The sequence below is a fragment of the Chanodichthys erythropterus genome, chromosome 13, assembly GCF_024489055.1.
Source record: "Chanodichthys erythropterus isolate Z2021 chromosome 13, ASM2448905v1, whole genome shotgun sequence".
NCBI classification, from domain to species: Eukaryota; Metazoa; Chordata; class Actinopteri; order Cypriniformes; family Xenocyprididae; genus Chanodichthys; species Chanodichthys erythropterus.
The window spans coordinates 49,667,406-49,739,494 of record NC_090233.1 but is presented as its reverse complement, the minus strand read 5'-3'; the positions used below and the strand labels follow the sequence as shown (position 1 = coordinate 49,739,494).

At 36.6% G+C, this 72,089-nt stretch overlaps 2 protein-coding genes across 4 annotated transcripts; both read left to right on the top strand.

Annotated features, from left to right (window-relative positions):
• The first annotated feature begins 12,879 nt into the window (after positions 1-12,879).
• LOC137034083 (RNA-binding protein Musashi homolog 1) lies at positions 12,880-54,289 on the top strand. Of its 3 annotated transcripts, none has more exons than XM_067406688.1 (14): positions 12,880-13,011; positions 13,546-13,586; positions 14,203-14,284; positions 14,383-14,467; positions 29,249-29,290; positions 30,487-30,579; positions 41,208-41,256; positions 43,897-43,979; positions 44,288-44,405; positions 45,512-45,592; positions 49,633-49,689; positions 50,539-50,598; positions 50,708-50,862; positions 51,956-54,289. In XM_067406688.1, the coding sequence occupies exons 1-14, from the start codon at positions 12,947-12,949 to the stop codon at positions 51,995-51,997; spliced, it is 1,053 nt and encodes a 350-aa protein (XP_067262789.1). In that variant the 5' UTR covers positions 12,880-12,946; the 3' UTR covers positions 51,998-54,289. The 3 variants fall into 3 exon arrangements, with proteins under 3 accessions (XP_067262789.1, XP_067262788.1, XP_067262790.1); XM_067406687.1 differs by having other exon boundaries at positions 50,515-50,598; XM_067406689.1 differs by lacking the exons at positions 12,880-13,011; positions 13,546-13,586; positions 14,203-14,284; positions 14,383-14,467 and adding an exon at positions 27,760-27,866 and having other exon boundaries at positions 50,515-50,598.
• Positions 54,290-55,825: 1,536 nt separating this feature from the next.
• LOC137034889 (transmembrane protein 233) lies at positions 55,826-66,364 on the top strand. Its single transcript, XM_067408122.1, has 3 exons — positions 55,826-56,334; positions 62,980-63,114; positions 63,593-66,364. The coding sequence occupies exons 1-3, from the start codon at positions 56,149-56,151 to the stop codon at positions 63,602-63,604; spliced, it is 333 nt and encodes a 110-aa protein (XP_067264223.1). The 5' UTR covers positions 55,826-56,148; the 3' UTR covers positions 63,605-66,364.
• Positions 66,365-72,089: the final 5,725 nt, after the last annotated feature.

Below are 72,089 nucleotides of genomic sequence, written 5' to 3'. Positions count from 1 at the left end.
CTTGTTTCCACCAAAATTACCTGGAACAATTTGTCCCAAGAACTTTTTTACCCTGGACCTTTTGCTGTCTGCATTTCCATCATGGTCTAAAGTACCGTGAAGATGACAGGACTGCATGTGACTTTCCAGTTCCCACTGGATTTCATCCTCTGCATATAAGCTTAATAAAGCCTAAATCTCATCATCTGTCCATCTGTTGTATTTTATAAACTCCATTGTTAGCCCTGATTCCAATGCAGGAACTTTCCTCAGGCACTAGAGACTTTGGGGTTATTCTCAATGTGTTTCGACTGCAAGTACAAGGGTCTAAAGTCTAAAGTTCTGGTAAAAAATGTCCCTCCCAGAAAGTCCCTGCTCACGAGGTAGTACTTTTTCAAATTTCTGGGATAAATTGTTCTGGGTAAATTTGGTGGAAGCGAGGCTGTTGATTCGAATAACAAACAACTTACCACACGCACTGCAACAGACTTTTAAAAATGGTGGTTGAACTAAAATGCTGCGTGGAGTCAACCAAACAGTGTGTTCAGCGGTCAAGTCCCATCCCTGAAATTTCCTAAACTTTGAAAAAGTACTACGTCATGAGCAGGGACTTTTTGAGGGGGTAATTTTTACCTGGAACTTTATTTAGACCCTGGTTTCTGCGGTCAAATCACACCGAGTACCACCCCAAAGTCCCTAGTTCCTGGGGTGGAAATGTGGCTAAAGATGTATCATTCGCTGCCTTTGATATCCTACAATCCTATGCATTCCATTTGGTGACAGTTGAGCTAGAAAAAGAAAGATGCCGTCTGAAAGTTGGGGTTTATGGTCAGTTTTTGTGTAATTTTTGACCAACGTTTTCCACTTTTGATGTAATTTCTAGCGAGAAATTACTACTGTAGCAATGAATTATTTGTTTAGGTATCACCAAAGCTTGCACTATTTTGCTGTAGATCATTAAACTGTTATGCTGCCTCAGAAGTTTTGTGAGTTAAATCAGCATATTAGAATGATTTCTGAAGGATCATGTGACACTGAAGACTGGAGTAATGATGTTGAAAATTCAATTTTGAAGTGAATTGAATAACATGGATTATCTCTTCATCACAGCACATCACAGGGATATATTACATTTTGTCCTCAAAGTTGATGTGTTAGAAGCAGGATAAATGGGCAAGCTTAAGGATCTGAGCAAGTTTGACAAGGGTCAAATTGTACTGGCTAGAGGAGCATCTCCAAAACGGCAGCTCTTTTGGGGTGTTCCCAGTTTGCTGTGGTCAGCATCTATCAAAATACCACCAAAAGCTCTAACAGTGGACACGTGAGCATCAGAACTGGACCACGGAGCAATGGAAGAAGGTGGCCTGGTCTGATGAATCACGTTTTCTTTAACATCACGTGGATGGCCGGGTGCGTGTGCGTTGCTTACCTGGGGAACACATGGCACCAGGATGCACTTTGGGAAGAAGGCAAGCCAGCGGAGGCAGTGTGATGCTTTGGGCAATGTTCTGTTGGGAAACCTTGGGTCCTGCCATCCATTTGGATGTTACTTTGACACGTACCACCTACCTAAGTATTGTTGCAGACCATGTACAGCCTTTCATGGAAATGGTTCAGGAATGGTTTGAGGAGCACAACAACAAGTTTGAGGTGTTGACTTGGCTTCCAAATTCCCCAGATCTTAATCCAGTCGAGCATCTGTGGGATGTGCTGAACAAACAAGTCCGATCCATGGAGGCTCCACCTCACAACTTACAGGACTTAAAGGATCTGCTGCTAACATCTTGGTGCAGATACAACAGCACACCTTCAGGGGTCTAGAGGAGTCCATGCCTCGACGGATCAGGGCTGTTTTGGCAGCAAAAGGGGGACCAACACAATATAAGTAAGGTGGCCATAAATGTTATACCTGATCGGTGTATATTCACATAAAAAACAGCTATTTTACATTGTAATAATAATATAATAATATTTCTTTCAGAAACCCCAAACTTTTGAATGGTATTTTTTTTTCTTTTTAAGATGTTACTTCTTTGAAGTGTTTTTGCCGCTCAACAGCCCCTCATCATTCTATGATTTCACTGTATGGAGAAAAAAAAACCCAGACATTCTGCCTGTGTCCTTTTGTGTTCCATGGAAGAAAGAACATGAAGGTGAGTAATTGATGAAAGAATACTAAACAATCTATTTAGAGTTTGAGTTGTGGTTGATGTAAAAGTGTATTGAGAGTCTGTGTTGCAGTGGTGGTTTTTCAGAAATAAAAAGGGGAAAAATTTTGCAGTGCGTTTAGTTTTGGCTGACAAAAGACAAGTCTGTTAAAACTCTAGATGAAGGGCACAAATGCTTTGGGCAGGTTTAGAACAACTTGACGAAACTGGTAAAGTATGCATATTCAAGTTTTCTGAAGGGTAGATATGGATAGATGAATGGTGCATCCCAATGCAAAACTCACTACCACAGTATGGTGAACGGTTGCCAAGGCATTACTTCATGGTTAGTAGGATGTTATTTTGATATGATATTTTGGTGTAGATATGAGTCAGGTCCCTCCTTCACGGTAAGCCTGTAGTATTTTTTGTGTATTTAGAAGCATTTGTGTTTACATATTTACATAGATATATTTTGGGCCTTGGAATGAGCAATAGTGATTTTCAAACATTAGCTGAGAAAGGCTAAAACAGGAAAAATCTCAATAGTTTTTGTTGTACTAAAGATGGAAGAAAGTGGTCGTATTATAACCTTTCCGCATCAATCATTTCTTAAAATTATGGAAGATATCTTTTTAGTATTATTGAAAATTGTTGTGTGATATATTTTGTATGATCCCCCCCCCCCCCAAGTCTTCTTAAGTCATGTAAGGAAGTATATTTGTTATTCATCCGAATGTGTCTGTGAAGTTTGAGCTCAAAATCCCCCACAGATCATTTATTATAGCTTGTCAAATTTGCCCCATTTGGGTGTGAGCAAAAACACATTTTTGTGTGTGTCCCTTTAAATGCAAATGAGTTGCTGCTCCCGGCCCACTTTCCTGAAGAGGGCGGAGCTTTAACAGCTCAACAACAACAAAGCTGGAGAATCTCACGCAGCCAAAATGAGGATTGTCAGTAACGGTGTTCAGCCTTACATTGTTCAAACCGGAGTCGACACTGATGGAGAGACTCAGGAAGAAGTTACAACTTTTAGAATGAAACTGGACGTTTCTGAATGGTTAGTGGATAAATTTATGTAGTTTCTGTGGAGTTGATTCAACTCATCCACTAGCATGTGCCGTCATGTTAATCTTTTGTGCAAATCCAGTGTTGAATTGATCCTCGTTTGTGAAGCAGTCCGGTGTAAAATGACGGCATGTTAACAACACTCTACTACAACAACTCTTCCTCTTCTCTAAAGCAGCCCAACATGACCTTTGTTGTGTGTTCTCGGGGCGGGGTTTATGTACAGTTTAGTGACGTCACTAACCCAGGAAGAAGCTCGTTGTAGTCCCTACCAGTCATTTGTTGTAGTCCTTAAACAGAGAATTCTTTAAAAGAAAATATCTCTCTTTGCATTGAACTTTGAGCGTTGTAACTTTGCAGATGTTGTTTATGCTCAAACAGCAACATTACACACTAAACTAAAGTTAAAAAATAGAAATCATAATCAGCCACCCCTTTAAGCTTTCATTATATGGAAAAGAGCTGCTTGTACATTCTGCCTAACATCTGTCTTTATGTTCCACAGATGAAAGAAAGTAATCTGGGTTTGCAACAAGTAAGTAAGCAAGCAATGCCAGAATGTTCATTTCTGGGTGAACTATCCCTTTAAGAGCACACCAAACCGATCCACCTGATCGGACGGATGTTAAACAAATAAAAAAGTAAAAATAAATGTGCCCTGGTCAGTAGGGGGTTCCCATGTCCTCCGTCTTGACCCCGCCAAAGCCTTTAACTAACCCATTCACTGACCAGGCAGGGTGACGCTCCAAACGAAACCCCCCTTCATCCCACAGAGAGAGGGAACGCTATGACCCTATAAATAGAGAAGAGGAATGGTGGTGATATGTTGAAGGAAGGAGGGGGGCATGGAAAAAGGATTAAGAGAGACATTCGGCTTGTGGTTGGGCTGTTCCCGCAGTCCTCGGATCTTTGACTCAGGTAATCCGGATAGGAGAGATATCACATCTCCCATGTGCGATCTTGATGATGGAAATATTGGCGCTGATGCGCTTGTTCTCTCTTTCTGTTTACCTCTTGACAGCAGTGCTGCGCCTTCCCCTGAGGATGGGAAGTGTTTTCATTCCTGGAGGTGAAGGTGTGATGACAGAAGAGAAGACTGTGCATCGTGTTCAGGTGGTTATGTCCTGATTGGAAGTAGCCTTACTTCCTGATTGCCTCATTGGATGCTTTTATCCAATCAGAATTTGTTCAAGTTCAACCCTTGGCAACTTAATTTATTTTGACATGAAATTTACAGGTAGCATAGATTTAAACTGAATCTTTTGTGCTGTAACTATCACTACTGCAATCACTCATACAAACAGACACGATCAACTGTCTGAGGCAGCGAAGGTTTACTGGCATGAATGTAAACATTTATTTATAAAGCATTTACACTCTGAAAAATGCTGGGTTATTTTATTTCCCAAATGCAGAGTTCAGCCAGTAGGGTAATTTTATTGGGTTATTTTTTAATATTTTTACCCAGGTTCTGGGTAGTTTTTCTGTAACTCAGGTTGCTGGATCATTTTTACTGTCAAATCAAATGATGAACCCCCTCACATACCTACCCAATGCTGGGTAAATGAAACCCAATGTTGTGTAGTCTGTGCCGAGTCGGTGTTTTACCCAGTGCTGGGTTTCCAAATAACCCAAATCGGGTTGTTTTTAACCCAGCATTTTTAGAGTACAGATTTCTTGAGCAGCAAATCAGCATATTAGAATGATTTCTGAAGGATCATGTGACACTGAAGACTGGAGTAATGATGCTGAAAATTCAGCTTTGATCACAGAAATAAACTACATTTTAAAATAAATTAAGAATAGAAAACAGTTATATTAAGATCTAATAATATTTCACAATATTACCGTTTTTTTCTGTAATTTGGTGAGCATAAGATACTTCTTTCAAAAATATTGAAAAATCTTTCAGATTGCAAACTTCTGAACAGTAGCATATATTTCTATAGCCAGAGTAATGACTTCTCTCTCTTTCGTTTTTTGCACTTTGTCAAAGTTGACAATGGAGGAAAAGACAAAGAGGCCAAAAGTCAGGCCTCCTTATACTTCACAGAATGAGAGAGCAGATCTCAGGCTTGACCGAGGTTAGAGAGCAACAATAGCATGCGAGACCCTCAGTTAAAAGAGCCACAGGAGTGATGAATGACCAAGAAAATCACACTAGTTTTGTGTCTCTTCAAGTTTAGGGAAAGAAAAAGTGGGGAGAAATAGAGCATTTCGTGATCATGTTTCAAAGGACTATTTTATGATATATTAAACTTTTATAATGCAATGCTAAATCAATCAACATAAATTTGAGGAAAAAGGCTTGTGGCACTCCAATAAATATTTCTCAGGGTTATTTTATTTCTGAAAGTTTCTTTTCATTTAACACACATCACATGTTTGTCAGACTATATGGGGTACGTTGTCACATTGGGTTGGCATTATGATATAGCTAATAATATAAAAGGTAAAATGTATAGTGTTTTAGCCAAGAGAAGTTATAATTAATCAATTATATAAAATTACAACATTTGCAAAACACATTTCAGCCTTCATTATACACTAAAAAAGGCTGGGTTAAAAACAACCCAAGTTAGGTTAAATATGGACAAACCCAGTGGTTGAGTTAAATGTTTGCCCAACCTGCTGGCCAGTTTCATTTAACTCAACTATTGTTTAAAAATGACTATATGGCTGGCTTAAAATGAACGCAAAATGGGTTGGAAATTAAAAATCAGACACATAATTACTAGAGACAACAATAATAATCAAAAGTTGAACATTTATTAAGCAATTTAATAAATGTTTATTGTTTAATTATTATTCAAGAAACTTATTGATAAATGTTCATTTATTAAACATATTAATAAATGTTCATTTCCATCATACTTTGGGTTCATTTTAAGCAAGCAATACAGTCATTTTTAAACAAAAGTTGAGTTAAATAAAACTACCCAGCAGGTTTGGCAAACATTTAACCCAACCGCTGGGTTTTTCCATTTTCAACCCAACTTGGATTGTTTTTAACCCAGTATTATACTTTACTCAGCTCTGAATGTCAGTGTGTCTTTTTAATGTTTACTTGTTAAAAGTGCCCTAGAAATTTTTTTTAAAAGATGTAATATAAGTCTAAGGTGTCCCCTGAATGTGTCTGTGAAGTTTCAGCTCAAAATACCCCATAGATTTTTTTTAATTAATTTTTTATACTGCCTATTTTGGGGCATAATTATAAATGAGCCGATTCAGGGTGTGTGGCCCTTTAAATCTGGTGCTCCACGCAAGTGTTTAATAATGAAGATAGCGACGGCTCTCTTGACTCAGTGAATACAGTAATAAACAATGGTAACTTTAACCACATTTAACAGTACATTAGCAACATGCTAACGAAACATTTAGAAAGACAATTTACAAATATCACTAAAAATATCATGATATCATGGATCATGTCAGTTATTATTGCTCCATCTGCCATTTTTCGCTGTTGTTCTTGCTTGCTTACCTAGTCTGATGATTCAGCTGTGCACAGATCCACACTTGTCTAATGCCTTTCATAATGTTGGGAACATGGGCTGGCATATGCAAATATTGGGGGCGTACATATTAATGATCTCGACTGTTACGTAACAGTCAGTGTTATGTTGAGATTCGCCTGTTCTTCTGAGGTCTTTTAAACAAATGAGATTTACATAAGAAGGAGGAAACAATGGAGTTTGAGACTCACTGTATGTCATTTCCATGTACTGAACTCTTGTTATTTAACTATGCCGAGGTAAATTCAATTTTTGAATCTAGGGCAACTTTAAACAAAAGCTACAGCAAAAATTTGACATACAAAAGCACTGATGGATAAAACAAACATACGTGTAATTGAACTTGTAGTCATTTCTGTCCCTGTGACAACTAGCCCCATTCCCCCTAAAATGGCTGTTTATCAATGGCTCTGTTCCAGTACCTGCTTCATTAACCAACTTCAGTGTTTGAGACGCCAAAAGAATAAAAGTTGCACATAAAAACAAATAAATGCCACTGTTCTGCCATTCAGCTACTTTTCCTGCGCACTTCTCATAATGAGGCTCCCTAGTCCTGATTCGTCATAAATGCATCTTGTCTCATCTTTTCTCTCATTCTGTTTTCAACCTCTTCTTAACCCCCCTTTCAAACTAATTCCTTCCCCTCCCCCTCTCTCTCTTTCTCTTTATTCAAAGCCATTGATCATGCATGCAGAAATTTAGCACGCCCATAGCTCCAGTCGGGAGCGCTGGGGCGCTGTCCTACATACTGCTTCTCCACACACACACATACTCATCCTGAGACCACAATCAAATACACACACGTGATATATAAGCACGCAAATTTTTTACAAATTGTGGCATGTGTTCCTATACCAGTTCGGCCTATGAACTGATCTCAAAACTTTTGGTGCAGAAGTTTTATTTTAGATCTGATATTTCAAATTTTTGCTTCAACTTGCATCATTTTATTTTTTTTCTACTAAAATGTCACTCTTCGTATATCTGTGTTGTAGTAGTTTCCTTTAGCAGGTGCACCTCTGCTCTAGTTTTTTTTTCCCCTTCATAATAATTGCTTCCTTCCCCCCAAGTTTCTTTGGATAAAAGTGTTTGCTGTGTTATATAATTCAATATAAATCTAGTACAGATGCATGTTTTTTTTTTTTTTTTTTTCATACAGTTGTCTAAATGCTTTTTAACACAAAAAATTGTGATCATCTTTTAAATTCTATTTCAAGGCCAGAATAATATGCTGATTTTTATCTTTTGAAACAGCCTTTAATATCCCAAATTATTAGACTATTTTTCAAGCCTGGCCACTAAATGTCAGTATTTACTCTCATGCATCTTTTTAACAAATCACTACATAACAAAACATAAAAATGACAACAATACCACGTGAGATGCTGTTGTTTACGAGGAACAATGCACACCTCCCTGAGGACTGTGATTGTTGTGGTCAGTCTGTCAGCCCCACCCACACATGCAAACCACCAATCACCTGGTCTTGACATCGTGCCAGTTCAGACCAACTGGAATCCAGACTACCAATCACTGCTGTACGATTCTGACTGCTGCTTCACTATAGACACAACTGATGATACAAACAATACACCAAGTGCTATCTATCTATCTATCTATCTATCTATCTATCTATCTATCTATCTATCTATCTATCTATCTATCTATCTATCTATCTATCTATCTATCTATCTATCTATCTATCTATCTATCTATCTATCTATCTATCTATCAATTTGTTTGGTTTGTTCGTTCAATCGTTCTATCTATCTATCTATCTATCTATCTATCTATACCTATCTATCTATCTATCTATCTATCTATATATATTGTTCTGTCTATCCGTCTATCTATCCATCCATCCATCATTATATCTATCCATCTATAGTTTATCTATTGTTCTATCATTCCATCTATTGTTCTATCTATATATTGTTCTATCGTTCGTTCATCTATCTATCTATATCTATTTTTTTATCTATCTATCTCGTTCATTCTATCTATTCTATCTATCGTTTGTTCATTTGTTCTATCTATCTATCTATCTATATATATATATATATATATATATATATATATATATATATATATATATATATATATCCATCATCCATCATCGTTCTATCAATCCATCTATTCTATCTATATATTGTTCTTTCGTTCATTCATTAGTTCTATCTATCTATCTATCTATTGTTTTATCTATCGTTCTATCTACCATCTATCGTTCTATCTATTGTTCTATCGTTTGTTCTATCCATATATATATATTGTTTTATCATTCGTTTATTAGTTCTATCTATCTATCTATCTATCTATCTATCTATCTATCTATCTATCTATCTATCTATCTATCTATCTATCATCTATCTATCTATCTATCTATCTATCTATCTATCTATCTATCGTTTGTTCGTTCTATCTATCTATCCGTCGTTCTATCATTTGTTCATTCGTTCTATCTATATATATTGTTCTGTATCTATTGTTCTATTGTTCGTTCATTAGTTCTATCTATCTATCTATCTATCTATTGTTTTATCTATCGTTCTATCTACCATCTATCGTTCTATCTATTGTTCTATCGTTTGTTCTATCCATATATATTGTTTTATCATTCGTTTATTAGTTCTATCTATCTATCTATCGTTTGTTCGTTCTATCTATCTATCCATCGTTCTATCATTTGTTCATTCGTTCTATCTATATATATTGTTCTGTATCTATTGTTCTATTGTTCGTTCATTAGTTCTATCTATCTATCTATCTATTGATTGTTCATTCGTTCTATATATATATATATATATATATATTGTTCTATCTATCTATCTATCTATCTATCATTCTATCTATATATTGTTCTAACTATATATTGTTCTATCGTTCGTTCATCTACAAACCCGATTCCAAAAAAGTTGGGACACAAATTGTGAATAAAAACAGAATGCAATGATGTGGAAGTTTCATAATTCAATATTTTATTCCGAAAACAAAAAAGAGGACATATCAAATATTTAAACTGAGAAAATGTATCATTTTAAGGCAAATATGATGTTGATTTTAAATTTCAGGGAATCTACACATCTCAAAAAAGTTGGGACAAGGCCATGTTTACCACTGTGTGGCATCCCCTCTTCTTTTTATAACAGTCTGCAAACGTCTGGAGACTGAGGAGACAAGTTGCTCAAGTTTAGGAATAGGAATGTTGTCCCATTCTTGTCTAATACAGGCTTCTAGTTGCTCAACTGTCTTAGGTCTTCTTTGTCGCATCTTCCTCTTTATGATGCGCCAAATGTTTTCTATGGCTGAAAGATCTGGACTGCAGGCTGGCCATTTCAGTACCCGGATCCTTCTTCTACGCAGCCATGATGTTGTAATTGATGCAGTATGTGGTCTGGCATTGTCATGTTGGAAAATGCAAGGTATTCCCTGAAAGAGACAACGTCTGGATGGGAGCATATGTTGTTTTAGAACTTGGATATACCTTTCAGCATTGATGGTGCCTTTCCAGATGTGTAAGCTGCCCATGCCACACACACTCATGCAACCCCATACCATCAGAGATGCAGGCTTCTGAACTGAGCGCTGATAACAACTTGGGTTGTCCTTGTCCTCTTTAGTCCGGATGACATGGTGTCCCAGTTTTCCAAAAAGAACTTCAAATTTTGATTCGTCTGACCACAGAACAGTTTTCCACTTTGCCACAGTCCATTTTAACTGAGCCTTGGCCCAGAGAAAACGCCTGCGCTTCTGGATCATGTTTAGATATGGCTTCTTTTTTGACCTATAGAGTTTTAGCCGGCAACGGTGAATGGCACGGTGGATTGTGTTCACCGACAATGTTTTCTGGAAGTATTCCTGAGCCCATGTTGTGATTTCCATTACAGTAGCATTCCTGTATGTGATGCAGTGCCGTCTAAGTGCCCGAAGATCACGGGCATCCGGTATGGTTTTCCGGCCTTGATCCTTACGCACAGAGATTGTTCCAGATTCTCTGAATCTTTGGATGATATTATGCACTGTAGATGATGATAACTTCAAACTCTTTGCAGTTTTTCTCTGAGAAACTCCTTTCTGATATTGCTCCACTATTTTTCGCCACAGCATTGGGAGAATTGGTGATCCTCTGCCCATCTTGACTTCTGAGAGACACTGCCACTCTGAGAGGCTCTTTTTATACTCAATACTCAATGTTGCCAATTGACCTAATAAGTTGCAAATTGGTCCTCCAGCTGTTCCTTATATGTACATTTAACTTTTCCGGCCTCTTATTGCTACCTGTACAAACTTTTTTGAAATGTGTAGCTCTCATGAAATCCAAAATGAGCCAATATTTGGCATGACATTTCAAAATGTCTCACTTTCCACATTTGATATGTTATCTATATTCTATTGTGAGTAAAATATAAGTTTATGAGATTTGTAAATTATTGCATTTCTTTTTTATTCACAATTTGTACAGAGTCCCAACTTTTTGGGAATCGGGTTTGTATCTATCTATCTATCTATCTATCTATCTATCTATCTATCTATCTATCTATCTATCTATCTATCTATCTATCTATCTATCTATCTATCTATCTAGTGTTTTATCTGTCGTTCTATCTATTGTTCTATAAATTGTTCTATTCTTTTGTTCTATCCATATATATATTGTTCTGTCTATCCATCCATCCATCCATCCATTGTTCTATCTATCTATCTATCTATCTATCTATCTATCTATCTATCTATCTATCTATCTATCTATCTATCTATCTATCTATCTATCTATCTATCTATCTATCTATCTATCTATCTATCTATCGTTCTATCGTTCTATCGTTCTATCTATATATTGTTCTATCATTCGTTCATCTATCTATCTATCTATCTATCTATCTATCTATCTATCTATCTATCTATCTATCTATCTATCTATCTATCTATCTATCTATCTATCTATCTATCTATCTATCTATCTATCTATCTATCTATCTATCTATCTATCTATCTATCTATCGTTCTATCGTTCTATCGTTCTATCTATATATTGTTCTATCATTCATTCATTAGTTCTATATCTATCATCTATCTATCTATTGTTTTATCTATCGTTCTATCTAGATATTGTTCTATCGTTTGTTGATCTATCTATCTATCTATCTATCTATCTATCTATCTATCTATCTATCTATCTATCTATCTATCTATCTATCTATCTATCTATCCATCTATTGTTCTATCTATATATTGTTCTATCATTCATTCATTAGTTCTATATCTATCATCTATCTATCTATTGTTTTATCTATCGTTCTATCTAGATATTGTTCTATCGTTTGTTCATCTATCTATCTATCTATCTATCTATCTATCTATCTATCTATCTATCTATCTATCTATCTATCTATCTATCTATCTATCAATTTGTTTGGTTTGTTCGTTCAATCGTTCTATCTATCTATCTATCTATCTATCTATCTATCTATCTATCTATCTATCTATCTATCTATCTATCTATCTATCATCTATCTATCTATCCATCTATTGTTCTATCTATATATTGTTCTATCATTCATTCATTAGTTCTATATCTATCATCTATCTATCTATTGTTTTATCTATCGTTCTATCTAGATATTGTTCTATCGTTTGTTCATCTATCTATCTATCTATCTATCTATCTATCTATCTATCTATCCATCTATTGTTCTATCTATATATTGTTCTATCATTCATTCATTAGTTCTATATCTATCATCTATCTATCTATTGTTTTATCTATCGTTCTATCTAGATATTGTTCTATCGTTTGTTCATCTATCTATCTATCTATCTATCTATCTATCTATCTATCTATCTATCTATCTATCTATCTATCTATCTATCTATCTATCTATCTATCTATCTATCTATCTATCTATCTATCTATCTATCTATCTATCTATCTATCTATCTATCGTCTGTCTGTTTTTCTCTTTCTTCAGACTGACCACGTTTCGACTCTGCTACTGTACAGCTGCTGATGAAAGCGGGCGGGGGCGGGGTCAGGGAGAGAGAGAGGGCGGAGCAGACGACGAGAGTCCGGGAAAAGTCAAACGGGAGGCGGTGCCTCCGTGTGTGCGCAAACTACGCTTGGCCCGTCCTCCTCCAGACGGGTCCCTCCCACCCCCCCCCCCGCGGGCCACCCGCTCTTGAGTTGGAGACTCCTGGCTCCCGTTCGGCTCACAGTCCGGGCAACAGAGGGACACGGGAATGGACACAGAAGGGAGTCAGAGCAGCCTGTCGTCCTCCACGCAGGACTCCCCGCACGACCCCTGGTAAAGCCTCCTTTCTGCGCGCTCCGTTTGACTTTTCCTTGCGAACGGGGGAGATCTGTAGAAATAAACCTGAGAGTTTCGGGACCAGGAGAGAAGAGACCACCGGAGACAAAAGACAGAAGCGCGGGTCTCTTTACGAAAGAGCGAAAATGGAAACAATGTAACAGCCAGGAGCTTCAGTGTTACATTGTTTCCATGTTCCCTCTGTCCAGGACGCGCGCGGTTACATTGTTTCCATCTGTTACATTTGGAAGTGTTACATTGTTTCCAGCACGTTATATTTTTTACATTCCATTTCGCCCTTTCAAAAGGGGATGATCGAACTTGTTACTTTTTAGAGGAGATGAAATCATTAATTCTGCGATTCATTGGAAATAACGGCACCCATCCATCCATCATGGCCGAATTTCACTTTTCCACTTGATTTATTGTTATTTTGGCGGGTTGATTGCTGTATTTACACGTGCATCAGTAATCAATAGCGTTTCAGAAGACTTTCAGATGTCTGATCTGGCTCTCTTTTTCACCTTTCAGCAAAATGTTCATCGGCGGGCTGAGCTGGCAGACGACACAAGGTGAGACACGCGTGATCCTCTGTCCTGCGTGCTACTTCCACAAAAACTCCCGTGCACGGGTTGCTCTGAGCATATAGGAGCATGTTTTCTTTCTATATGTTTGTTTGGCTAGAGACAGAAAGCAAATAGTTCACGCTCCGTGAAATCAAAGCGTGCATTAAACGCACGAGCCGTAACGTGCTGCACAGAGGAAGATTTATAGATCAATTCTTGACATGTTTAGTGATAAAACTTCTCTGGAAATACTTCCTCGAAAGCTACAGACGAGCTATAGGGTCTGATGAGCTCGTGGTGATTTGAGGTGAACGCAAGGGCGCTAGCGAGGAAGAGCACTGATGTGGCTGAATAAATGCAACATGCAGAGTGGAAAATCTCTACACTGTGTATGTCTGCCTTGTTATTCAAATAGCCAGCTTAACTTAGAACATTATAATAAGAATGCTTAGCAGAGCTTTCTAATGAGCACTATTGTCGAGATGCAAAGTGCTCACAGATGGGCAGTCTGACAACGCTGAACTAGTAGCAGCACATCTTTTTGTTTAAGCTACATCAAAACATGATTTGTGTCACTAAACTGGTGTTATCGAGTAAATGCATTGTGTTTTTCTTTCTCCAGAGGGACTGAAGGAATACTTTTGTAAATTCGGCGAGGTGAAGGAGTGTATGGTGATGCGGGATCCGGTTACGAAGCGGTCGAGGTGAGGGGGAGGCGCGCGCACATCCACTGCTGACTTGTTTGTGTGTTTGTAACTTAATTCTTATGCGTAATGTGTGTGCATGCGCTGCTTTTGCGCAGGGGGTTTGGATTTGTCACCTATGTAGACCAGACCGGAGTGGATAAAGTTTTGGCCCAAAACAGACACGAGTTGGATTCAAAAACAGTGAGTTTATCATTTTTATTATGCTGTATAGCAGTTCATTTAATATAAATGCTCACACATTGCATGCTTTTTTTTCTTCTAAAATGGTCCAGAATTCTGCAGTGTGGCCTAGTATGTTCTGTGAGGGTCAGGGTTTCATCCCACCTGCGTCAGTTACTGGCTTTTGAAGCAGTTCGCCTCATATTCTTTAGTTTATTCCCTTGCAAGACTTAAGCACTTCAATGGGATGAATGCTTGGCGGTGGTTTTCGTTTCCTAAGATCATTTTAACTCCACATGCACGAGGCGCGAGGTCCGTTCCAGCAGGTCTGTCTGGCGCAGAGCGCGCCACATGAAAGCGTTCTTTCTCGCTTTTCATCGTCATGGCAACCAGGGGAGCGAAACGGGGCAGAATCAAACTTTTCTAAATCTTCTAGGATTCGATCAACATTCCAAAAGTGTTGTGCAGACACATAAATCCTCGAGAGTTTAGTTTTGTTATTACTAAACGTATTATAGAACTTTACCATGCTAAGATTGTATTATCTGAAGTACCATTTCACTATTATGGTATCTTTCAAAATAGCAAAGTATTATTATCATTAAACCACTGCCACAGAATCAGAATCTTTTTTATCCGTCTGTACTTGTGATGTATAATTCACTGTAGTCACATTTCATGCTGTTCGTAAGTGTATTTTTCTTTTATTTATACACTAAAGAGATTAAGATAGCCACAATGTAGAACATTTGTGAATTTAATTTGCATCAGTATCACATAATTTACATCACTGTGCCAAAATTGTTCAAAAATGTTATTAAAAATGATTTGATCAGTAAGTCAAGACAACTTATATTTTCGCATTACTTTAACTTGCAAAAGCAATTTAATTTTTTTTGTAAGTTATATGAGATCCAGCCTGATTTTTCAAAAGTCAGTTTAATTTAAGTTTGAAATGACTTGTACAGCTAATTTGATAATACTTAAAAACTGAACTTAAGTTTTTAAGTTGAAATGGGTTGAAATATATTAAATGAACTTGATAGGTCGAACAATATGCAATAAACAATGCATAAACCTCAGCAGAAGTGATTTACCAGCCAAACACATTGCTAAAAGTTACATATTAGCATTAATAGCCATATTACCTATTGACAGGCAAAATAATTGTGAAGTTTGATTGGACAAACAGCCTTTGACATCAAATGTAGAGATTTTCCTTATCCATTTTAACAGTTTAGCTTGTAAATTTTGCTATTATGTTGACTATGCATGTTTGCATTTTATTATATTTGTTTATTGTTTTATCCCTGATGTCTGTGACCCGATCAGAACAGATGTGTACCTCATTTTTGTGATGCAACCAGTTGAGATACTTGACTACACTGGTAATGGCATGGTATATGGCATTCTTTGAAGGTTGTCAATATATATATATATATATATATATATATATATATATATATATATATATATATATATATATATATATATATATATTAAAATGCTATACACTCTTAAAAAATAAGTGTTCTAAACAGGGGTGTTTTCACAGTGCAGAACCATTTTTGGTTCCCCAAAGAACCTTTTAAAAGAGCCATTTTTTTTCTTAGAGTGAAGAACATTTTAATAACCCAAAGAAACTTTGTCCACTATAAAGAACCTTTTGTGGAATGCAAAGGTTCTTTATGGAACCATCAATCAATGCCAATAAAGAACCTTTACTTTAGTGATGAGTGTAGTGATGGTTTTAAATGACATGGAAATGTCCTATAATACTATGAAACCAAATACATTTTGAATTCGCTCCAGCACTTTTTGTCCACTTTTGACCACATTGCACAGAGTATCGTGCTAGCCAGTAGCTCTATTTGAATAAGCACCCAGGTTGTGTTTGAATATGTGAGTCCTGGGACGTCATTGATGGTCTTTGTCAGAACTGTGTGGGTGTGTCAGCAGACAAAACCAGCCAAAGCTTTACCATAGAGAAGGCACAGACAGACCACTTACAAGGTGTGTGTGTAAATGGGCTTGTGTTTGTTTGTTGTCAAATGTGGGCTGTGTTGTGGCCTGTTCCTAGTCTTTTCTCATTAAAGAATGAGGCTAGCTGAATCATGTTTAGACGCATTTATTTGCAGCCAGAGTATTTACAACTATTAATGGTGACTCTGCGCAGAGAGACTCAGCCTGGCAACGCTCCAGTCTCTTGGGTTTGGTCGCCATGTGGGACTATCATCACCATAACAACTTTGTTGGTTATATCCGAGAGTGTCACACACTTAACCACAGCCATTAACAACCGTGACCCTGTATAAAAGCCCTGATATACTCACAGCAAAGTTATTTTCATTCCTTGCTTAAGGGGTAAAAAGAAGTTTGAAATACTGGCGTTTAACGAATATGTAAATATGTGCTGTGCTCTTTCCTGTCAATACCAAAATAAACACACCACTAAAATGACAGCAGTTAAACAGCATGTGATCATAGAGATGAGGATGTTTGCTCCAGCTCTGAGATTCAGCACTCAAATCAAATCACGTCACGTTTATATACATAGCACTTTATACAGTAGGTTGCTTTTAAAGCAAAGCAGCTTTACAGTATTAAACATGAAAAAGTGCCACTTTCAGTTGGAAATACAACTTCACTGTCCACTATAAATTAGAGATGCACCGATATATCGGCAAATAATCGGTATCGGCCGATAAAAGCAAATTTTCACACGATTGGCTATCGGCTGATAATTTGAAAACGGGGGCCAATAGTCAGGTCCGATATATCCTGTCAATCAACAGAGGGCAGGAAAATGCACTAAATTAGTGCTTTGCTTAAAGAAAATGCTAAGAAACCAGTTTGATTTTCAATATTAATAGTAATTATATGAATTAATAGCAGTCAGAAAGTTAAGAAATATTAATCTAATCTTCAGAATTTAGTTATTGTGTGTTAATATTAATTTGAGGAATGTGTTTGTTTATAACTGATACCAGTTACTCTGAAACAAGTTGATGAAATGGAGAGAATAAAGTATTTATTTGCATTTCTTTCAAAATATAATAACTAAAAATATAATGATTAATTATAATGAAATTATTATTCATTTAAAAGAAGGTATAAAAGGCAGAAGAAAAGTACACTCTGAATAATCGGTGGAGAAATGTAGTATCGGTGCATCTCTACTATAAAGCAGCTCTCCTGTGTTCGTGTTTGATTTCACGTCTGACCTCGACGGACCGAACTGAAGAAATGAACTGATTTCCACAGCAAAGAAGGTGGAGCCTCAGAGCCACACCTACTTATTACATAATCAATTAGCTTGAAGTATATCTGGGCCTTAAAGGGGTAGTTCACCCAAAATGAAAATTTTGTCAGTTTCTCACCCTCAAGTTGTTACAAACCTGTATGAGTTTCTTTATGCTGCTGAACACAAAAGATATTTTGAAGAATTTTGGCAACTAAAGTAATCAGTTGTTGATTCCCATTGACTGAAAAAAAATAAAACAAATTTACAATGGAAGTCTATGGGGACCAGAAACTGTTTGTTTACCAACATTCTTCAAAATATCTTCTTTTGTGTTCAGCAGAAGAAAGACATATGTACAGGCTTAGAACAACTTGAGGGTGAGTAAAGGATGAAAGAATTTTAATTTTTTGGGGTGAACTATCCCTTTAAGAGATGCACTTAATGGTGTAATGTATATTAATCTCTTTCTGTTCTGTTTTGAAAAGATGGATGGCATCATAGTTGCATCATATCGAGCAATTATATGTTGTGAAGTCTGAAATATATATTTTTTGCTTTAATTCAGTAAGGAATAAGGGCAGATTGACACATAATGCTCAAGAGCAATGTTCTCTGGAATATAATACTCTGTGGCTACTTAAAGTCGACCTGAAGAGATGTTTTTTTCAGAAAGTGATGTACTGACCAGTGAAACAGAATATTCAGTGGGAGAAAATATAGGCCAGGACTTATCCTTTGATAGAACTTACAACTAGGAAAAAATTGTCTAAAAGAGTGATTCATTTTTATGAATACATTGTTTTTTTTCCTGTGGTATAACATTAATGTTAATCACATATCATTTATCTTCTGAGCAGTTGTTCATATGTTAGGCAACAACTAGAGGACATTTGTTTGCAAACTTAAACTACTGTTCAGAAGTTTGGGGTCAGTGAGACTTTTTAAAAAAATAAATTATTGCTTTTTTCAGTAAGGATGCATTCACTTGATCGAAAATGTCATTTATAATATTACAAATGATTTCTATTTCAAATAAATGGTGTTCTTTTGAACATCCAAGAATCCTGAAAAAAAAAATGCTATCACGGTTTTCACAAAAATATGAAGCGGCACAACTGTTTTCAACATTGATAATAATATGAAATGAGCAGCAAATCAGCATATTAAAATGATTTCTGAAGGATCATGTGACACTGAAGACTGGAGTAATGATGCTGAAAATTCAGCTTTGATCACAGGAATAAATTAGATTTAAAAAAGCAGTTATTTTAAATTGTAATAATATTTCACATGCTTTTACTGTATTTGTGATCAAATAAATGCAGCCTTGGTGATGAGCATAAGAGACTTCTTCTAAAAAACATTTCAAACCGAGCCGACCTTTTGAACGTCAGGACATAAAAACACTGTGATTCTTATAGCTGTGATCATGTAAATCTCCATTACAGGTATGGCCTAGTAAGTGGAGCTTGATTTCTGTGTGCTGTGATGCAAAGGCTAACCAGTGAGGTAATTGTGTATTGACGGTTTGAATGACCCTTTCGCATGGTATTTGAGCCTGTGTTGTGGTAATGTTTTGGTGGGGTCGCTGGGGGGGGGGTGCTGTGGGTTATTAGGTCACTCCAGTGGGGTCGAAAGGCTGTGTGGGGAGGGATCCACAATAACAGGAAGCAATTTTGATAGATAAGACTATTGTGAAAACAGCTCCTCGTCCACTTTCAGCTGCGTTTCGAGATTCCAGAGGAACTGCAGAAGAATCGGCAGCAGTCTGTAACACAGATGGCAGTATGTGCTGTTTTTATTTGATATTTGATGTGGTGCTTGTGTAGAGAACTGTAAAGTTTTGCATGTAACAGTAAAGCGTTTCCATGCCGTCCTTCCTTATTTAACATTTTTCATCTTTCTCTCGAGTGTTTTCCTGTTTCTTGCTTTTGCCATCCATGCAAGGAAATGAAAAGAAGATATTGTGAGTGACGCAGAGAGTCTGTGTTGAAAACAGAAAGAATGTGCCATGCTGAGAGTGTTTTTTCATGCTTTCGGCCCTCAGAAGAAAGAATGAAAGAGGATAGGTTGGTAGAGGGGTGTCTGAGTTCTGGAAACGAGAGGTCATATGGTCAAATCTCATAAAAAAAGGCTAAATTAAAACAGACATGACAGAATGTGAATTTCAACCGAGTTAAGCAACAACGACCATGTGAAAAATATGTGGGAGTTTTATTTTTGTGTGTTTGTGTAAACCTTTTTTTGGACATCAATGTTGCACATTGTCTTGAAATGTGTAATATTGATTTTTAACTTTATATTTTAAAATGCTTGCCTGTCCAAAACTTGATGCTATATGATATATGGTTGGCTAAGGCATTCTACAGTTCCAAATGATACACTTATACACTATGTACTTAAGCTCTATGTCTAGTGTATGAATTTAATAAGGTTATTTTGTCATTCAGAATTAGAGTCTGATAGCTTCCCGCTACGTAATTAAAGCTGCGACAGTCGAGTGCATGAAGTGTTCAACATTCCACATTTTTTCCGGTTAATTAAGTGCATCATCTGGGTATTTAAAGTACCTCTAGTGAAAAATAAATATACCAAAATGTATTTGAAATACATTTATTTTGTGCCAAGTATACTACAAATACATTTATGTGCTAAATAAAAATACCCTGCACTTGTACTTTTGGTATACTAAACTGCTATACTTAAAGTCTGCTGAATTGAAACAACTAATTTTGTACTTTAATTGTGTGGAAGTAGAGCTGTGGTCCAACTAAACAGTATATCTGATTGTGTTAAAGTGTAACCATTGCAAGTATACTTCAGGTAATATCGTGCATTTAAAGACTGTTTATATACAAAGATCATACAATCCTTATTAATAGTGATATTAAAATATATTTTAGGTACAATATTAAGAAAAGTGCATTGTGCAATAAAGAAATACTCCAAATAAAGTTTAAATTATAATTTTATACAAGTAAGTCTTAAGTGATATGTCAATAAATATATCAATGGATTTGAAGTATACTTAATATGAAATGCATTTTAAATAGATTTTGGTATAGATTTTTTTTTTTTTTTTACTAGGGTAGTTGTTAGCTGGTTGCTTAGCAGCCCAAGCCAAAAGATTCCACTCTTTCTGTGATATTCTGGCTTCTTGGATATTGCCAGAGTTCCTCCTTCAGTGTAAGTGTGGATTTTAGTCACCTGTTTTACATTTCTCAACAGTCTGCACAATTTGATGCATCATTCATGTCTGTAGCACAAATGGTGTAGAATGAGTTACACAGCTAATTTTAATATTTAGTGTTTGGGGTTTGTTCAAATCAGGACCATAACATGGAGGGGGACAAGTTCCCCTCAATAATTGGAAATGTCCAAATTGTCCCCCTCAATATTTAATATTTCTTAGTGCTGCTCTTCATTACGCACTGGTCTGTTTGTTAGGATGACAGACAGTTTAAAAAGTAAAATCTTTATGCTGGTCTGCCTCAGCGGTCTAACAGCGTTCATCAATGTCAAACTGATGTCCAATCAGATCAAAGAAGGCGGCACTTACTATTCACGGAAGACGAGTGTGAATTCCGACGCGACTCTTTTAGTTTTTACAGTGAAAGCAAAAAACAACAAAAATAACGACTTTATTCAACAATTTCTTCTCTTCTCTGATGTAGTGCAGCACTTTCAGATTCTACATCAGAACGCCGGCTCAGTATCGGCCGACGCTGATCACATAAGCAGCACGATGTATGCATGTGCTGCTGACACAGGAGCCGGCAAATAATGAGCCTGTGTTCTGTGTGTAGCAAAAGATTATATATATATATTGTATGTTCAGATATTCATACAACTAAATATTCTAGTTTTGTGAAATTGATGGAAAATGCTGGTGCTGGCTAGAAACAGTTAAAAATGCTGCTTAATAAACATCCTGTTTTGCAATAAACACATAGGAAATTTGTCTGTTCATTCATTCCTGAAATTGCTTTTTCAAGTTTATTGCACATTCAGCTCAGATATGCTTGTTTAGCCATGTACTACAAGCAGTATTGATAATTCAGTGATCAAATCTTCTAGACTCAGTGGCTTTTTGTGGAAATGAACTGCTATTTTTTCTAGTAATAGACACAAAAATGAAAGCATAGTAAAAAAATGTGTGCCTCTTTATAGCTTGTGGCTTGATGTGTTTATATATTTACCTCTGAGCTTATCGTGCAATGATGAAGACTGTTTTTCTGGAATTTCAGCTTTGGAGAAATGTTTAAGTTCGCAATTCAAGACTAGGGACATTCCTGTGTAGTGTATTGTGCAGAACTGGTACAAGGACACTTGAAATGATTTGGATGAGAGTCCCGTTGGAGGCCTTGAGTGCGTCATTGACGTGTAAGAGTGTGTATGGCGGCTTAGCGGTAGATTCTGGAGATTAGCTCTCAAATGCTAAAGGCATGAGGAGGTTCGGGCCGCGGGACAGAAGCAGAGAGAGAGAGAGAGAGAATTCCCTGTCCGTAATTAGTATGGATCGCCAAAGCAACTAATCGGATTGAGGGAAACAAACTGGATTGCATTTCCGAGGTGGATTCATGGCTGAAGCCAAAGCCTCTCCTGAGATTTTGCATGGTGTCAGCACACACACACTCTCACCTCTGTTCCATCTTGGTCACGGTGTGGGGTTGTTGAGCCTCATTAACGAGCATCGTTAGCTAATTGCTTTGCCATTGTTCACTCATGCACAGTGACCTTGATGGCCCAGTCCCATATACAGCAGCAGTTCTCCTCCACCAGCAGATATTCAAACACCTTAATGCAGTCTGTATATTAATGATGCACTGATATAGAAATATTGGCCTATTTATGTAAGCTTTGTATATTTTGGTTTACAGGATTAGTTCACTTTCAAATAAAATTTTCCTGATAATTTACTCACACGTACGTCATCCAAGATGTTCATGTCTTTCTTTATTCTTCCCAAAAGAAATTAAGGTTTTTGATGGAAAAAATGAAAATGGCGCTGCGTTCGTTCCTCAAGTAGAATAGGGAAGGTGTAGGACTTACAGCTTTTTGAAGAATACGAAAGTCAAGGCTAGGTGATCACTTGTTTATATAAAGCATATACATTTCAATACATTTCAACAGATCGTTTCTCTAGATAAGACTCTTATTCCTCGTCTGGGATTGTTTACAGCCCTTTGAAGCTGCACCGAAACTGTAATTTTGAAATTCAGCCGTTTGGAGGCCATTGAAGTCTATTATAAGGAGAATAATCCTGGAATGTTTTCATCAAAAACCTTCATTTCTTTTCGACTGAAGAAAGAAAGACATGGACATCTTGGATGACATGGGGGTGTGTCAATTATCAGGAAAATTTTATTTTAAAGTGAACTAATCCTTTAAATATGTGCCTGCTTGAGCATGAGGGATCCATCCATCCTTTACGTAATCATATATAATAATATTATTATAATATAAATATGTAGCATCCCTATATGGTATACACTCTTTGCAGAAAAGGTTCAGTTCAGTGAGGTTCAATATGCTGGGTTAAAAATAACCCAAGCTGGGTTTAAAATGGACAAACCCATTGATTGGGTTGTTTTAACATAGTGTTTGGGTTAAATGTTTACCCAATCTGGGCAGTTTTATTTAACTCGACTATTGTTTAAAAATTACTGTATTGCTTGCTAAAAATGAACCCAAAGTATGTTGGAAATTAACATTTATTAATAGGTTTCATGAATAATAATTAAACAATAAACATTTATTAAATTGTTTATTAATAAATGTTCATGTTTTGATTATTATTGTTGCCTCTAGTAATTATGTGTCTGATTTTTTAATTTTGGGTTCATTTTAAGCCAGCCATATAGTCATTTTTAAACAACAGTTGGGTTAAATAAAACTACCCAGCATGTTGGGAAAACATTTAACCCAACCGCTGTGTTTATCTATATTTACCCCAACTTATTTTTTTTTTTTAACTCAGCAGAGTGTACAAATATAAAGAACTAAAGAATGCCAAAAATATTCCAAATAAGGAGAAATGTCTTAAATGATTGCATAATACTTTCATGTTTAATGTGTTATTTCATTTTTCCCCCACTGATAAAGTATGTTTACAAGCCATTTCATTCATAAAATTTTATGAAAATTAAAAATGAATGAAAGCAAAATTAATTAAAACTAAATCCATAAAATGATCCCATACTGAGAACATCTGAAAGGTTCAATATATATATGAAGCACCTGATGGAACCCTTTGAGGTTCTATATAGAACCTTTTCCTTTAAGACTGTAATATTACAATTCTGACAGTTTCCCTTGTAATTATTTTTTTATTGTGCTTATGATATCTTAAGTCCAATTAAGGGTTTAGCAAAGTAACAGCACACCTTGAGAAATCATTAATGTCTATAGCACAAATTTAGTACTTGTTAGAGGTTTGTTCAAATCACTAATACTAACACTAACTCTACGAGTGATAATAGTGATGGTAACTTTGCATGGAAGAACTTTAAAGAGTGAATATAAGCTCTTGTGTGTGTGTGTGAAATGAGGTAGAAGCTGATAAAAGAGTGAACAGGAAGTATACTTGTGTAGTTTGGTTTGATTTGTTGATTATTGTGTGGAGTGAAAGGCGAGCTGTGTGTGTGTGTGTGTGTGTGTGTGTGTGCGCTCATGGGGGGGGGTGGACCTCTCTCCGTCCCATCTGTTTGGGGTTCATCTTTGTCCTTATAATTAATGAAAGCAGAGGGGGCTTCATGACACACACACACACACACACTCACACATGTATGTGCACACACACACACACAAACACACACACACACACAATCAGCACCCTGAGCTTTTCACTAGCAGGTTTTGTTTTAGCTGAATTGCTCCCTCTCTTTCTTCCTTCTCTTTTGTTGTTTTCATTCACTTTTTTTTTTGTTTTTGCTGTTTCGTGCTGATTAATTTGCCCTCACCCCCTTCCTGCCTCTCTCTCTCTATCTGTTTTCTCCGTATCTCCTCCCTCTCAGCTCCGAGCTGAGATTGGATGGTGGGATAGGCTTTGCCTGCCCTCAGGCCTGAAAAGAGGATTGTTTGGAAACAGATCTGTTCCAGTAACCTGTAAAAGGAGTAGCCTTCATCAACACACACACACTCTTGTGTTTCTATCAGTTTGTTCTTTCTGTCTGATAGCAAAAACTGTCATTTCTGACCTCATTTTGGATTCTGTAAAGCTTTGGTAATCCACGGATGTTACGATGTGTTTGAAGGAAACAGAATGATAGCTAGAATCGCAAGGTCAGATATTTTTAAAGACAGAACTATACGATTTATAGTACATTTTTACAAACCCCTAACCCTACACTCTTAAAAATAAAGGTTCTTTATTGGCATTTATGGTTCCATGGAACCTTTCCATTGCACTAAAGATTCTTTATACTGGAAAAAGTTTACTAAGAAAAAACCAAATAGTGGTTCTTTGGGGAACCAAAAATGGTTCTTCTATGGCATTGCTGTGAATACACCCTTCTGGAAACTTTATTTTTAAGAGTGTAAACTTTTTCACCATTATGATTGACTCCTCAAATCATACTGCTTGTGCTATTGAAATGACTGACATTGCACTGGTATTTCCACCTGGTATTAAGATGCGGTTTGGTCGATCGGATCACAAGTGGATGATGCTAAATACAGGTGTAAACAGGGTTTAAAATATTTTGACCACTTTTGACCACTTCCAGAGGTAGTCAAAAACACTGTTTTCTTAGTGTAGATGCTCATGTGGTCGAATGCATTCAAACAGCCTCAAAAGACCTTCTACTCTCCGCCTAGTGACCTAATGCGTAATCATTATGGGAAGCGCGTTAGCCGGGATTTAAACTTTGTTGGCTGGAGACCCAAGTTTGGTTTGAAGAGGACAAACATACCAAGCACAATGTTCTCTCACCAATCCTGATTTCTAACAACCACTCACAGCATTTGGCTAGTCTTGCGGCTGTCAGAGCAGAAACGAAAGCTGCTGCTCTCATGTTTTTCTGTCATCTACGGTCGCGTTCACATGTAAATTACATGAGCTTATTTCATCCATTATATCGAAAGATATGAAAAAGCCCAGACATTTACCCACCCATAGACACTTCCCTCGAAGAAATCAGGACAGAAGTTGAAAGTGGACAAAAGAGGTGGATTAAAACACCAGGTGTAACTGGGAATGTGTCTCCTTTGTCTACTTTTGAGCCGATCGACCAAAATGAATCTTAATACCAGATGGAAACAGTATGTATCATAGGGGATATTCCCAGGGGCAAATGTCACTTTTGTTTTCTTCAGTAAATGTTAAAATCTAGTTGTTTAGTACTATCAAACGTGATTGTAAAGACATTTATAATGTTGCAAAAGACTGAACAGTAGTGTACATTAAACATAACTATGAGAAACTAAATGACTAGTGCACTGTAAAAAATTATTGTCATGATTTATCACATATTTTTTCTTTTGTCAAATCAACTTCAATAATTAATGTGGTTCAGATAACAGAATATTTTGAGTTTCTATTGATTAAACCAATCGCCTTCATTGTATTAACTCAAATTTTTAATTTCAATTAACTCAATTTTTTTAAGTTAAACCAACAGTGTTGTTTTGCACATGAAAAATCAGTCCTCTAGATAATCAATGCTTTACAGAATCCTGTGAAATGAGGTTAAAATGATACTGCTCTACGAGTGGCGTTTTCATTTGGTTAAACTGATTCACACTCATATATCTGACGTGACTTAACATTATGTTTTTGTCTGTTTGGTATTTCTCGTGCACAGGTTGGGACGAGGTTTGGGATCAGAAGGTGACTATGAGTGTAGTCTAGAGATTCTGAGCTGAAATCATAGTACTAAAACTGTAGACACTGGCCAGACCAACATCCTAGAGTCTTGCTGGACCGCACTAATAGAACGCTACTGTATGCTACACGTATGTGAATCTAGTTGGTGTAGAAGGTCATTTAGATCAAAGGCAGTGCATAACAGCATGGCATGGGGTGGCTAGAGATGGTTTCTAGAATTAGGATGGAGATCGTCTTGTCTAGTGGGGTTAGTGGTGCTCATGGGAATCAAATTTATGATGCTGATTTTTGTTGATTGGTTCATGAAGCGGAATGAACAAATCTAATAAACGCTCTGAAAAATGCTGGGTTAAAAACAACCCAAGTTGGGTTGAATATGGACAAACCAAGCGATTGGGTTGTTTTAACCTAGTGGTTGGGTTAAATGTTTGCTGGGCAGTTTTATTTAACCCAACTATTGTTTAAAAATGACTATATGGCTGGCTTAAAATCAACCCAAAATGGGTTGGAAATTAAAAATCAGACACATAATTACTAGAGGCAACAATAATAATCAAAAGGTGAACATTTATTAATAAACAATTTAATACATGTTTATTGTTTAATTATTCATTAAACTTAATAATAAATAATGTTAATTTACAACATATTTTAGGTTCATTTTAAGCGAGCAATACAGTAATTTTTAAACAATAGTTGAGTTCAATAAAACTACCCAGCAGGTTTGGCAAACATTTAAAACAACCCAATCGCTGAGTATGTCCATTTTCAACCCAACTTGGGTTGTTTTAAACCCAGCATTTTTAGAGTGTAACTTCTAGATTGCCAGGATACTGATCTATATTTTACTTTACAGGGATTATTCTCATACAGCTGCTGTCAAGCATCTGGTCAAGTATGGTTTACTAATCAACTATAGCTCTGTAACTTTAATTAAAAAACTTTTTTTTTAGTTATATATTTAGTAATAGATTATGATCCATAGGAATATAACTTGTTCCAGTCTGCATTTTATCAAATTAAATTCTTGATTTTTCTTTTTGTTTCCCTGTCTAATTGATTTCATTGTGCACAAAGAGTTTTGGGTAGCAGACACTAAACCAACTGTTTCATATTACTGGTACAAAAATCTGGCAGATTAAGCAATTTTAAAAATATAACTTAGAACTTAGAATTTCATTGTTTTCAAAATGTATTGATTGATTTTTCTTTCTTTAGTTTTGCAGGATAAAGCACCGGGAATGCCAGGTTGTGCTAACTTCGGCTAATTCTGGTGCTAACCAGTTCATAGTAATGTAAAACTCATAGCTAGAATCAAGTAACAGATGCATATGTTCATCACTTACCAGGTAGTCCAACTTTCTCGCTTACTTTTCTCCAAGCTATAGCCTTTTTTGTCCGGTCTCGGTATAAGTTGTGTTGTCAAACCGGACGTGTCAATAAGTTCTTTGTTGATTAGCTTGCACATCATCGTGTCATGCAAATTTCACATGCAAAGATGCGATTGAGGAAAATATTGTGCGTTCGCAGCAATCGCATCACCCAATTCGCCTCATTTGCGTCGCCCAGATTCACGCGAATTTGTGTCTTTGCATTTGTATGTAATCTACTGGTGCAAATAATTAAATCCGCTTTTGGTGGGCACACACCATTAGAGTATGTCTTTTAAAGGAACCAAAAATACTGTTTTTCTTTTGTAAAATGTCTGTAGTATCACCAAATAATGTGCTCTTGATATTGGGGCCTTTTTTGACATTTTCAAACATCATGTAAATTTCTATAAATAAATCTTAAACGTACCCCAAACTTTTGAATGGTACAAATATTAAATATTGATATCACAATATTACTTTTTTTTTTTACTGTATTTTTTAATTAAATAAATGCAGCCTTGGTGAACATCTCATCTTACTTCTTTCTTTCTTTAATTTTGCAGGATATTTAGAAGAGTAAATTTTTTCTGGGATCACCGGTATCAACTTCTTTAAAAAAACTAAATAAATATAAGCGTAATACATTTATTTGACATAATTGATATTTTAAAACATGGACAAGTGAAAGCTGTAAGCATAGGCAGTAAAGAAGATTTCTTTCAGTTTTTCTTGTATTTCTCACATGACTTGCAATGGTCAGATGATTCCACACCGGCCGGAAACATGGTGGGAATTTTCTGTAATTCCTCTTGAAATATTTCAGAGGATTTGTCTGTTGTGAAAGCTTTCATTTTCTGCCAGGTTCTGCTTGCAAGACTTTGTGAATATTGTTCAAGTAAAACAGTTTGTTGAAATATCTGATGCGTTAAATTGTGTTTTATAGCATCAATAAATAAAATCATAAATAAATGTAATAACTTACATTTTCATGGTGTAGATTGCTTAAAGAAAACAATGACAGAGATTAAACTGTAGAAAATAAATATAAAATAATACTTAATCTGGTTTTATTTAATGTTTTTTTTTTTTTTTTTTCATATAATGATTTCATTATGTTAGAAGTGTTAACATCAGTAAATCTTTGTGAAACACTGACTGGTCTGTTTGTTGAACAGCTGTGAGTGAATTTTGAGAATATTTATGAACTACTATCTTTGTCTCTCAAATGGATAACTGGCTGTCTTTTCCATAAATACATGATGTTTCTTCACACTCATGCCTCTTATTCCCTCTTAAGATTCAAAGAAGCTTAATTCACATGCTAAACAAATCTCTCTTTCTCTCTCGTTCTGTCTCAGATTGACCCTAAGGTGGCCTTCCCACGTAGAGCTCAGCCGAAGGTGAGTGCTAAGTCTCAGTTCAGGTTAACATCACAGGTGTTGTGATGTCACACGTCACTTCTCATTAAGGACATGTATGTTCTGTTCTAAAACCTAGTGAGTGTTTTAAAGCATCATAGGTGTTATCTCCATGTGACCGCTCTTCCAAACTGCAGGCAGCTACCTCCTTTTTCACCATATTGCATAGAAGTGGCTTGAAACGTGGGCATCCTGTTATTTTTTTCAAAACAAAACCTTTAGAATGACAAGTAAAAAGACCTTAAAGGGGACCTGTAATGCCCCTTTCCACAAGATGTAATTTAAGTCTCTGGTGTCCTCAGAATGTGTCTGTGAAGTTTCAGCTCAAAATCCCCCACAGATAATTTATTATAGCTTGACAAATTTGCCCCTATTTGGGTGTGAGCGAAAACACGCCATTTTTGTGTGTGTCCCTTTAAATGCAAATGAGCTGCTGCTCCCGCCCCCTCTCCAGAAGAGGGCGGAGCTTTAACAGCTCAACAACAACAAAGCTGGAGAATCTCACGCAGCCAAAATGAGGATTGTCAGTAACGGTGTTCAGCCTTACATTGTTCAAACCGGAGTCGACACTGATGGAGAGACTCAGGAAGAAGTTACAACTTTTAGAATTAAAAGTTCTACAACACTCTACTGCAACAACTCTTCCTCTTCTCTAAAGCAGCCCAACATGGCCTCGCCCGCTTTGTTGCATGTTCTCGGGGGCGGGGTTTATGCAAATTTTAGGGTTAGTGATGTCACTAACCCAGGAAGAAGCTTGTTGTAGTTCCAACCAGCCGTTTGCTGTAGTCCTTAAAAAACGATTTCTGTAAAAGAAAATATCTCCCTTTGCATTGAACTTTGAGCGTTGTTAATAATAACTTATAATAATAATAATAATAATAATAACTTATTAATAATAATAACTTTTTCTATTTGAATATATTTTAAAATGTAATTTATTTCTGTGATCAAAGCTGAATTTTCAGCATCATTACTCCAGTCTTCAGTGTCACATGATCCTTCAGAAATCATTCTAATATGCTGATTTGCTGCTCAAGAAACATTTCTGATTATTGTCAGCAGTTACCTTAATACTTAAAACATCATATTTAAGTGTACATTGTGATACATCTTTTTCCAGGATTGGTTCCAGGATTAGAAAGTTGTCTCATTATTTGTCTTTTCTCTGGTGTTTTCAGCTGGTAACAAGAACAAAGAAGATCTTTGTTGGAGGGCTGTCTGTCAACACCACCATCGAAGATGTGAAACAGTATTTCGATCAGTTCGGAAAGGTGAGTTCAAGGGCCAAATTCTGCTCTCTTATTTCTGTCATAATGTAGTTTCGTTTTCATGAGCATTTTCCAAGCCTCTCTCTGATGTTTAGTACTGTAATGTAAAACTTCTGTATGACAGTAATACTTTTGTTCATCAGGGCAGGTCAGGCTGCTTAATACCAAACAGGTGTTAAAGGGATAGTTCACCCAAAAATGTCAATTCTGTCATCATTTACTCACCCTCAAGTTGTTCCAAACCTGTACAAGCTTCTGCTGAACGCAAAAGAAGATATTTTGAAGAATATGGGTAACCAAACAAATACTATGGAAGTCAATGGGACCCATCAGCTGTTTGGTTATAGACATTCCTATGTTATGTAAATAGAGGCGGTGATATGTTAATGAGCTTGTGGTTGTGATATCATGAACAAGCATGATGATTTGCATCTTAGTTTCTATAAGTGATTGCAAATATTAGAGCATGACTAAAAGAACCAGAAAAAATACTGTTTTTCTGTATCATCGAATAATTTCTTTGACATTTTCAATTCCAAAAAAGGTCACATAAATTTGTCTCTGTTTTGATGCACACAAAACACATGATATCTATTTTGTGCTCCATCTGTCTCCACTTGTTCCATTTGTTACTGTCATATTCGGTGTCAGTGGTAAAGAATTGATGTCCCAGTTGGAGATGGAGTCCTTGTGTAGCTGCTTTTTCTTTCGTGCGAGAGTGGCAAGCTGAGTTGAATAGTGGACAAACAGGGTCTAAAGAAAGAGAAGAGCGTATGAGTAGATGCAGGAGACGAGTGAGGGAGGCGGCGTCACCTCCTGTGGGTCGAGGGCACGAGAAGAGGACGCCTCTGAAAAGAGGAGAAAGAATAAGACACGCACTACAAAGCTTAAAAATGGGCGTCCTAGAAAATTGTCCTAAACTAGCCAGAACTATTAGAACAACTATTAGGACGCTAAATAGATACAAAACAACTGGCCATGGCCATGTTTAAATGAAAAACTACCCTTCAAATGTTTAAGATTAGTATGTTTTTTGAAAGAAATCTCTTCTGCAAACCAAGGCTGCATTTATCTAATAAAAAATCAGTTCAACCAGTGAATATTTTTACACATTTTTACACTGTTTTCTATCTGAATATGTTGTAAAATGTAATTTATTCCTGTGATCAAAGCTGAATTTTCAGCATCATTACTCCAGTCTTTAGTGTCACACGATCCTTCAGAAATCACTCTAATAAAGTAAAACCGTGTATTCAATGAGAAACGTTGAGGCAGGACTTGATTGTAAGCATTAAAAACTGGCTGGGTTGTAAAACACATATTACTCTAAAAAAAGATCAAAACAGTAAAATACCGTTTTCCATTGAAACGGTAATATACCATAAAAACAATGCATTCTGGGTAATATTATTTGTCAGTTTTGACCTGAGAGATATTAAAAAATGAGAGATATTACCCAGAATGCATTGTTTTTATGGTATATTACTGTTTCAATAGAAAATGGTATTTTACTGTTTCGATTTTTTACAGTTATTTTGTAGAGTGAGATGTCAGGTGATTGGAAAGGAAGGCTAAGAACTTTGTATGTTGTGTATAGATAAATAGGGTTAAGTTTGTGATGTCACCTTTGAGAAAAAATAGTTTTTTTCATGTTGTAATGATCATTTTGACTTTATAAAAATACCAAAATCCACTTGCGAGTTTACCATGACCATAATTCGATTGGTAATGTTTATGTGAAACATACTTATATAAAGTCACTCTTATATAAAGTGACACTCACTGCAGTAAATGCTGTGAAGGTAGGACCGGGAGAACGGATAGACAGAAAGAGAGCGAGGGTGTGAAGGTGCTGTTGGTAAAAGGGGGAGGGTCTCAGAATCTTAACTAATCTGATGCAACAGCTGCTGCCCCCCCCACCCTCTCAAGCTTGTTTCCACGGTGACCTGCTGGGCCTATTGTCTCCGCACACATCTCACTGTGACACCGGGTGCATGTGGGCTCTTTTTTTTTTCAAATATGTAAATGCACGTGTGGATTCGGTGGTGTACACTCTCACAAACGCTTATTAGTGGGTGTCAGCAGCTCGTGCACCTGTTGGGCTGCTGGGAAAGACTTAATAAGGCACTGCTAAAAGTTTAAAGACAACATGAAATCAGTTTTGCCCCATATTTACTGTTCAAAAGTTTGGAATAATTACCATGTTTTAATGTTTTTAAAAGTTTCTTATGCTCACCAAGGCTGATTTGATTAAAACACATTAAAACAATATATGAAAAATTAATATTATTACATTTACAAAAATAGTTTTCTATTGTAATATATTTTAAAATGTAATTTTTTCCTCTGACGCAAAGCTGGATTTTCAGCATCCACTCTCAGTCACATGATCCTTCAGAAATTGTTCTAAAATGCTGATTTGCTGCTCAAAAGACATTTCAGAATGTACAAAATCAATGTGTGATTTAAAACAGTCACGCAAAACTGAATGATACAATCCTAGCTAACAAAAATATGTTCATACTCTCTAAAAAATGATGGGTTAAAAACAACCCAAGTTGGGTTGAAAATGGACAAACCCAGGGTTGATTGGGTTGTTTTGACCAATGTGCTGGGCAGTTTTATTTAACCCAACTATTGTTTAAAAATGACTAGGCCTCTATGGCTGACTTAAAATGAACCCAAAATGAGTTGGAAATTAAAAATCAGACACATAATTACTAGAGGCAAAAATAATAATCAAAAGGTGAACATTTATTAATAAGCAATTTAATAAATGTTTATTGTTGAATTATTATTCATTAAAATTATTAAAATGTTCATTTATTAAACATATGAATAAATGTTAATTTCCAACATACTTTGGGCTCATTTTAAGAAATCAATACAGTAATTTTTAAACAATAGTTATGATAAATAAAACTACTCAGCACGTTGGTCAAATATTTAACCCAACCGCTGGGTTTGTCCGTTTTCAACCCAACTTGGGTTGTTTTTAACACAGCATTTTTAGAGTGTATTAAGTTATGAAATGTTATTTATGAAAGTTGTCTGAATGTTCAAAGCATCCAGACTTTTAAATGTTTTGAGAACGTTAGGGAAACATTCCATTTTATCATTCTGCAGACATTATGAGTTACTTTTGAATGTTCTCTGAACATTCTGAAACATTTAAAAAAACGTTAAACGTCCAGTTAAAACATTTCAGAAAAACATGTTCCATGAACAATAAATATTTTTTTTTTTGTGCAAACATTTATTAAAGAACATTATTAAAGACAAGATAACTTGAAGTTTCTTTCAAAAACATTACATAATCTTAATTATTCCAAAAGTTTGACTGGTAGTGTAAAATCAAGTCCCGTCCTACATAATTATTTCCCACTGGATATTTTGTTTCTCTGATAAATATAACAATCTACAGAAGCTAAATGTGTTGCGAATTCCCTTTTGGGCATTCAAGCTAGGGATGCACGATATATCTGCCACCATACCGGTATCGGCCGATATATGTTCATTTTTAATGTTATCGTTATCGGCCTGATAAGAAAATTTGTCCGATATATTAAAGGTGAACACTGTCAGCCATGATGGTTTTGAAACGCTTGGAATATGATTGAAGTCACTTCAAAAAGGAAAATACAGTTAAGTACAACGTTCAGCGCAAGTCAATCATATAGACTACATAATATTATAATGAGAACTTTATAATTGTGTGCTTGGGACATGGATTTTAATGGTGAAACTTTTGTTTTTGTAATCAGGCTCAAAAAAGATTGGACTTGCATAATTAAATATATAATTTATCGGCTCTCAAATAAGAAATAAGAAAGCACCAACAAATAAGAATAATCAGTTATGGGCCAAAATTTCATATCAGTGCATCCCTAATTCAAGCACAGAGAAAGTTTGTGAAAGCAATTTTGATTCATCTTCCTTCAAGGTTAAAATTTACAAAGAAGGGATTTTTTTTTACATTTAATCTGTGTAAATATTGTGCTTTTCCTCTACACTCCTCTCACTCAGCGGTTGGATCCATATCAAAAACACGGTGCACATGCACTAGCGTATGCATCTGTTCGCAGTATTTGGTGGGAGAAGCCCTTGTTGCTGTGAACACAATCTGACCGCCCGAGCCCGTCCGGGAAAACTCACTGCCCTCCATTGTCCTGATCTGTTAGGCACAATCCAAAATGGTTGGAATATGATCAGCCTCACAAAAGCGAAGTACAGTGAGAGTCCAAGCGCTCCGACCCACAACAATGGATATAATGAAACATTGAGAGGGAGAGGGCCAGTGAAACGGACAGACTGGAAAAGTTAGTCTCCAGTCAGCCATGAGAGGTGTCGATTAGAGAGCTTCACTGGACCTTTTGTCCGCTGGCCTGTTTAAAGGGAAAACGAGTGATGAGGAAGGCATAACAATCTAGTTTTATCTGGAGATCTTACATCTTCTACTTGTTTAATAAAACAGAAATGTGACACTTGGCGTTAGATCCCAGAGCATTTTTTTTGGAGAGGACAGAGAGTGTGTGTTTTATTGTCTGAGGTAACTATATAGACTAAATAACGCAGTTCATTTTATGTGCTCATCCATGACCGTATAAACAAGCATGCCTCCAGAAATCCTTAACTTTTCTTTTGTAATTTGTCTCAAAGCCGTTTCTCGATTTGACCTGTAAAATGATTTTAGGTTGTGTTTGGGCAATGTAGCCATCATCTTTGAAGCACTTCCTTCTTAAACTTTTACATTTCATTATTTATTTATTTAAAGAGGATCTATTATGCAAAATTTTGAACACAAATGTGTGAGAACAACCAGCCTATAATGGTAAAAATCCACTCTTTTTTTTAATAATTCCCATAAATCAAAAGTGGTCTCTTCAAACAAGCTGAACCCTATGATGACATTATTGTAAAGAGAAGCCCCGCCCACAGCCAGTAACGATCTGCCCTATTAGCATAGACACCGCCCTGAGTGAGAAGCACAGGTTCCACCATTTCTGGATGTACCAGTTCACATAAGAGTCTCCATAAGCTTCCTTCATCTGAGTCACTGAGGACACCATGGTTAAATTTCATTTTCAAAGAAAATCAGTAAAGTCTTATGCGTTTGCGCCAATCATTTTGCTTCACAATTGAGGGTCTTTACAACGACTCCGGTTCGAACATATAAGACTAGACACTGTTACTGACAGTTTCTGACATTTTCGGTGCATGAGATTGTCCTGTTTTGTTGTTGCCTGTGTTCAGGCAATCTGTCCTACACAAGTATGCCGGAGCATGAGCTCTTGAAGCTCCGCCCTCCTATTGAAAGGGAGGGGGCTCATTTGCATTTAAAGGGACACACACAAAAGCGTCGTGTTTTTGCTCACACCCAAAAAGTTTGAGCAAAATTTAACATGCTATAATAAATGATTTGTGGGGTATTTTGAGCTCAAACTTCACAGACACATTCTGGAAACACCAGAGATTTATTTTACATCTTGTGAAAAGGGGCATAATAGGCCCCCTTTAAATATATATAGTTTTAATTATTATTATTATTATTTGTCAGTTTTTATTATCTTTAGGGATGCAATATATTTGACCATATCTTCTTTTATTAGCAGTTTTCTAGATTTTTGGCTTCAGTCTGATTAGACTGATTTTGTAATCATATAATGTCAGGGTTTATTTTTTATGATTAAGATAAACTAGCTTATTATAATAAAGTAAACTTTTTTTTACATGCCAGTTTATAAAAGAACACAACAACTAAATATTTACTTCTTCAATAAGCAAACATAAGTGTTTGTGTAAAACTCACTGTAACAAAGTTTAAATTTTAGGGAAGAAGGAGGCGGAAACCGGTGAAAGTTCAACGTAAAACTTAAATCATAAAATACATGAACAACAAAACAAAAGTAAAGCCCCCACGGACAACTTCCGCATATAAACATAATAAAACAACAACATAAAATCCAGGCCTGGTCCTCACTCGTCTTTCACTGTCATCACTCCTTCTTTTAACCTACCGAAGCTCCTCCGTGGGGACGCAATAACACTCACCCTTGCTCCGTTCCCACGGCTCTCGGCCCCACCCTGCTTGCCACACTCACCACCATGGTGCTGATGAGTAGTGGGTGGTTGCTATGCAGTTGTTAGGGTATTCTGGGTTCTTTCTTGCTGGTCCAAATCTAAAGAACCTCAATTGTCTCTATATGTGGCTCAGGTCACTCTTCAATCTAAATCCATGGGATTTGTCAGTCGTTTTATCATCTGCCAGGTATATTCCATTGCTTAGTAAAGTAACAACACACCTCTACTCAACAAGCCTCACAATTTGCGGTATGATTCATGTTCATAGAACAACTGGTGGAAGATTGTTTGTGTGCCAAAGAGCAATACTCATGGTTAGGGGTGTGTTTAAATCACTAACCCTAAGTGTGATCAATAATAATAGGCGTGGTTTCACTTGGAGCATGTCAAATTCTAGTTTGGAGCTCTAGTGTGAATTTTTGGTGGGAACAAAAACATCTGAATCATCCAAAATGTCAACTGTCAGTATTGTTTATCTCTAATTAATCGTTAATGGGTGAGTAAAACAAGTTTTCCATCTCTTTCATGTATTTATACATGGTCGGTAACTCATAAACAAGCATCACATTGGACATTTTTCACATCGGACATCATGCTAATGCTCACAGCAGCTGTCGGTCCGACTTTGCAGTGTCATTGGATTTGGAAGATGGGGAGGGGGTGTTTGTGGGACTGAGTCAATGAAGGGAAGGGTACGACCAGGTTTCAATAGGAGGGGGGGCAGGAGAGGGTTATAGTTAAATGTCAAGTCTAAGAGTGTGTGTTTGACAGCGGCCCGTCCGGGCTAAGAGTGTTTGACCTTTCCCATGGTCATTTAACCAGGTGGCACTGAAAAGCGCTACTCGGTCACATAAATGTTGGCGTGCCATGTGACTCTCGAGCTCCTCGGCTGGTGCCGTCCTGCCCACAGCTCTAACACAGACTGAATTGACAGTATAATCCTGAAGAAGAGGCCATCAGTCAGTAAATAACGAGGCCTCAGATTTGGAAAGTTAACAGTTAACGGTTGCTTCACGATGCTCATGTTACAGGTTGTGTAGAGTTTCATCAAACGGTTGAAAGCAGGATATAACTGAACAGATTCACACAGTCATTATCAACTCGCTGTAACTCTGTGTTGAACAGAAGCAAGGATTTTACCACGGTTAAGGTGTGGTGTTGGGTATATGCAAAGACATCAATATTGAGTTACCAATCATATTGATATTACTATAATAAATATTAATGCTATAATAATGTTTGGGTTAGATAATGTATTTTTAATTTATTAAAATTGTATGTTTATCTAACCCAAACATTATTATTTTATTAATATACATTTTTAATATCAATATTACCTTAAGATAATGTAGTTATAGTTATTATTGTATATTATAAATATGTATTTTATTGAAATAATTAAATAAAATACTATTAAAAATAATAATTATTTAATTCATTTGAATCATATTTTATTTAATCATATATATATATATATATATATATATATATATATATATATATATATATATAGTAATTTGAATTATTTATGAAATATTTATTTAGAAATATATATAATATATATAATTGTTAATAAATATATATATATATATATATATATATATATATATATATATATATATATATATATAATATATAATTATAAATATAATTATAAATATGTATTAATTAATTTTTAAATAAGATTTTATGTAATCAATATTATATATATGTGTGTGTGTGTATATATATATATATATATATATATATATATATATATATATATATATATATATATATATATATATATATATATATATATATAGTAATTTGAATAAAGCATATTAATTCTAAATAATTTATATATTCTATATATTTGTTATATATATGTGTGTGTGTGCATATATTTTTTTAATTTTAATAATAATATAGATTATATAAATTATAAATTATTTATAATTAATTAATATATATTTTATTCAAATAATTATTAATTGTTATTAATTACATTTCAAATCAAATAATTTACTTAATTTAAATAACAACTATAAGCTTCAGTACAGTAGGCCTAATACTAATGATTGATGCCAATAAACAACATTATGATCAAAGATTATTCTGTAAACGAATGACTGAAGCAGTAACCTATAATTTCATTGATGTGCGGTCAGGTGATCCATTTTATAATGGCTTTAAAAACAGCCCATCCAAACACATTTGAAATCTATTCATAACATATGTTTTTGGTTCTGTCTACACATATGTTATTATGTGTTAGATGATATTGTGCCTGTTGATGGTTTGGAGACAGATTGAATAGTAAAGTTCTCTTTTCATTTGCTGTAATATTTTTACCCTGATCGTTGCTTCATCACTGAAAACATATTCCTCTCTCCTGTCAAAGTTTATTTTTCCAGCACTATTCATAACAGCCATTATCCAGCTCCTCGTCTCTCTCTCTCTCTCTCTGTTCTATTCATGAAAGGAGAAGCGAGGGAGGGGGTCAATTCTTCTAATTGAAATTCTTTGCGGAGTCTCCATGGGAATAGTAAACTTTGGAGAGGGTTTGAAGAGAAAGGGGAACAGGACAGAGAGAGTTATTGAAAAGATTTACCCCCACAAACTGGAGAGATGCAGGGAATCAGGCTGTTGGTGTGGACACGGATGTCTGTTTAATGAGAGAGAGAGACGTGTGTTTGCACCTTCGCTTTGTGTCTCTGTTTATTCTCCACAAACAGTTTCTAGGGTTACTACAGTCATGAAAAAGAAATGTCATGGAATTTTTAAACATGGAAAAATCATATAGCGAATATTAATTTGGCAAGTTATACTTCTCTCTAAAATATTGGTAACACTTTACAATAAGGTTTAAACTACTTTAGTTAACATGAACTAAGAATGAACAATACCTCTACAGCATTTTTTAATCTTAGTGCGTGTTATTTACGAATACATTATGGAAATCAAAGCTGTATTTGTTAACATTAAATGCACTATGAGCTAACATGAACAAACAACGATCAACAGTATTTTTATTAATAACTAATGTTAAGAAAGATTACTAAATACTGTAACAAATGATCATGTTAGTTAATATGTTAACAAATGAGACCTTATTGTAAAGTGTTACCACAATATTTCAGCTTGAGTTGCTTTTTAGTGAACAATTATTTCTAAAAGTTTTTATTAAATTAGATTTTTAAAAATGTAATCACACACAACAGGATATCAGGGAATTTTAAGACCTGGAAAAGTCATGGAATTTTTATAGTCAATATAAATTTGTTTTGTTATATAATATTTTATCAGCCTGAATTACTTCTTGTGTGTGCAATATGTAAAATGATTTTAAAACTCTTTATGCAATCCCATAAAACAGGATTTTGGGAAATTTTAAGACCTGGAAAAGTCATGGAAATGTTTATAATTGTTTTTAATATAAATTTGTCCAGTTATATTTCATTGTAAAACATTTTATCAGCTTGAATTGTTTCTTGTGTGTACAATCTGTAAAATGATCTTAAAAAATCCTTATATAATCCCACAAAACAGGATTTGGGGGAATTTTAAGACCTGAAAAAGTCATTTTTATAGTCAATATAAATTTATCTGGCTATATTTCATTCAGTTATTTAAAATATTTTATTAGCCTTAATTGCTTCTTGTGTGTGCAATATGTAAAATGATCTTAAAAAATCCCACAAAACAAGATTTTGAGGAATTTTAAGACCTGGAAAAGTCATGGAAATTTTTTTATAGTCAATATAAATTTGTCTAGTTATATTTCACTTTCAAATATATTTAATCAGCCTGAATTGCGATATGTAAAATGCCTGAATGTGTGCAATATGTAAAATGATTTTAAAAAATCCCACAAAACTTAAAATAATTTTAAGACCTGGAAAAGTTGTGGAATTTTTTTTTTTTAAATAATTTTATCAATATAAATTTATCTAGTTATATTTTATTTTAAAATATTTTATCAGCTTGAATTGCTTCTTGTATGTGTAAAATGATTTTTTTTTTTTTAAATCTTATAATCATGCAGGTGAGCAACATGAAAATCATTTAAATTAATTGGATAAAATGACCCTGAATTTAGACTTCAGCACTAGATTCCTTCAGCATTAAAATTAAGGTGCAAATTAAATTAAGCATTAAAATGAAGCACCATATAGGAGAAACTCTGAAGTTCCACAAAGAACTTTTATTTTGTACCAGTACTCTTTTAGTTTGCCAGTTGATGTCCAGTGTAACATCTGGGTTGTGAAGTGCTGATCTTGTAAATGGCTGTAGATACAAACAGGGTTGTTTGCTGAACCAAAGGTGCTTCAAAGTGTCCATGCTCCATTGGTTTCCCCTCTTTTATTTCACCCCCTTTCTTTTTCTTCCATCCATATTGTCTTTCTTCTCTTTCTCTCTGTCCATCTCTCTGTTCCCCCTCCCCACTCGGCCCCTCCATCTGCTGCCCCTCTCTGTTTCTCCAGAGCTTCACAATAGAGCCTCATGCTGGGTAATGGCTTAGAGTGTCTCATCCCTCTCTTTTGTGTGTGTGTGTGTTTTGTCTGCAGGTTGATGACGCGATGCTAATGTTTGACAAAACCACCAACAGGCACAGAGGTAAGACAGCATTCAGACACGCACACACGCAAATGCACACGCTCGCATTCAAAGCCTCGTTGAGTCATATAATTATACAACAACAGTCAAGTGTGTACATGCTTCCACAGTCCTTCAGCCTTCTCTTGTCTTCTCGTATTGTATTGTATCATATATCGTATTGTATTTGAGGAATATTTTATTGCTCAAAAGTTGCTTATTTACAACTCGGGAGATGTAATGGGGTTCTCATTTATACTTATGCTTCAGTATCAACTTCATTTTTTCGAGAATAAAAATAAAAGATGGAACAAGGAGAATTTATTTGCTCTTTCATAGCTCATAGTTCAGGAGACTTAATTAAGTTATGTTCCAGTTATATTTTAGGTATCAACTTTGTCTCAGATGCTTCTTCTAAACTTGGAATTAACTAGAAAAACTCATTTGTGATTGTGTATTTTAATGCTCAAAAGTTGCTCAACTCGAGAGACTTAATAAAGTTATGCTTCATTTGACCCTCTGGTGCTGTTTGGTCATTTTTGACCGAAAAATGTTACGTTTTGGTTTTTATTTCATCAGAATGGAACGAAACTTGGTAAAGGTTTTAGCACTTGCTATGTGAACACACACACACACACACACACACACACACACACACACACACACACACACACACACACACACACACACACACACAAAATAATGGACATGATTCGAAAATGATAAATGGTCCTGAAAAAAATTGTCACAACAAAAATTACTACATTGGAAATGAATGGGAAACATATTTCATCTAGTGGAAGCGTTTGGTACTGCACCCAAACGTAATCTTACTGAAAGCTCATTTTTTTGAGATATCAACCTCAAATTTGGAGCTCAACTTGTTTTATCACAGTTTTAGAGTAAAATATGTTTTGGAAAATATATATTTATTTCATATCAAATTTAAAAATATGATTTTTGTGCAAGTTTCACTTTTTGCTCCAAAGCTTTCAATATTTATGACAGTTTAACTCTCTGGTGCTCTTTGCGTGATGGTCAAAATTGACCAAATTTTTAAATTATTATTTCAGTGAAATGAACATACTATATTTTAGTTTGATAATGTTTTTTTATTTAATATTTTGCATTTTTAGGGGATTTTATGGTACTACATTTTATTTACGCTGTAGTTATAATCCATTTATTCACTTTTTGAGCATTAAATTTCCAAGTTAAACTGTCATAAATTGAATGCTTTGGAGCACAGACTTAATTTTGGTCTCTTTTTTAAAGATGACACTTGAAAGATTATTGCTGAAGTGAAAAAAGTTTTAAAAAGTTAACTTAAAAGTTACATAATTTTATGTTTTTGTTATGACAAATGCACAAAAATACTATGTTCAATATTTATATGAAATATATATTTTCAAAAACACATTTTACTCTAAAACTGCAAGAAAATCAAAGCCATAAATCTAAACAAGTTGTGCTCCAAAGTTGATATCTCAAAAAATGAGCTTTCAGTAAGATTTTGTTTGGCCGCAGTACCAAAAGTTTTCACTAGATAAAATTAGTTTTCCATTCATTTCCAATGCGCTCAATTTTGACCACGAGGAACACAAGTGTGACTACTTTTTTCCAGGACCATTTAACCTTTTCAAATCATGTCCATGATTTGTGTGTGTGTGTGTGTGTGTGTGTGCGTGCTTTTGTTTATATTACATTGTGGGGACCAAATGTCCCCATGATGTAATATAAACCTGAGTTCACCTACATCGTGGGGACCAGCCAGCGGTCCCCACAATGTAAATGGGTTTATAAATCATATAGAATGAGTTTTTGTGAAAAAGTAAAAGTTTGCACAGTTTCCTGTGAGGGTTAGGTTTAGGGGTAGGGGCAGGGTAGGGGGATAGAATGTACAGTTTGTTCAGTGTAAAATGCATTGAAGTCTATGGAAAGTCCCCACAATTCACAAAAACAAACATGTGTGTGTGTGTGTGTGAGTGTGTGTGTGTGTGTGTGTGTGTGTGTTCACACAGCAAGTGCCAAAACCTTTACCAAGTTTTGTACCATTCTGATGAAGTAAAAAATTCTAAAAAAAACAAAACGTAACCTTTTTCAGTCAAAAATGAGCGAAGAGCACCAGAGGGAATTCTGTCATGCAAGGAGCTTAAGCTTTCTTTAAGAGAAATAAAAATAAAGACGGATAAAACAGTTGGTCTTTCTAGCTTTGAGATCTTTTCTTTTTGTCTCTTCTCTTCTCGTCATTGTCTCATCTTGTCTGTTCGTTCAGAGGCACTGCTAAAGATCATGTAGGGTAATAAGGGTTAGTAGTTCAGAGGTTAAACCGTCATCCACCTGGGAAAGGTATAATCTGATAGACAGTAGGTGGGCGGAGTCTGTGGTTTTGTCTAAGTGTGAGTGACAGATGAGTGGGCGGGATGGAGTAGGGCAGGTAAGTGCAGCAGGTGAGGAGGTAATCTCTGGAGAGAATGGGCTGAATATATGAACAGATGTAAACAGAACAAAAGAGAGTTAAAGGGAATGAGAAAGTAAAGGGAAAAGTGATGCCAGGATTGGATTGGACACAACTGGGCAAAATAAACATGCTCTATGTTTAGATTCTGTGAAAGCAGCATCATGTTTGTGATTTGTAAAGAGTGTGTACTTGCTCTGCAGGTTTTGGCTTTGTGACCTTTGAGAACGAAGACGTGGTGGAAAAGGTCTGCGAGATCCACTTTCATGAGATCAACAACAAGATGGTGAGTGTGTCCTGCTATGAAAGACTGTGTGTTCAAAACACCTTTTTTGATGAAGGTTTAAAGTTCATATTAAACAACAAAACTTGAACTGATAATGAAGCTGTTGCTGGTTATAGCTGAAATTGAGCTCATTTCATAAGCGATGAACTTTACGCAGTTACTGAACCAACACCGGACTGAATTGTGCTGAATAATGACACTATAATCTGCAAAATTTGAATCTGTCTGTATAACAATCTGTATTGTATAAAGCACTATAGAAACAAAATAGGCTTGAGTGTAAGGATTGTCTTCGGTTCTGTTTGAAGGTGGAGTGCAAAAAGGCTCAGCCGAAGGAAGTGATGTCACCGACAGGTACGGCGCGAGGCCGCTCCAGAGTGATGCCCTACGGGATGGACGCCTTCATGCTGGGTATCGGCATGCTGGGTGGGTTGAAAGCGGTGTTGCCAAGTGTGCGGTTTTCCCACGGAATTGGGCGACTTTTAAGTTGTTGCCGTGGGTAAAACATTTTTTCCACAGGTTGATTTCCATCCCCTCTCCAACACCCTCAAAACACCCCCAGACATACAAATTCAGTGAAGAATTTGACCACCTGATGGAAAAAATCGCATTGGGCTGTTTTTGGGCGGCTTTTGTTGCACAGACTTGGCAACCCTGGTTGAAAGCTGGAAAAGGCAAATAATTTGAGTGAACTCACACACATGAGTAAATCCAGCGTCAGTGGAGCGGTTCAGTCCTGTCTGATGAGAGTTTGGCTCTACCTGCTGTTTACAATAGGGAACTGCACTGTGCCACAAATCAGAGCAACAAAAGTATTATGCAAGAAAAGAGACATTTTCTTTTTTAATATTCTTTATTTTATAAATAAAGCTACAGTTTTGATTATATGTGAGCTGGGTGAATTTACAAAATAAACACTGCGAAATACATCAGAACGGGGGTTTTCATTCAGAACATTCATTCACAGTTCATTTAGCAGACGCGAAAACAAGTAGAAAGCACTGCAAGTTTCTTACAATTGGAAAAGAAATGATAAAAACTAAATCAATTGAGTTTAGTTGTAAATTAAATTCTTAATTAGTGAGAAGCATTGTAGTAAATCTATGAAACTAATTTAACGCATCCACTAAAAACACTACTTGATTAAAAGACTGAGGAAGAAATGATAATCTACTCTTCTCTTTTCTTCTTATTTGTTTGTAATACACTTTATTCTTATTTTTACTTTATGATTTTTATTTCTTACATCTGTTATGATTATTTTTAAATCCTTTTTATGGAAAGCACTTTACCACTGTATATGAAATGTGCTGGAAACATTTTACAATAAGGTCCAAATAACTAACAAAGAGCAATACATTTGTTACAGATTTTATTCATCTTTGTTAAAGTTTAACTTAACTGTTGATTTGATAATGTATAAGTAAATGCTGAAATTAACATCAACCAAGATTGTGAAGTATTACCAATGTGCTACATACATAAATAAACTTGCCTTGCATTAAATAGATGCTGTCTCTATTGATTTTCAGGTTACCCAGGGTTCCAAGCGGCCACCTACGCCAGTCGTGGCTACACAGGAATCACACCAGGATACACATACCAGTTTCCAGGTGAGTCCGACTTCCCTGGTTTCCATCTGAGAACTTTCACAGAGCCAGTCATCCACTGCAATGTCAAAATACAAAATTTAATACATTACAAACCCTGATAAATGAACATAAATGATAAAACACACTCAAAAACAGTAGTTTTTAAAGCTGCGTCCAGGTTTCAGTGGCAGATGATGCTTTTTGGCCCTGTTTACACCTGATATAAAGATATCGTTTTGGTCGATCGGATCACAAGTAGACGAGGGAGACACCTGGTGTTTTAATCTGTCTCGTTTTCGTCTTTAAACCAAACTTGGGTCTTCATCCGACAAAGTTTAAATCCCGTCTAGCTTCCCATAAAGTTCACGCATTAGGTCAGTAGGCAGAGTAGACGGTCTTTTGTGGCTGCTCGAATGCATTCAACCACATGAGCGTCTACACTACTAAAGCAATCCGGTCGAATGAGTTTTCAACTACCTCTGGAAGTGGTTGAAAGTGGACAAGCTCAAAATATTTTAGACCCTGTTTACACCTGATCCGATCGACCAAAACGCATCTTAATACCAGGTGGAAACAGGACCTTTGCCATGCTATCCCATGAGATATTTCAGAGAGAAAGAAATATTTCCCTTTGTCCTCCTCAGCACTAATTTGACTGTAACTGTTTAATCAATGTGACATAAGTAAAACAACATTTGCATATTTCCTCTGCGATAAAACTCCAATAGCAGTTAAATCACAGGGTGCGAGAGAGAAATAGAGATCACACATGATCAGTAACGTGACCTTTTTCCAAAATGGCATTGATAATAGCTGACATTGTGTCGACTGTCACCACCAATAAAATGATCTTTTGTCTTTTCTGGGCTCATTTATCAAACACTTCTGATTGCACTTTCAGCTATAACCTATAAATGTAAAAATTGATTGTGTAAATATGTATATTTATATACCAACCAACAAAATATTGATAACAATGTATGCAATGTAGTCAATGTATGCTTTTTCCTGTGAGCTTTTTTTTTTTTTTTATTGCATAGTAAAATAAAACCTGTAGATGTTTGGGTTTTTTTTGCTGAATAATTTATATATAAGTATATAAAAAATATAAAATAAAAATGACTTTTGGCCACTACTCTATATAATCCAGTGAACTTCTCATAACAAATGAATGATCAGTCTGAGATTGTGAAAAACAGCTTTACATCATGAATCAAAAGACTCAAAACAGTCAAATGAACATGATACACCAATGATAACTTTGACATTGCACCTGTAAACAACTACACTTATCCTTTAATAACTCATCAACTTACGTGGGATGCGTCCCTCTCTGTGTTATCTTGTATTTTTTAGTCACTTTCACATGTAAATATTCATGCAACTGGTTCTTCCTTGGCATTGCAAACTCTGTATCGTTGCATGATACCGTCACACTGCCCAGCACTAGTACTAACCTTTGTGTGTTACCTTTGTTTTCGCTCCATGTCTAACACTCCATACCTTAAGATCAGCGATCTAATGACGTCCTCCCGTTTCTCTCTCTTCCCTGTGCTTTTTGTCCCTCGTGTCCTTCTGCACCTCAATCTGTTCCCTTCCTTTCCTCCTGTGTAGCAGCTACACCTGGCTGTAAGTCGCTTCCCTGCGTGTGTTTCTGTGTGCATAGACGTGTCTCTCCTCTGCCCTCAGGGCGCTTGAAAGCCTCCTTTCATGGTGTACGTCAGTGTGTTTGCGTAGATAGGACTACATGTGCACTGCAAAAAATGTTCTACCTCAGTATTTTTATCTTGTTTTCCAGTGCAAATATCTAAACATTCTTAAATCAAGATGCATTTACTTGAAAAGAAAAATGAAATAAGTCTCATCCAGTTTGAAATGTTGACTACAAACACAGAGGTTTTTCCAGTTTTCTGTCTCTGCGTTTACTCTTTCAATTCTTGCACCCGGGAACAATACAAGTCGAAACCGTCTTTTTAAAAGATGTAATATAAGTCTAAGGTGTCCCCTGAATGTGTCTGTGAAGTTTCAGCTCAAAATACCCCATAGATTTTTTTTTATTAATTTTTTTTAACTGCCTATTTTGGGGCATCATTAACTATGCACCGATTCAGGCTGCGGCCCCTTTAATTCCTCACGCTCCCCGTCCAGAGCTCTCGCTTGCCTTTAACAGCATAAACAAAGTTCACACAACAAAGTGTTCGTCATGCAGCATGTCTAATCGCGTAAGTATGGTATTTATTTGGATGTTTACGTTTGATTCTGAATGAGTTTGATAGTGCTCAGTGGCTAAAGCTAACATTACACACTGTTGGAGAGATTTATAAAGAATGAAGTTGTGTTAATGAATTATACAGACTGCAAGTGTTTAAAAAATGAAAATAGTGACGGCTCTTGTTTCCATGAATACAGTAAGAAACAATGGTAACTTTAACCACATTTAACAGTACATTAGCAACATGCTAACAAAACATTTAGGAAGACAATTTACAAATATCACTAAAAATATCATGTTATCATGGATCATGTCAGTTATTATCGCTCCATCTGCCATTTTTCGCTGTTGTTCTTGCTTGCTTACCTAGTCTGATGATTCAGCTGTGCACAGATCCAGACGTTAATACTGGCTGCCCTTGTGTAATGCCTTGAACATGGGCTGGCATATGCAAATATTGGGGGCGTACATATTAATGATCCCGACTGTTACGTATGTTGAGATTTCCCTGTTCTTCTGAGGTCTTTTAAACAAATTAAATTTATATAAGAAGGAGGAAACAACGGAGTTTGAAACTCAATGTATGTCATTTCCATGTACTGAACTCTTGTTATTTAACTATGCCAAGATAAATTAAATTTTTAATTCTAGAGCACCTTTAACAAAAGTTTGCTAAGAAGTATTTCCTACTAAAGCAAGGCAGTATTTGACTGGTGAGTGTATCCATAGCAGACTGGTGGGAGTGGCTTTGGGCAACAACATGCCCAGTGCATTATGGGTGTTGGAGTTTTACTACCTATTTGGTGAAAGAAAAGACAACAGTTTTTTTTTTGGTTTCTCTAGTTAGGTAGAACCGATTTAAAAATAAATAAATAAATACTTTCTACTGTATAGGCAGCCAAGTTTTATTGAAAGCTCATTTTGCCACAGGTGAATTACCCATTTAATTTTTAAGTATTTTTCAGAAAACGAGACTTGGGCCCTATTTTAACGATCTAAGCTCATGATCTGAAGCGTTTGGCTCAGCTGCACTTAGTGTCCGAATACACTTTTGCTAGTTTAACGACAGGAAAAAATGGTCGGCATGCCAAGCGCATGGTCCAAAAGGGTTGTACCCCAGTCTCTTAATGAGTCATGGGTGTGTTTTGGGCATAACATGCAATAAACCAATCAGAGTCTCATCTCCCATTCCCTTTAAAAGCCATTTACTCTTGCACCATGGCAGAATTTGCAAGCCAAAAGACTGAACACCTCTCCAGAGAGGAAACATTTTATTTTTAATATTTGTAATGTTTGTGTGCTGCTGCGCATCCCTGTATGTGTGTAATAAGCAGACTGTAGTGTGTTGTGCACCCACCTATAGGTGCATATTACTAACACACTCTTTAAATAACAAAAAATACTGCTTCATTGACTTTAGAGCAGGTTTTTGTTGGTCAATGGTCCAGTCATTTTCAGTTGCCTCAAAATAGCAACACGCCAACAATGCAACTGAACACACCTCGTTTTCAGACCAACATGCCCATGGGCGAACAGATGGGCGCGAGTGCATTTGCTATTTAAACAACGTGGGGCTGGGCATGAATATGAAACTAGCAAAAAACACTTGTGTTGCGCCTGGCATCACATTGCACCGGATGTATGATAGGGCCCATAATGTCATTTTGCATCTGAAGTAACTGTATCTTGATTTAAGAATGTTTATATATTTATACTTGAAAACACAAAAATACTAAATAAGAAAGTTTTTTTTTTTGCAGTGTGTGTGTTGCGTGTGTTGGTGTTTTAGCTCGGAACTTGTTTATGCTCAGTTTATTCACAAACCACTCTTTTGCCATTTCTGTTCTAGAATTCCATTTAGAGCGGACACCCCTTCTGACTTCCTCTCACCCGCAAGAGATCACAGGTTAGTTCTCATCTGGCTTTACAAACAGCTCTCTGTGCACACACACACACACACACACACAAAACACACATGCCGCACTGATTTTCCTGCAGACGGCTCGTGTTCTCCTTCGTTTCAATTAAAGATTGTCACCAGCAGCCCCAGACAGAGCAGCAGTGTGCCTCTTCTGCACTGCCACCCAATCAGGCATAAATAATGCGTGTTTTCACACAAATTTCCCCAAACTAACTTCATTGGTTGAGCCAGAAGTTATGTCGGAATGCCTAAACAGAGTAATATTTGAAAGTGTTACAGTCTTTCTATTCATCAAAGAATTCTGGAAAAAAAAAGATCACGGTTTCCGCAAAATATGAAGCAGCACAACTGTTTTTGACTGATAATAATAAGAAATGTTCTTGAGCAGCAAATCATCACATTAGAATGATTCCTGAAGGATCATGTGACACTGAAGACTGGAGTAATGATGCTGTAAATTCAACTTTGATCACATTATATTTTAAAATATATTCAAATAGAAAAAAGTTCTTTTAAAAGGTAATAATATTTCACAGTGTAATAATATTATCAACTTCTGTAATGTGACACTTCTGAGTGAAACTGAATATTCAGTGTTTCATAATACATAATGTTCGGCAGGAATTGATTTTAGCCATTGGGGTTATATTTTTATTAGTTCCTATCAATGTGACATTGGTTCATCAGCAGAATAGTCAGAAATGGAGTAAGTTATTACATATTGATGTATTTCTAAGGGTATTGAAGTACTTGAAAGTCTTGAACTGACCTAAACCTGCATGTGTTTGTGTGACTTCCTGTCATCTGAAGGAAGTGTCTCTCTGTGTCCCGCAGCCATTCCACTGACTGCCTACGGACCAATGGCAGCGGCCGCAGCTGCAGCGGTGGTCAGAGGTGCACAAAATCATGTTTATTTTGGTTGTTTGAAATGGAAAATGATTTAAGAACTTTTATTGTCAGATTTTGAGATATATTCTACTTGAACATCTGTCCTTTGCTCTAGGTTCCACCCCGTCACGTACCGCTGGCTTTCTGGGCACCAGCAGTCCTGGGCCAATGGCAGAGCTTTATGCAGCAGCCAATCAGGATTCAGCAGTCAGCAGCTATATCAGCGCGGCAAGCCCCGCCCCCAGCACAGGGTTCGGACATGGACTCGGGGTAGGTACAATCAGACATACAAGCACATACATGAATATTTATGAATGTAACTTTATTGTCAAAAAGGACACAAGGACTGCTGCTGAAAGTGCGTTACTATTTATTTTGACAACTATTACACTGCAAAAAATGCTTTTCTTACTTAGATTTTTTGTCTTGTTTCTAGTCCAAATATCTAAAAATTCTTAAATCAAGAAGCATTTTCTAGACAAGTAACAATTATTGTCTTGTTTTCAGAAAAAAAAAAAAAAAGGCAAAATTAAGTGAGTTTTTGCTCAAAACAAGCAAAATAATCTGTCAGTTGGGTAAGCAAAAGCTTAATTTTGTCTTTTTTTTTCTGAAAACAAGACAATAATTTTTACTTGTCTAGAAAATGCTGCTTGATTTAAGATTTTTTTTAAAAAATATTTTTCAATTAATAGTTTAAATTTTATTTTAAAGTTTTAGTCATTCTAAATGTGCTTTGGTTCTTTTTATTAGTTTTAATTATTATATCATTTAATAAAAAATTCTATTCAGCATTATTTTATTTTATTTCAGTTTTTGGTCTAGTAATTTTGTTACTTGAAAGAAAATAAATGTTAACTGAAATAAAATAAAATATTAAAAAATACTTGGTTATTTTATTTCAGCTAGTTGCAAGGAAACATTTTTCATTTTCATTTGCTTGATGTACTAAAATAACTAAAACTGAAATAAATTGCATAAAAAAAAGTACATTAACATATTTAAAAAAAAAAAGAAACTAATGAAAATGACAAAAACACAACAAAACTACTAAAATTTTATTTAAAATTGTGTAATGAAGACAGAATTGCAAGCCAATGGCAAGTTTATATCACACAATTCTGACTTAACTAGCACTTACGAGTTTATATCACACAGTTGTGAAAAAAAAAGAGATAAAAAGTCACAATTAGCCTTTTCATCTTCTATTCAGTGGCGGAAACAAGCTTCCATACTCAACTCAGCATTTGGGTTGAACGAAATAGCCGTGATTTTTTTAGACTGCACTGTAAACATGATTTTTGCTTGTTTGTGACTTGTACTGACCCCAGAACATTCCTTCAAAATCCCTCTTTCTCTCTCCTAGGGCCCTTTGATTGCAACTGCCTTTACCAATGGCTACCACTGAGGGGCGTCCTATCAGCATCCAGCACGGGATGAAGACACTCACGAGCTTGTGAACCTCGAACGCTGCTGACCACGTGACGTGCTTATGGGACGAACCCCACGGGCGGCTGCGCTCCCTCCTGACTCCACTCTGGAGTTTCCATCTTTTCTTTCTCTCCATTCTCTACTAACATCACTTTTTGTTTTCCCCATCCCGTATTTTCTTCCTGACGTATCCTGTTTATCAGCGACTCGTGTATGATGTGCTGCCGTCTGTCTTTTGAAAGAAAAAAAAAAATGAAGAAAAAAAAAAAAACAATATTGTTTGATTGTACATGCGGAAACACGCAAGGAATTCCGTTTCCCCGGATTTTTATTTGACAAGTTTTTTCTGCATTTGTTACGATGTTTCTGCTGACTGTGTTTTTATGTTTTTACTGTACTCATGCTGTAACGGATGATGTCGAGAAAGACAGAGAGAGAGAGAGAGAGAGAGAAAGAAGAAGCAACGAAACTGGAAAAAAGTTCAGGATTTGTTTTCTTTGATGTTTACTAAGCATTACGGTTTCAAACAAATCCAAACAAACACCGAACAAATACATGAGAATGAATCAAATTCACAAAAACAAAACGACAGGACAAAAATGTATATTTTGGTAGTTTTTACACAGCATTTATAATGCTGTGAGCTGAATCGGTTTGATATTTTTTCCTCGAAATTGGTTTTTATATGAGAATCAATGGGCCTCTTTTATGAATTTCCCACGTGAATCGTTCGTTAAATCGTTCGACATTTTCAGATTCACACAGAAATTAGCTCTGCTCATGCTGAGGCTCGTTGTTCAGCTTCTTTTTGTAGATACTGTATATATTGCATGGATTTTGGGAGGGTTCAGATTGAACGATGGACTGGGGGGCGCGGGAGGGTGAGGGTCCTTTACGGTTTTTTAACATGCAAACGTCTTTCTTCACATTGAATCTTGTATTTCTGAGACTAGTATCATGACCAGGTTGGACTGATGTGGGTCTTTGGTTGTGCTTCTCTCACTTCCTACTCCATTTATACTGAAAACCTCTCTAAGATAAATGTTTTGATGCTCTTTCGGAACAAAATTTTCCTCGGGCTCCGAATCAGTCAAAGCTTTCGGTCGCACAAAGCGCTTGAGGTTTTGCACGATTCGGACACCGCGTTTTTGATGTTTGCCGTCACGTATTAGGCGTCAAACCACATTAGATTGCATTTTCCAAAAAGAGCAAATGATTTGGTCCCATTTTAGGGAAGAGGAAAGGCGGTCTTAACCGGTTTAGTAGCCTCATTTGGAAGGGCACGGCTGCTAGGCTTTCTTCATGCTGTTTTTGGAAATATATATTATATATATGATTTTGTTGCGCAGTGTACTTCTTTCAGTGTACTTTCCCTCTCCTTTTTCTTTGTTTTTGATGGTACACTGCTGTTTTTAAAGAAATGAAGGACACATTTACAAAGCAAAGGAGTCTGAGCGCTGTTACATCTCCGTTTCTATCCTGTCGTGGTTTTTTCTGGTTGTGCGTGGATGTGCGTGTGTGACGGAGAGTGTGCACAGCGTAGACTGAAGTATGGATGTACACGTAGCTAGTTTACATGCATTCAACTGCCACCTTTAAAACTGTCTCGTCTCTGCCGGTAATGGAGGAGGCCGTCTGTGACATCACGGCTCTAACGGAGGCCTTCTGGGAAAATTCAATTGCAGTCGATTAATAATACGCATCCAGAGTGATTTAAGTCGGCAACATTGATGATTTGATCATTGATTTCTACTTATTTGCATTAATATTCAGTCTTCCGTTTGACACGTGTAGCCTCTTTTTGGAGCAGTGGTCACTGTGACGACCAAAACTCCAGCTGACAGGGACGCCTCACAAAACTACTGCACGGCACACACTGTAACTATTTAACCAACAAAAAGCAATAAGTTATTTTTAAACTCAAGTAATAATGAACGCCGTTAGCGGTGGTACGACTACGACGGCGATTATGTGGCATTAAGAATTATTTTTCAGAAAAAAGCTATATTTTTCAAGATCCGTTTTAACCCCTTGAAAGTTTGAGATTTTTACAGTACATGTTACGATGCCTGTTTGTTTGGATGATTTGTAAAAGGGGCGGGGCTTGGGGATCAGCAGCAGAACTGGAAAGCATCAGTGGGCGTGGCTCCGTCCCGTTGCTGTGGAGCTGTATGTCAACACTGTGACCTGATGCTCAAATACGCTGGTCCGCTGTCCCTTTACTGTATTTTTTTAATTTTCACCTCTGGAAATTTTCAAATAAAAAGATCCTAATAAATTATTTTAAAACATTCCATTTGATGGCCTCTGTATTCATGTTTTTCTTTGTGGATTTGCAGAGAGTATTGGCAGAGATTGTCATGTTTCGGTTGTATGCAGAATGGATTGTGCTCTTATGAATCACATACTTTGTCATCTAATTGTAATCTTTAGTAAATCTAAAATATCATGTTTACAGTTGAATTGTGTATATAGATTTTCACAACACCCATATAATATTAGGTTTATTCTACAACATTGTAAACCCTGGCCTGGACATTGAAATATTTCATATATAAAAATAGAAAAAAAAAATGTTATAATAATACTATTACTATTATTATTTCGGAAAACTTTTTAGTCAATGAAATTTAGGAATTATTAAAAAAAAAAAAACTTTGTTGGCTACTTTTCCTTAACAATCCAATCCAATTCCATTTCAGAAATCCAAAATAAATAAATAGTGTTGTATATCTTTTAAAATATATAATATAATATAACAACAAATATGAAATAATAATATGTAATAAATATTTAAACATATATTTAGGTTGTAATATAAACAGAACATGAAAAAAAAATGTGTTCACAGCCACAAGCAACTTTCCTCATTATACATCATAATGTATATATATATATATTATATATATATATATATATATATAAAATGAATCCAAAATAGGTGTGAAATTAAAAATCAGACACATAATTACTAGAGGCAAGCAACAATAATAATCAAAAGGTCTACATTTATTAATAAGCAATTTAATAAATGTTTATTGTTTATTATTCATTATCTTATTAATAAATGCTCATTTATTAAACATATTAATAAATGTTAATTTCCAGCATATTTTGGGTTAATTTTAAGCAAGCAATACAGTCATTTTTATTTATTAAAACAGTTGAGTTAAATAAAACTACCCAGCACATTGGGCAAACATTTAACCCAACCACTGGGTTAAAACCCAATTGCTGGGTTTGTCCATTTTCAACCCAACTTGGGTTGTTTTTAACCCAGCATTTTTTAGAGTGCAGCTTTTGAATTTTTTTTATACAAATTGACAAGAACATTAAATGTTTCATGACACATTTTTATGGTTTTTGTGGTGTACTTGTTTTCCACGAAAAATAGAAATGTAGATATTTTACATTACCAAAATGCTCTGTAACATGTTAGCTAAAACGTGAATGGGGTATCAGATCTAAATACTCAACTTTTTCAGTTCTAGCTCAAGTCGTTGTCCATGAAGCTAGCAGCAGTTCAGTTTGTCAAGTTAACAAACAAGTGAGACGCCATCCAAAATTTCGAGGCATGGGAACAGACGTAGTTGACCTGCCGCCTCCTGCTCTGTTATGTCCATCTCTGCCCCATAACACACACCTGATACCCTGTAACCCCAATACCACACACCCACCCAAGTGGAACTGCACACACACACACACACACACACCAGTTTCCTCACCGTTGCTGCATTTGACCCTATTATTAGTTTCGTTTGATGAGACCATAGTGTCATTTTACAGTTTGATACATTTGCTAAACTATTAGACAGAAATGGCAGAACAACAGCTGAAAATCAGAGAACAACATAGGCCTACACACAAATTTTGGTGCATTGGAATCTGTCCATGGGAAAGTGTTGCCCATATTTTTGTCTCATCTCCCCGACGATCCCATTACTCACAGGCTCTTCTTGCCCAAACACCCTCCCATCCAAAACACTCTTCATTTCATCTTGATTCTTGACAGCCCACACAACTCTGCTGGATATATTCATCTCTATTTACTCAGTTTTTAACTGCTTTTTCTCCAGAGTTGTTTTCTGGGGAACATTTGCCCATTATCAGGAGTGTTTGTCTGCCATCATGGCACCGGGAGGCTCACAGACGGATGTGAAAGACTCTCTGAATGGGAGTATGGATTTCTATCGCAGCTGGTTCGGTTCTACGACCCCACGACCTCCTCTGCGAAATTACCTGGTCCTGACCATCCTCACCTGTTTCTGTCCTGCCTACCCTGTCAACATTTTAGCCCTGGTGTTCTCGATAATGGTGAGTTAACAATCATATCTGGTTGGACTCTATTCTGAAAGCATTTACTAAAACTGGAAAAAGCCTGATTTTATCTGCCTTCATATTAATGTCATGAAAGCAATGGCTTATTTTGATAGTTCAGTCAAGGATCACTATCATTATTGATCATACTTCAACAGTAATGACTCTAAATAATAAACTTATCTCATTTGTTTGAGTTATTATTCCTTAAATGGTAGAGTTTGTTAAGGAGACGTTTGCTTGTTGGTTAGTTGTTTAAGGAATCAGACGATTCTAACCGAGCAGTTGATAAAATAGGCTTAAAAAAACAACAACCCAAATATTTATATTTAAAAGGGTGGCTCTTCTGACTTTAGCTAGTAAACAACCCCTTAGAACTCCTAACCACCTAGAACTCTTTAGAAGCTACAATACCTTAGAATCTGAGTAGCAACCACCTAGGACTCATTAACAACTGCCTAGCGACCACCTACGATACCTTAGAATGTGAAGCCCCGTTTCCACCGCAGGGACTTTGGGCTGGTACTCGGTGTGTTTCCACCGCAGGAACCAGGAACTAAATAAAGTTCCAGGTAAAATATCCCCCTCAGAAAAGACTTGGGCTGCTTTCCAGTTCAGTTTTTAAATGCCCTTCCCTCGCTAACTTCACTCGGTCTCGTTGACTCGGATGTACGTCATTGCTACGTTGCACGAGTGCCCACTTCTGGCGGAACCTTTGTATGGGCTGAACTGGAACGTCCTGCCCTTGATCACTTGGAATCCGCAATGGAGCTGATTTATTATTTATTTTTTCCCCTTACAAAATTGTTTAATACAGCATCCTATATGTATATATGTGTGTTTTAAATGTTTAAAACATAATTAATATATCATAGAGTTGTTTGTGGTGGGGTAAATTAAACGCGATATGCGGTGACGTCACAATCGTGTTGCATTGTGGGTTATGGAGCTGCCTGAAGTGTACATATGAAGTAGACTCGCTCCCTCGGTCAAAATCGAGGGAGCGAGGGTCTGTCCATATAAACTTCCCTCGTCCACTTCACGAAGTGGAACGCACTTCAAAATGGCGGCAGGGATTCCCCCGAGGGGAAGTGTTTAGGGAAGTTCGCGAGTGTGTGTCTAAAACCGAACTGGAACGCAGCCTTGTACTTCTTCTACTTTTTCAAAGTTCAGGAACTTTTCGGGGGTGGGACTAGATGCTGAACATGCTGATTGGTCGGATTCACGCCGCATTTGATTGGTCGACTCCACGCAGCAGTAAGTCGTTATGCGAGCTTGGGATTGTGCACACTGGAAAACAATGCCGAGAGAAGCTGAAAAAACTAAAGCAAGATTACAAGAAAAGAAAGGATCACAACAATAGAAGTGGTTCCAATCGGCGTACTAACAAGTGGTTTGACCGCCTGGATGCGTTGCTAGGACACAGACCGTCCTTTTCTGGTTCAGCGGTGACAAAAGACTCCGCTACTGCATTGTTGGAAGCCATGCCGGAATCCGATGAACAGTGGGTTGAAGGTAAATAAATATATGTATATATCACATCTAAATGATATCGTCTTAAAGTTGTTGTAGTAAAAAAAAAAAATAAATCAAACTTTTTTACACCATGTTTTTCCAGACGAAACGAGTGGTTCGTCACTGACAGGAAGAAATAGTCGCGCGCAGTACTACGTCACCGGACAAATTAGCCTAATCTTCACGGTACTTTAGACCGCGTGGAAACGCAGAAGGCAACAGGTCTGGGGGGGACAAAAAGTTCCTGGGAGAAAAGTTCCTGGTACAATTGTTCCAGGTAATTTCGGTGGAAACGCGGCTTGAGTAGCAACCACCTAGGACTCCTTAGCAACTCCCTAGAGTAAACAGTTAAAAATAAGGAGAACAAAGAATTTGGGGTTGTGAGAAGTCAAGTTCTTATTAATACTCAAAATAACAGAAAACTCCAGTTGGGCTCTCTGCCTTGCACAACAAGCAAAACACAAATAATCTGTCCAGGTGGGAAAAAGTCTCTCTCTCCCCTTCCCAGGTCTGCAGGGTGCTTATATCCCATCTCTCCACCAGTTACTGGAATTAGAGACAGGTGTTAGTCATCATTCACTTAACCAACTTATTACCGCTCGTCTCTGCACTTGCTTTTCCTCAGCAGGCTTTGCTTTACTATGCCCCCTTGCCACATTCCCCCACCGCCCGACTCAGGCCGGGGAGCCATCCAGCCTGCAGCCTCCCATTTTTAGAGAGGATGCCAGCTACAGCCATCTGTGCCCCAGGCCCATAGATGACCATCAACTTAAAAGGCTGTAAAGCTAGATACCAATGGGTGATCCGTGCATTGGTATTCTTTATATGGAGAAGCAAGTGGAGGGGTGCGTGGTCCAAAAAGAGAGTGAATTACCCATCCCAGGAGGTAATAACGGAGGGTAAGATTGGCCCAACGAATGGCTAAAAACTTTTTTTCAATGATGCTGTATCTAGCCTCTCTGTTTGAGAGCTTTAGACTCAGATACAGCACCGACCGCTCCTCTCCTCCGACCACCTGGGACAAGACTGCCCCCAGCCCCTGTCTGATGCATCGGTCTGCAAAAATAAAAGGGAGATTAAAATTAGGAGAGTGTAAGAGCGGCCTGCCGCACAGAGAAGCCTTTACCTTGGTTAGTTGGCACAATTCCGTCCACTGGGCTGGATCTGGTGCTTCCTTTCTAATGAAATCAGTCAGTGGGTTGGTGAGCTCCGAAAAATTTGGTATACATCTTCTATAATATCCCGCCAGACCCAGGAACTCTCTCACCTCTTTTTGGTCTTGGGACTTGAGCAGGCTGAAATCGCAGTGGTCTTATTAATTCGGGGACACAACAGCCCATGTCGCAAGTGGAAGTCCAGATACTGTACCTCCACACGCCCAATTGCACTCTTCCGTGGGTTCACTGTGAGTCCAGCCACCCTTAGCGATTTCAGGACAGCGAATGTCAGTCCTAGAGAGCCACAGTCCTGCAGAGTTTTACTTCAACCCTAATCAAATACACCTGAGGCTAATCAAGGTCTGAAGGGTTACTAGAAAGCTACAGGCAGGTGAGTTTTTGTCAGGGTTGGAGCTGAACTGTCACTCCAGGACCGGAGTTCGCCACCCCTTGACATAGATGTTCCAGATGCCGCTGTCAATTATTACTGTAGATAATGATGTCATCCAGTGTAATAAATTGGTATGATACGTATGGCGTTGTGAAGGCTGTTTTTTCTTTGGATGATGGTGATAAGGGGATCTGTCAATACTCTTATCGAGAAGCTTGAATGGGGAAAACCCAGTGGAGGCTTGAGGAACCTCCCACACCACGAACAACAGGGGCTCGAGCCATTTATCCCAATTTTTGGCATCCTCTTTTATGAATTTACGAATCATGGGTTTTAATGTGCGGATAAATTGTTCCACCAGGCCACCTGTTTGTGGGTGATAGATGCTGGCGCAAATCAATTTAATGCCCAAATGTTTGTAAAATTCGCATAATGTATGTGACATAAATGCTGCGCCTTGATCAGTGAGAATCTCTTTGGGGATTCCCACTCTGGAGATGATGCACAACGCATCTGCCACACTCTTTGCAGAAATGGTGCTTAACGGCACTGTTTCCTTAATAGTCCACTAGAACTAATGCAAAACGATGTCTGAGCATTCTAATGTCCGATGAAGTCCATACCAATTCTCTCGAAGGGGACCTTTACCAGTGGTAATGGGTGCAATGGCACTTTTGAAACTGCCGGAAGATTAACCAGCTGACATTCACAAGCCACACACCACAAGTGAACATTTTCATGAATGCCTGGCCAGCAAAATCGGGCCATGAGATGTTCTAGTGTCTTTGCTTCCCCTAAGTGACCTGCCGTTGGACTGCATTGAACTGCCTGAAGAAGCAGTTCCCGACAGCTTTTTGCTACTAGTTGTATCTAGTTTTGTCGAGTTTTTTGTATCTAGTTTGAGTTGTTTAATTGAGTTGTATCTTCTTTTGTCTGGGTGTCTTAGGCCACCCGATACAACCTATCTTTACAATGGAAAAATAGGGATAGGAGAAGAGCTGATCAGGCTGAATGGAGAACACTTCACACCTTAACCTTGCGGGTCATATCCAATACCCCTTGCTGCATCAGGCTTTGATGAATGGAGGTTTGGTTACAGACTGAATCCACCAAAGCCTGATATATATCCCTTTAATATAGGCATGTGGTACTGTCGGGCTTGATCAGGTGCACCCCACGGAGTGTAAGGGCCCTGGATCAGTGCTCCCACCTCCATCTCTGGACACCTGTCCTGGAAATGACCTGGGTCCCCGCATCTCCAGCAGGCCAGCCCAGGCCTTCTCACTGCTCTGGTGGCAGAAAGTTGGCTAAGAGACTGGTGAATAGAGGGAAGAGGTGAATATGGAGCGGATGCTCCAGTGCTCTTCGACATGCCCCATTGTGTCCCAGATCTATCCCCCTGAAAAAACTCTGAGGCCAGACAGCTTCTCTGGGGCTTGAGGGGACGCGTTGCTCCACGACCTGGGAATGGGGATAAGGCGAGAGACAGAGGGAAGAGAGGGAGATGGGTTAAAGAGAGAGAGGTTAGTGAGGGGCTCTGGATGACCCATCTGTCTTCTTCCTTCACTTGGACCAGCAGGCAGAAGCGGTTTACCTGCTCAATCCTGAGGTTCATTAGCACCTGGTGTTGAGTCTGGTGAAGACCGGTGAGTGACTTGACAAGCTCCGCAAGCAGCGTTGGTTTGGCTGGCTGCATGACAGCATGCCGCCATCTTCACCACGGGTTACTGGCACCAGTGCAAACAGTTCAAAATAAGAAGGAAGAAATAGTCAGGGTGGTGAGAAGTCCAAGCTAGGCATGTGCACAAAGCCGAATACCATGTTTGGAAAGGAAATGACGTGTACTACGGAGCCCCTAAAGGGAATACACATGAGATGGGAGGAAAAATATATTTCAGTGCTTTCTCTCGCAATTATATAGTTGGGTAATTATAATGTAAATAATTTGCCAGCATCAGGAAGCAGCTGTTAATATGCGGAGTATTGAATCGCTTTTGAATGCCGCTCAATTTTACTTTCACTTTCAAGATTCTGAATCACACGTGCTGTGAAGTGTATATTAGGGAGCGTCAGTACTTATTACACATTTCACAAGATTATATATTTGTCAGTGATGCTCAGGAACTGCAAACCATTCACCATTGTCCTATCAGCCATCTCTCCTTACTCTCTTTATGTGGTAAGTGAAATCTGTTGTACTACAAAGTAACAGGCTCCTGCTAGCAAATGACTAACCATGTCCCTTTCGGGGCTCCGTAGACTGCGTTTTGTTTTTTCATGCCTTTCTGAATATGGATTTAGGCTTCGGGCACTCCCGTAGTCCAAGCCTTAGCAACTGACTAGCAACCACCTAGAACACCTTAGCAACTGACTAGCAACCACCTAGAACTCATTAACAACTCCCTAATGTAAACAGTTCAAAATAAGGAGGGTAAAGAAGTCAGGGTGGTAAGAAGTTCAAGTCTTTATTTATACTCAAAATAAAAGAAAATAACTCTCTGCCTTGCACAACAAGCAAAACACAAATAATCCGTCTGTATGGAGAAAAAGTCTCTATCTTCCTTTCCCAGTCTGTGGGGCACTTATATCCCATCTCTCCTCCAGTTACTGGAATTAGAGACAGGTGTTAGTCATCATTCACTTGACACACTTATTACCGCTCATCTCTGCACTTGCTCTCCCTCTGCAGACTATACTTTATCACACCCCCTCGCCACACCTAGCAACCACTTAGAACACATTAGAAGCTTCCTAATAGCCACCTAGATTTCCTAAGCAGCTGCCTATCAACCCCTGGCAACTCCTTAGAATTTGCCTAGCAACCGCCAAGAAAGTACCAGCAACACCATAGAACTCCTTAGCAACTGCCTAACAACCACCTAGAACACCTTAGAAGGTGCCTAGCGACCATATAGAACTACTTAGCAACTGTCTAGCAACCACCTAGAACACAGTAGAAGCTGCCTAGAACTCCAAAGATGCTACCTAGAAACCACCTGGAACTCATTAGCAAATGCCTAGCAACCACCTAGAATAGTATCTCCCAACCCTGGGGGTATACAAAGTACTTATCTGAGACAGAAAATATGCTTCAGGACGTGTGTTGAGAAACACTGACCTACAACACCGGCCTAGCAACACCCTAGAAATGATTGAAAACACTTTAGCAATGCATTAGCAAATACTACTGAAGTTGTTAGGCCAGCTGCATTTCATGATGGTGAGCAAGTTCAGGTTTTCTAAAGGAGAGGCTATAGTTTTGTTCTTCCAGTCTGAATGTTGTTGTTTTTTTTTTTTTGTTTTTTTTTTTTTTAATTATTGAATATTAATATTATCAATATTATTAAAATTCAAATATTGTCAAAAATTAATATTGTAGTAAACTGTGTGTGTGTGTGTGTGTGTGTGTGTGTAAGACTACAGACTAGAGCAAGGATAATTGTTGGTTTGACTGCAGCTGTTAGTTTGGCAGGATGAGCTGGCAAAGCACTTGAAAACATACAAATCCCAAAGTGAAAAATATGTGGCTCTTGCATCTCTATATTATCCTAATTATAATATATCTTCTTTCTTTTATAGTCCAGAAACAGTTATGACCAGGGAGATTATGATGGTTCTAGGCGTTTAGGGAAGATGGCGCTCTATGTGTCGATTGCCTCCATCATCATTGGCATCCTCATCATCACTATCTTCTGCGCTGTGCATTTCAGCACGGTAACGTACAATTAATACTATACATACTGTTATGTATATGAAAAAGCTGACCATCCCTCAATGAAAAGAAAATGAAAAGCTACACATCAATTAGGGTTAGAAGAACTGTTCCCAAACATAAAACAAGCTAGAACATAATAATCACAGCAATAATGATCCAATATATATATATATATATATATATATATATAATATATATATATATATATATATTACACAAACACACACACACACACACACACACACACACACACACACACACACACACACACACACACACACACACACACACACACACACACACACACACACACACACACACACACACACACACACACACACACACACACACACACACACACACACATTTATGTTAGATGTGATAATCAATTTGACATCATATATAGTCAAAGAATGAGCCTGTATACTACAGGAACAGTTTTAAAATTCATTCTTTTTTGACTCTTTGTTTGTTTAGAAAAATGTTTAAGACGATGGCATTTCTGTCCTGCTGTCCTCTGGAGGAAGGACATCCACTGGGTCAGAGGTTTAATATGAAACCAAGACCAGGACTGATTCAGACATCAGTTCTCCTCCATCGGTAATCCACCTCTGCTTGAACATGCTTATACAATATAAAAGAGAGAGGTAGATGGCGAGGCTTGAGAAGTTATGCTTTTTTGTCAGGCAACGTTTTGCAGACAATCACATTCAATGTATGCACCTTTAAATCACTTAATTATGCACCCATGCACATGCTGAATATGTAAATAATTTTGTAACCCATGCATGCCTATTCTTTTTCAAAATATGTTTTGTGCCAATCCTATGTTGAAATATATAACTACAAAGATTTCAGGGCTGAATGTCACAACAAAAATGGCTAATAATGACCCTAACCAGTAAATATCATTACAGTACATAACACTGTTTACAGTCTTCAAGTCTTAACAGGTCCTAAAAATTCTGTAAAAATAAATAAATCAATAAATAAAATAAAGATCACTGGACATGGACATCCTGAACATGTAAATATTAATAATGCTTGGTGCTTAGTGTTTTCCACTAGATCATGAAAACAATGACAAGGGTCTTAATTTTTATAATATCTTTAGAAGTTTTTTTTTTTAAATAGTGATAATATGTATTTGAGTTTATTGTTTATTCATGGATTAGTTCATTGTGAGTCTATGTTTATGTGTTGTCAAATGTTTTATAAATGAAAGGACACTAATTTGCAATTAAATGTTTTGATGAACTTGTTCTAATTAAATAATAAACTTCATTTATAAAGCACCATTCACTTAATATCTCAATGTGCTTTCAAAGGCTTTAAATCTGAAATGTCACTTTTGCACCAACAGCGCCACCAAACGCCTGCAAAACTAATATTTTTACCAATACCAACATTTTTTCCACCTCCCACTTTGAGTTATCATAATAATAATGCCAATGCAAATACTTCCAAACAAACAACAGCAGCATCGCTGCACATCTTCGAATAACACATAGGTTGCGCCCAAAATACCCTCTTGAGTAGGTACTTATTTTGAATAAATAGTACTTTGTGAGCTCTAAAAAAGTACTTTCTGTAGCCTAAAGTATTAATGAAGTCTGGACGTACTACATTCACCATCATGTCGCTTCACAAATCCTCTCCCGTGGGCTCATGGGATAGTAAAGTGTCCATCGTATGCACACTTTAGAATCTTGTAGTAGGTCATCTGGGTACTTTTTGCCTACTCTTTTATGAGTACTGTGAATTAGGACATACTTTTGTCACGTAGCCTACTGTTTTTCACCTAATCTACAGTAGGGACGTATGAGATTTTGGACGCTGCCATATTCTGAATTCAGAACTTCATACTAGTATACTGATCTTGCTACTATTACAATATCTTAGAGTAGTATGCTAGTTCGTGGCTCTGAATTCATCAATAGTATTTCACTCCTGAATGAATCAACAGGTGTGTTCGACTTGAAGCTGCACAGACTGATCGGTGTATGATATCAAAGTACTGCAAGAGCGATTAGAGAGCAGATGCTCTGTATGTTTGATGTTGTACACCAATTGGCCTGTGCAGCACCGCTTCAAGTCAAACACACTTAACATTTTTGAACTAATCAGTTGTGATTCAGTGACTCACTTGTTGCTGAATGAATCAGAGTATAAGCATGATGTACTGTGTTTTGAATTACTGTTTTGAACGAATCGGTTGAGTGAATCATTCAATGAATAAAAAAGAGTTACTTGTCGCCACCTACTGGCGGAACTATGTAACCTGCAGAAAGAAAAACAACATTTTAATGGTGTTAGTAAACACAAAAAAAAAACAGTAGAGCAAGAAATTTAAAGTTGCCATTAAAAAATTAAATAAAACCCTATTGATGTTTTTAATGCACGTTACTGGTCTTTTTTTTATCACTCCAACCAAGTCCAACCATATATTTTTTTTTGTAAACTTGATTGTTTTACTCAGAAACACATAAGATTATGGAAGTAAAATGAGTTTCACATTGACTTTTAAAGTTTTTCCAGTATCAGGCTTATACTTATGTAGACCAAATAAGATGCAGGTAAGTTGTAAGTTATAGAGAGATGTTGAGATAAAGCTCATTCATTTTTCTCAGTCCCCGACCCCCTTAATCTTCAGGCCAGAGAGATGTTGTATTTGGATATGTATCTTCAGCACTCATTCGTGCTATAAATAGTGTTGGGTCTCAATCCCACGGCGGTGTCAGGGGCCTCTTGTTATACCAGTGTGTTCCGGCCAGCAGGGTCACATGACACAGGATAGCTGGTTCAGCACTGCCTGTACTGAAAAACACATGCACGTCTCCACTCTCCAGAAAACTACATCATGCTTATACAAGGAAAGACTTCAGCACAGTAAACAGACAGAGTTAGAACAGAAGTGAAATGTGTTATGGGACATGAGTCGAACACTCAATATTGGGTATAATAATTAACAGTAAATAAATCTGACACTTTAAATGTATTTATTTTTAATTTAATTATATAAATTCAGTACAATAAAAACTATTATGATGATTTCTTACTGTACATAATGCTTTTTCAATGTTGTAAATAAAAAGATTGGAGTGGAGTGTGTTTACAAGACAATACTATTACAGTCTTTCTACTTCTATTTCATTTTAATGCAGTGTGTTGCTTGCTGTTTCTTTGTAATTTTTTTTTGTAAAATTTACTAGCAATTTCTGAATTAAAGTTTTTTTCGATGTAAATCCTACACCATTTTTTTCTCAGCATGCTTGACACAGTCCACTACATTTGATCTGGTTGCTTTTTTGTTTCATGTAACACTCTTGGGAAAAAAGATGGGGGTCTATATAGAACCCTAGGATTCTTGACTCAATTATTAAAGTTGTCCTTGATTATGTTTTCACTTTTTTAACTTTAGTTTAGTGTGTTATGTTGCTGTTTGAGCATAAACAACATCTGCAAAGTTACGACGGTCAAAGTTTAATGCAAAGGGAGAGATTTTCTTTTACAGAAATCGCTTTTAAGGACTACAACAAATGACTGGTAGGGACTACAACGAGCTTCTTCCTGGTTTGGTGACATCACTAACCCTAAGATTTACATAAACCCCACCCCCGAGAACACACAACAAAGGGGGCGAGGCCATGTTGGGCTGCTTTAGAGAAGAGGAAGAGTTGTTGTAGTAGAGTGTTTTTGTCATACCGTCATTTTACACCGGACTGCTTCACAAACGAGGATCAATTCAACACAAAAGATGAACATGACGGCACATGCTAGTGGATGAGCTGAATCAACTCCACAGCAACTACATAAATTTATCCAGTAACCATTCAGAAACGTCTAAAAGTTGTAACTTCTTCCTGAGTCTCTCCATCAGTGTCGACTCCGGTTTGAACAATGTAAGGCTGAACACCGTTACTGACAATCCTCATTTTGGCTGCGTGAGATTCTCCAGCTTTGTTGTTGTTGAGCTGTTAAAGCTCCGCCCTTTTCTGGAAAGGGGGCGGAAGCAGCAGCTCATTTGCATTTAAAGGGACACACACAAAAACGGTGTGTTTTTGCTCACACCCAATAGGGGCAAATTTGTCAAGCTATAATAAATGATCTGTGGGGGATTTTGAGCTGAAACTTCACAGACACATTCTGGGGAAACCAGAGACTTATATTACATCTTGTGAAAGGGGCATAATAGGTCCTCTTTAAAGAAGCGTTTATGACAAAAGGTTCTATATAAGGAGAATTATCTTACATTTTTGCATACTTTCACGTTTAATGGGTAATTTATTTATTTATTTTTTCTAGTGATAAAGTTTACAAGCTTTTCATGAAATGTAATTGAAATGAAAAACATATTAAAACAAATATATGAATTAAAACTAAATCCATAAAACCCATATGAAGTATCTGAATTCTATAGAACTTTTTCTCCTAAGAGTGTAGAATTTGCATGTTTGGATCTCAGAAAGCTGGTGCAGATGAAAGGTCAGCTTTTACCAGCTGCTGTCAGCAAACAACTACCAATAATCATCTCAACGTCTCATGCACATTTGCCTTGAGGGAAGAGCAACATGATCTAGTTGAACAGTCTTGGGGTCAGATGGCATGTTGTGAACAGGTCACCTGATGATGCAGGTGTTCTTTAGACGGACAGACGGATGTTTCCTTTTCATCCTTCAGTAAACAGAAAGATACCTGAGACCTTTAGAACTGCAGACCTCTGCCTGACCAAAAAGTGTTTCAAAGGATGGTCAGCAATGATTTACATTTATGCATCTGGCAAATGTTTTTTTATTTAAAAGATGCATACACTGCATTCAAGGTACACTCTAAAAAATGCTGGGTTGTTTCAACCCAAATTTGGGTCAAATATGGACAAACCCAACCGTTGGGTTAAAAAATGCATTTAAAAATGTAACCCAATGGTTGGGTTTGTCCATTTTTGACCCAAACTTGGGTTGAAACCCAGCATTTTTTAGAGTGATACATTCATTAGTTCATGCAATTGAACACATGACCTTAGTGATCCTAGTGCCAAGCGTTAAGCTAAAAAAAAAAAGAAAAAAAAAAAAAAGTCTAAGGTCATGTTTTATTGTGTGTTGTAGGGTTCATTCTGAAGTTTTCAAATGCTTTTGAATGTCTCCCTCTTGTGGCGATACATCAAACAACAATCCAATGACGTCAGAGTTGCATGATATTACTCATAAAAGGCAATCAATACAACAATTTTAGATTTTAAATTATCATTGTTTATTTTTGTAAGATGAGCAATAACAATAATTACAGTCATTAAAGATGGTCTTGATCTTCAATTTTTCAATATTGTTTTTCTGATTTCTGTCATTGTAGTATCCTGATGTTCTCCAGAGTGTGGTGAAGCTTCAGGGTTGACAAAGTGCACTGTAAAAAATGAATGTGATTTTAACGATAAAATGTTGTAAAACCGCTACAGTAAGTTCCCGTATTATATACAGGGGGAAAACTGTAAAAGCTCTAACCAGAAGTTACACAAAATGCTGTAAATTTTACAATTTTTATAAGTAAAAAAGACAAAATCAATGTATAATTTACAGTCAAAATCTGTAAACTGATGTTCCCACAATTCCCTGTATGACACTCCACATTGAAAATTTTTTTGTTTAAATAATCATGTTTCTTAATAGTTTTTGTTATCAGTTATGCACATTAGGGTTTTATGTTACATCTTCTGTTGTTTAATCAATGTTAATTGCATTATTTAAGGATTGTGTGTTACCATGATGGTGTTTTGCATTTGCATGGTTGACTCTGTGCACCTTCTTTACATTAGTATATACTTAAGCTCATGGAAAAGCTACTTGTGATGAACTCTGATTCTTCATGTGGCTTTCTTTATGGTGGTTGTCAGTATATGTTAAAGGTACAAAACAGATTTTAATAGTAGTGTGCATTGTTGAATTTATTGGTTTACATTCAGTTTTTCTTAAATTACAGTTTTATACTATAAAATGTACTGTTTGTTCTGTAAATGTGTTTACAGTTTTTCTGTATTTTTTACAAAATTATTCTGGCAACCACAGCTGCCAAAATTATTTTGTAAAAACTACAGATTTTTTTTACAGTGCAGTGCGAGATGAGCATTTGTAGTTAAAATGCAAGTGTAATATATATTATTATTATTATTATTTATTTATTTTTTTTTTTTTTAAGAAAATTACTGATTGTTGCACTAGAAAAGACTCTTATTCCTCGTCTGGGATCATGTAGAGCTCTTTGGAGCTGCACTGAAACTGACATTTGGACCTTCAACCCGTTGGTAACCGTTCCACTATATGGAGAAAAATCCTGGAATGTTTTCCTTAAAAACTTTCATTTCTTTTCGACTGAAGAAAGAAAGACATGAACATCTTGGATGACATGGGGATGAGTAAATTATCAGGACAATTTAATTCTGAACTGAACTAATCCTTTAACTATAATGACTAACCACTGATTGTCATCCATATTTTTGTTGTCATCAGTATTTATCAAAATACTGTATATTGAAGGCTATGGCTAACATGTAGTGTATTACTGAAGTCCTAACCTGCAGAAGGCTTCTAAGCCGAAGCAAAAGCAACGCAAGCAGGTACGACAACATTCCCCAAACCGGCCACAGTAAAACTTTCATGAAGCTATTGTCTGGTCTGTCTGATGACACTGACATGTACATTCATCAGTGCAATTCTCCTTGCAGTTCTCACACGGTTTTCTGCAGTCCATTCTTTATTAACTCTGTAAAAGCCTGACATATGTTTTTAAAATGGAACCATTTACTGAAAAGTTTGCCTGTGTGTTTTAAGTTGAGTATCATATTTGATACATTAGGCTTTTATGGCTCATATGATACTGCGAGAATATGGAGCTCATATGCAAAAATATGATGCAGTTGCTGATATTTATATTGCCAAAATGTAAGATGAAATTCTTATAGCTTAATCGATGTAATGTAAATCAATAAGTATAACAGTATAGACTAACTGTGAGTCTATATCTCCCAATAATTGATCCTATTAAGGTGATTTTTAATTGCTTCAATTAATGATCAAAGATCTGTGGTTTTTATGGTGTGGACAAACATATAATGTAATGAATAAAATGCTGATTAAGAGATGAGCAAATAAACGTTTCTCAAAAGCCTGATGATCATATTTGATATTCACATTTCTCTAATTAATGATATATGGATAATCAGGTAAACCTAAGTTGCTTTAGTAAAGTAAATGTTCATCTTGAAATATTACTAACAACATAAAAGTTATTCTTATGTTTACTTTATAAAAAAAATCAGTAAAGATGCTAAAAAGGATAAAATAGTCAGACGACAGAAGGAATGTAGTAGATCGTGTACAACAGGTTTTTCAGCAAAAGGTTTTTGATCATGTTGACAGTTTAGAGGCCTTAGATATGTGAATATTAAATATTATACAGTAGACTTTATAGTTAATGATGACAATAAGCAGGAAATGATTAGTCAATTTTTATCTCATTATATAGCAATATATAGTAGTTAAGTTTTATCTAATTATAAACAAAGTTGGACAGAAGTGTAATAAAGAATATCAATGTATAAAGCTACAGACAACTATTGTGCTAATCTATAATTCAGGAAGAGTCTACCTTGTGTAGAAAGTGATGTCAGCTGCACAGAAATTTTTACTACCAGTTTTACCTTATAAACTTTAGAGGTGGTCATTAGAAGAGGTGTGGTTACTGTATTTCTGTCACGTCTGGGTGCTGTAGAGATGCGCATGACAAAGAATACATAATAATCTTTATTGTAATTCACAAACCTAAACACAGGAGATCGCTGGAGATTATAGTAAACACAATCACACCCTAAAAAATGCTGGGTTAAAAACAAGCCAAGTTGGGTTGAAAATGGACAAAGCCAGCGGATGGGTTAAATGTTTGAACAACCTGCTGGGCAGTTTTATTTAACTCAACTATTGTTTAAAAATGAAAACAAAAAGTAACACTGAAGCAGAGTTAAAATTAAGTGATTAAGTTGAGCATTAGTGATGAACACCTGCTGTTAACAAGCAGAATCAATGAAGAGAAACACAATAACTACAAATGACTTCCAGCCACAGCCTTAGATGAAATCAAACGAAGATAAAAGACAATAAATCAATCAAGATCTGATTAAACAACTCCACAAACAGCATATTATCTCATTAACTTTAACTCTGCTTCAGTCTTATTTTAACTCTATGTAGAGAGGGACCATATGTTCTCTGAGCAGAGTTGATTTAACAACCCAATCGCTGCGTTTGTCCATTTTCAACTTAACTTGGGTAGTTTTTAACCCAGATTTTTTTAGAGTGCACTAAACATTGACATTACTGGACAAAGAATGAAACTCATTCTGCCTAGATATTTGACTTCATAACTTAAATATGGATGTTTTTCTTACACAATCGCATCGCTTTGCTTCAGAAGGCCTTTATTAACCCCCCGGAGCCGTGTGCAGTACGTTTATGATGGACGGAGGCACTTTCTTGAGCTCATACTCATTGGTCTCATTCACTGCCGCTATTAAGCTCGGATGAGTCAGGATATTTATTAAAGTGCCGCATTATGGATTTTTGAAAATGACCTTTCATGCAGTGTGTAACATAGCTCTAAGTGAATGAAATCATCCTGCAAAGTTTTAAATCTGAAAGTGCACTGTATTTAAAGTTATTGTCTCTCAAAAGTAAGATTCGACTCAATTAAACGAGTCGTTTGTAAAACGAATCCCAAGCCGTTTCGTTGTGATGTCACAATGAAACATTAGCATACGCCCACATATTGCGCGTGCAGACACCAGGGAAAATGAATTTTTTCAACAATACCACAGCAGTACAATCTTTTGTTGTGTTCTCGTCATTTTACTGACAACTGCTTCTCAAACCTCTTGGAGTTTAACGCAGGATTCACAAAATGCTTGGTCTTAAAATATGGATCAATGCCC

What these genes read in the sequence shown, in the direction of transcription:
- LOC137034083 (XM_067406687.1), top strand. Translation starts at nt 12,947, where the DNA reads ATGGACACAGAAGGGAGTCAGAGCAGCCTGTCGTCCTCCACGCAGGAC. An exon ending in CCGGTTACGAAGCGGTCGAG is followed by an intron (nt 14,285 to 14,382) that starts GTGAGGGGGAGG and finishes GCTTTTGCGCAG; the next exon opens with GGGGTTTGGATTTGTCACCT. An exon ending in CACGTAGAGCTCAGCCGAAG is followed by an intron (nt 29,291 to 30,486) that starts GTGAGTGCTAAG and finishes TGGTGTTTTCAG; the next exon opens with CTGGTAACAAGAACAAAGAA.
- LOC137034889 (XM_067408122.1), top strand. Translation starts at nt 56,149, where the DNA reads ATGGCACCGGGAGGCTCACAGACGGATGTGAAAGACTCTCTGAATGGG. An exon ending in CCCTGGTGTTCTCGATAATG is followed by an intron (nt 56,335 to 62,979) that starts GTGAGTTAACAA and finishes TTTCTTTTATAG; the next exon opens with TCCAGAAACAGTTATGACCA.